Genomic DNA, 72,089 nt, shown 5'->3' on the forward strand with positions numbered 1-72,089 from the left:
CTTCCTCGAATCATTTTAGGCGTTGAGCCAAAATTTGAGACCAATCTGATCATCGGGTGGACCATTGTATAGCAAATTGTGTTTCTACCATTGAAATACCGCTGGATAATTGGGTATGCCAAAACCTACCCAATATTGGGCTTGATAGGTGTGTATGGGGACATGGAAATCAATGGCGGGGCCCGATTTCCCAGATGCGGGCCCCACCTATGCAAAACCCCAAGAAAACGCCAAATCAAAAAAAAGAGAGAGGAGCCAGCGCTGACGTTGCTGCTGCAGAACGCGCAGGCAGCGCCTGCGGCTAGCGGGTGGACGGTCTGGCAGGGCCTCACGGCCCCAGTTGTGGGCCCCACCCTGATGCGTTTCGACCATCAACACCTTGCATTTGATGGGTCCCCTTTGTCCATGGGGCGTCCCCAAAAATCAGCTGTATCCGGAACTCAGGTGGGCCACACCATTTAAAATCATATGAAGACATGCCTAAACAAATAAAAACACTTGGTGGGGCCTACCTGAAATTTGGATGCGGCTGAAACTTGGTTTGAACGCTTAGCCAAGTGGGACACACATAATGGGTGGGCTGGATTTGCGAACCACACTGCGGTGGGCCCCTGACCGTGATCCTATGAACGGTTTAGGTGGCAAATAAACATTCCAGTGGACCCCTTGGTCCACGTGACCCTATCAATGGTCTGGATGCAAATAAACATTATGGTGGGCCCTGGTCCACTTGACTTCATGAACAGATTGGAGGCAAATAAATATTACAGTGGGCCCTACCCCTTGGTCCACGTGACCTTATGAACGTTGGATGACAAATAAATAGTATAGTGGCCCCAAGGTCTATGTGACCTTATCCACATATTGGATGGAAAATAAACGTTTAACCACACGAGACCTACTAATGTATGTTTTGTATCCACACTGTTCATTTATTTTGTGGGGTCTACCCTATTTATGTGCCCCAAATATGGGCCACCCTAGGTAAGTCCACCGTGATGAGTGTGTCGGACCCTCTATCCTTCTAATTTTGTCAATCATGGGCTGTCATATGAGGCCCATGTGACTAGGCCTATTTTGATGTATTTATGGGCCGTCCATTGAGGCCCACTTTGATTTGTATAAGGCCATTAGTTGAGGCCCATCTTAATGTATTCATGGTCGCCCACTAAGGCCCACTTTGATATATATGAGACCATGGTTTGAGGCCCATTTGATGTATTGAAGGCCCATGGGTCGAGGCCCAATGGGTTGTACATGAGGTCCATTACAACGTGATTCTACCATGGTTCATGTGTTGACTATTGTAGTGGGCTTCGCCTTGGGAGCAATGATGGTTTGACGTTCGCATTGAATGGATAATGTTGGTTAAATGTCTACACTATAACTCTCCCTAAGGCTCACTGATAGGCCCATACTTGTACTAAGTAGGCCGTCTAGGCCCATCTCCGTTATACATAGAGCTCATCTCTTTATACATGTTTAGTATAAATCCATGATTCATGATCATACGCATCATATGTATGCCTGATATGAGAAGTGACTGATCATAGCATATGCCTTTGGGTGGATTGTTTATGGGCTCCCTGATAGGCGGAGTTGCCCTACATAAGCGCGCGGCGCGCGCAAGATTGTTGCATGTTTGGTAAGGTGATTCATGCACTTGCATTTGTGTATTGTGATTACTGTATGTCCTACTGACATCAAGGCCATAGCCTCCACAGACACATCGTGGGTGGTCGGATTGGACACCGAAATATTATTACTAAGCATCGAGGGGCCATAGATGTCCCTGGGTGAAAATCCCTAAACCCGATGGTGTCAGAGGATGACTCCAATGTTGATACCAAGTGGATACATGAGCGCACAAGGGCCGAATACTAGGAGGTCGCGTCTCCCACTGTGTCCTGGTCGGTTGGAAAGGGGTGTAGCCTTACTCGCCCGAGGGTAGGGACATTGCTAGGCTGAGTTTGACCAGCTCGTGAATGGGTCCGCTATTGACGTACTGGATAGATATTGGCAGACTATTGGCCAAGCGATAGTGAGGTTTCTTACACTCACTTGGGTTGTCTGCTAGGAGAGCGACAATGCCATTTGGAGTGTATTAAACCCCGGTGATTATCCATAATGAGAATTGTATTGATATATGATGAGGATTGGCGTGCTTGAGTTGCATCTCGCATCACATGATCGTGTTATGGCCGATAGCATTCATATCTTGCACCGCATGGCCTTGTACGCTGATTGCATTCATGTACTCATCACCATGATTCCGCATTACTCTAACCTTACATTCTCGAGCACACTTATATTGTGCACACACTTACACCACCCTCTAAGCTTTCTATATGCTTATGCACGATTGATACGTGAAGGTGACGCCAAGACGATGCAACCATAGTCTCGCCGTAGTTGGAGCGTGCGGCCGAGTTCTGGAGTTTTATTACTTTCGTTACATTGTATTTTCCTTTCGACGCATTGTACTCAAAAGTTTTTGACATAGTGGATTTTGTGGTGGTGTTCTTGTGGTTATTGTTCGTGGGTTATGCTTTTTCTTATGCTCATTATGAATCGATCGATGATTATAAATCTTCCTTGTAGAATCCAAGGGTCGGAACCTGACATATGGTGCCGAAGCCGAGAATGGGGTACTACAGAGCTATCGGCGCCGGATTCGGAGATCGAGAATTTTGTAAGCCCGATTTCTGAGTTTGGGGTGTGACAAAAGTTGGATCGAGCATAACTTGGGAATAACCAAGAACAGCATCACATGTTTGTTATGAGTTTAAGGCGGTTAGGTTCCGAGTGCGAAACCTTCCGATTGAGTTCCCTAACGTACGATTCTCAAGGATGATTGACGTTATTGTTCTTTCCTATAGGACATGCCACCTAGGAGAGGGACCCAAGCGCACCCCGCTCCACCACCTGAGGCTCCAGCTTTACCGCTAGCACCTCCTGTTCTACCGTCAGAGATCCCTTCTCCCCTGCCTGAGGATGTCGTTCCTCCACCTGAGGCCGGTGCGGATCTGACTGTGCCTGTGAGTGCCTCGCAGCTACAACAGATGTTGCAGGCTGTGACGGCTGTACTTTAGGGGCAAGGCAGGCGCCCAGGCCGAGCAGGAGAGCCCGAGTGCCCTTCTTCGAGAGTTCCGATAGCTCGATCCTCCGCGTTTCCAAGGCGAACTGCAGCAGAGAGGTGGCGCTCCGATGTGGAGAAGATCTTCGATACCATGTCATGTACTACCGAGTAGCGAGTCCGATTGGCGGTGTTTCTTTTCCAGGAGAGGCCGAGCACCGGTGGACCTTCGTTACTCGCATTGCAGGACCTAACTATGTCTGAACATGGGAGGACTTTATTGATCAATTCGAGGAGCAGTACTTTCCTGACCATATCCGACGTCAGAGAGCACTAAAGTTTGAGACTCTAGTGCAGAGGGACATGACCGTAGCGTAGTACGCAGCCCGTTTTGTGGCGCTATCAAGGTTCGAGCCATATATGGTTGATAATGAGGGACAGAAGGCCCGCCGTTTTGAGAACGGCTTACGTTACGGTCTTCGAGGCCGTGTGATTGGACATGAGCTCTCGGCCTTTCAGGCAGTAGTGCGGAGGACCCAGATTTATGAGACTGAGTGGGCCGGCTCACAGAGCGACCGAGATCGAGAAGAGGGTCGACTGAAAGAGGCAAGCCCCTCCGGTAGCTCCCAAGGACATCGACGACCACGAGGTCAGGAGTCACCCACTGCTAGAGCATCGGCAGTACCTCCAGCGCCACCTCGGCAGTCGTTTACAAGGGCTTGTTTTGGATGTAGTGGGATAGTGTAGCAGTCGAGAGGGCCACAACAACCTCCAGCACAGCAGTGACCTCATCAGCAGCCTCCAGCATAGCACCGACCCCATCAGCAGCGACTGCAGCCACCTCTGTCGCCGAGGCCCCAGCAGCAGAAGAGACAGCAGTACAGGCTACCGCAGAGGCAGCAGCAGCATCAGGGACCTCAGAGGGGACAGACACCTCCCCAGCCAGCTCAGGCTAGGTTCTACACGGCTTAGCAGGATCCGTAGTCATCTGAAGGAGTTATTGAGGGTATTCTTTCCGTCTCCGCATGTATCGCACGTGTACTGTTTGATTCTGATGCATCGCATTCATTCATGTCCGAGGATTTTTGTCATTCGACTGGATTACCGACAGAGTCTGCTAGCGGGGGTTAACCATGTCGACGCCCATGGGAAAGACCACATTATTGGGCCATTTCTGTTCATCTTACCCGGTTTTGGTTAGTGATATCTTTTTGTTCGTCGATTTATTTGTGATGCCGATGTTAGATTTCAACGTCATCCTAAGTATGAATTGGCTTACCGAGTACCACGCTATGTTGGATTGTTCCGCGAGGACTGTCACATTCTCTATACCAGGCTTGCCGCAGTTACAGTTCATTACAGAGCCCCGAGGAAAGCCGTTATCTTGCTTGATGTCGTGCGCTGTCGAGGAGCCTATTACCATTTGTATTGATCAGTGGCCGGTTGTTTGTGATTTCCCCAATGTGTTTTAGGAGATTTTGAGATTGTCACCACGCCGTCATATTGAGTTCCAGATAGACCTTGTGCTCAGTACCGCGCCTATCTCGAAGGCCCCGTACCGTATGACACCGATTAAGTTATGTGAGTTGCAGCGGCAGTTGGACGAGTTGCGTGAATTGAGATTCATTCATCCGAGCAGTTCACCGTAGGGAGCGCCGGTACTCTTCATCAGGAAGAAGGATGGCTCGTTGAGGCTCTGCGTGGATTACCACGAGCTCAACCGGTCACAATCAAGAACAAGTACCCGCTCCCGAGGATAGATGATTTGTTTGATCAGCTGCAGGGTACAGGTTCTTTTCGAAGATTGACCTGCGTTCCGGTTATCATCAGATTCATGTCCGAGAGGAGGACATCCCGAAGATATCCTTCAGGACGTGTTATGGTCATTTTGAGTTTCAGGTCATGTCCTTCGGACTGACCAATGCACCCGCGGTCTTTATGTAGTTAATGAATGAGGTCTTCCGTCCATATCTCGATCAGTTTGTTGTAGTCTTCATCGACGATATTCTAATATATTCGAGGACCCGTGAGGATCATATGCAACATCTGAGATCGCTTTGCGGACCCTCCGTGCCCACCAGCTTTATGCGAAGGTGGAGAAGTGCGAGTTCTGGTAGGAGGTGAGATTCCTCGGTCACGTGGTAACGAAGGAGGGTGTCGCAGTGGACCTCTCGAAGGTTAAGGCAGTGTCGGTGAGGTCAGCCCACGATCGCGTCCGAGATCCGCAGTTTCCTTGGTTTAGCGGGATACTATCGACGTTTTATTGAGAGATTCTCCCGTATTGCATCCCCGTTGACTAGGTTGACTCGGAAGGGTGCAGAGTTTATTTGGAGTGACGCCTTGTGAGTGAGCATTTATGGAGTTGAAGGACCGTCCGACGTCCGCTCCTGTCCTCACTCTTCCTCTGGAAGTGATGGATTTGTTGTATTTACCAATGCTTCGCGTATTGGTTTAGGTGTTGTCCTTATACAAAGACCGCATGCCTCGTAGCCTTCGTGATCTCGTCACCTCAAGGTCCATGAGCTGAACTAGCCCACGCATGATTTGGAGCTGGCAGCAGTCGTCTTCGCACTGAAAGTGTGGAGACGCTATCTCTATGGGGTCAGGTTCGAGCTCTTCTCTGAGCACAAGAGCTTGAAGTATCTATTCTCTCAGTTCAAGTTGAACATGAGGCAGAGGCATTGGATGGAGCTCCTGAAGGACTATGATTTTGATCTCCAGTACCACTCAGGCAAGGTGAATGTGGTTGCGGATACCCTCAGCCGTCAGTCACGAGGCTGGTGGCACATATGATGATTCAAGAGTGGAGGATGCTCAAGGATATAGCAGAGTACGACTTTGATTTTGGTCTACAGTCTTCTATCGTTCAGCTATCGAGCCTGTCGATTCAACCCTCTCTTGTCACAAGAGTGATCGAGGCTCAGCAGACAGATGAGTCGTTACAGGATTATCGAGCAGAGGCAGCATCTGAGAGTCAGACAGATTGGCAGATTGGTGCTAATGGTGGACTTCGCTTCAAAGGCCGATTATGTGTCCCAGATATTCCCGAGTTGCGCAGAGATCTTATGACCGAGACACATCGATCACAGTTTTCTATCTACCCTAGTTCGACGAAGATGTATCGTGATATGAGGAGACAGTATTTTTGGGCAGGGATAAAGTGTCAGATTGCTAGTTTTGTGGCCGAGTGTGACACATGCCAGTGTATCAAGGCCGATCATCAGAGACTCCTTGGTCTATTGCAGCCGTTGAGCGTCCCGACGTGGAAGTGGGAGCACGTATCTACAGATTTTATTATGGGTTTGCCGAGGACTTAGCGCGGTCATGACTCCATCTGGGTCATCGTCGATTGTCTGACGAAGTCGGCACATTTCCTTGCTATTCGTGCGACTTGGCCTTTGGATCGGCTTGCGAGGCTATTCGTTGAGGAGATTGTGAGACTCCACAGCGTTCCGATCTCGATCGTTTCGACCAAGATCCGAGGTTCAAGTCTCGCCTGGAGGAGTTTTCGAGAGTTATGGGCACCGATTTGCAGCTCAGCACCGCGTACTCCGCAGACGGATGGCCGGACCGAAAGGGTCAACCAAATCCTTGAGGATATGCTTTGGGCTGCGTGATTGACTTGGGGTAGCTAGGATGAGCATCCGTGATTGGCTAAATTCGTATACAATAACTATCAAGCGACCATTGGCATGGTTCCTTTTGAGGCATTGTATGGCGGACCGTGCAGATCTCCGAGTTGTTAGACCGAGGTTGAGAGCGGCGTCTCCTAGGTCCCAAGTTTGTGTAGTGGACATCAGAGGTTATCGATATCATCGGGCATAGGATGCGCACAGTTCAAAGCCGGCAGAAGAGTTTTGCTGATTACCAGCATTGTCCCTTGGAGTTTGCAGTTGGGGACAGAGTGTATCTCAACGTCTCAACCATGAAGGGCATAATTCGATTTGGAGCAAAGGGCAAGCTTGCCCCGAGATTCATAGGACATTTCGAGATCACTAGGCGTGTTGGCGTTGTGGCCTATCGGCTTGTCTTGCCATCTCAGTTGTCTGGCGTCCACGATGTTTTCCATGTATCTATGCTGAGGAAGTGCGGGTCAGACATCGTTCCAGTCATTGATTGGCAGTCACTGGAGGTTCGTGAGGATGCTTCTTACATTGAGTAGCCAGTTCGTATCCTTATCGGAAGGAGCAGATCCTCTAGACCAAGGTCATTCCCTTGGTGAAGATTCAGTGGGGTCACCATTCTGTTGATGAGGCGTCTTGGGAGCGCCAGGCTAAGATTTGAGAGCGCTAACCCCATCTCTTTGAATCTCGAGAAAATCTCTACAACAAGTCTCATCAATCAACCATAAATGCATCCCTTATCCAAGTACAACTACCCCACTGCTCCTTTTCCCACAAGTCAAACCTTTCTCTCCCTCACCATTCCTTCCTTAAAATTTTCAAACTAAACCATCCCTCTTTTATCCATTTTTCAAACCACCCCATCCCATCCATTCTTTTTCTTATTTTATTCCTTTATTCCATTTTCTTAAGCTCTCTCCCAAGCAACCCAAGACACTCCATACGTCCAAGCTTCCCTCTCCCTCCCAAGTGTGGTCCACCTTCTCATCTTCCATCTACACCTTCTCATCTTCCATCTCAACCATCCAAACCCCATCATCCACCGTCCAAGGCAAAGGCAAGGAACATTTGAGGCCAAGGGAGCAAGGAGGAGGCTTAGAGGTGGGCGATCCACCGTTAAATCTTTTTTTTTTTGGTCCACATGTTGGTGGGACCCGTTGTGATGTATGTGATGTATCAAGAGGGGCCCATAGTGGCGGGGTCCCTCTATCTCATCGTCTCTCTCTCTCTCTCTTGTTATGGGTGTGGTCCACTTGATCAACAACGATCGTGGACCCACCATGATGGAAGTATTCTATCAATGCCGTTCATCTGCTTCATCCATCCCATCCAGTGGGTCTGACCTGGATGATGGAAAAGCACAAATATTATGTTGATTTGAATAGGTGGGCCACGTGTATGTGGGACCCACTATGATGCAGTATTTATCCATGACCGTCTAGCGTCCCTGGACGCTGGACGAGTGTAGCTAGCATGGAGGCGTGTACTGACGTGGGCGTGTACTGACAGCAATCACAAAAAAAAATCTAGCTTTTTAAAGATTGAGGTGGGCTACTCATCCAAGCCCCACGTTGATGAATGTTTATAATCCAAGCCGTCCATCCTCTTCCTCGAATCATTTTAGGCGTTGAGCCAAAATTTGAGACCAATCTGATCATTGGGTGGACCATTGTATAGCAAATTGTGTTTCTACCATTGAAATACCGCCGGATAATTGGGTATGCAAAAACTTGCCCAATATTGGGCTTGATGGTGTGTATGGGGACATGGAAATCAATGGCGGGGCCCGATTTCCCAGATGCGGGCCCCACCTATGCAAAACCCCAAGAAATCGCCAAATAAAAAAAAAGAGAGAGGAGCTAGACGTTGAGCTGTGTGGGGCCCAGCATGATGTATGAGTGCCAATCTGTCCGTTAGATTCCCTTCATCGCCCATGTTATATGTGGATTTCAAAGTCCAATCTGATCCGGAACTCAGGTGGGTCACACCAGTTAAAATCATATGAAGACATGCCTAAACAAATAAAAACACTTGGTGGGGCCTACCTGAAATTTGGATGCGGCTGAAACTTGGTTTGAACGCTTAGCCAAGTGGGACACACATAATGGGTGGGCTGGATTTGCGAACCACACTGCGGTGGGCCCCTGACCGTGACCCTATGAACGGTTTAGGTGGCAAATAAACATTCCAGTGGACCCCTTGGTCCACGTGACCCTATTAACGGTCTGGATGCAAATAAACATTATGATGGGCCCTAGTCCACTTGACTTCATGAATAGATTGGAGGCAAATAAATATTACAGTGGGCCCTACCCCCTTGGTCCATGTGACCTTATGAACCGTTGGATGGCAAATAAATAGTACAGTGGCCCCAGGGTCTATGTGACCTTATCCACATATTGGATGGAAAAAAACATTTATGGTGGGCCCACACGGGACCCACTAATGTATGTTTTGTATCCACACTGTTCATTTATTTTGTGGGGTCCACCCTATTTATGTGCCCCAAATATGGGCCACCCTAGGCAAGTCCAACGTGATGAGTGTGTCGGATCCTCTGTCCTTCTAATTTTGCCAATCATGGGCTGCCATATGAGGCCCATGTGACTAGGCCTATTTTGATGTATTTATGGGCCGTCCATTGAGGCCCACTTTGATTTGTATAAGGCCATTAATTAAGGCCCATCTTGATGTATTCATAATTGCCCACTAAGGCCCACTTTGATATATATGAGACCATGGTTTGAGGCCCATTTGATGTATTGAAGGCCCATGGGTCGAGGCCCAATGGGTTGTACATGAGGTCCATTACAACGTGATTCTACCATGGTTCATGTGTTGACTATTGTAGTGGGCTACGCCTTGGGAGCAATGATGGTTTGACGTCCACATTGAATGGATAATGTTGGTTAAATGTCCGCATTATAACTCTCCCTAAGGCCCACTGATAGGCCCATACTTGTAGTAAGTAGGCCGTCTAGGCCCATCTCCGTTATACACAGAGCCCATCTCTTTATACATGTTTAGTATAGATCCATGATTCATGATCATATGCATCATATATATGCCTGATATAAGAAGTGACTGATCATAGCATATGCCTTTGGGCGGATTGTTTATGGGCTCCCTGATAGGTGGAGTTGCCTTACATAAGCGCGCGGCGCGCATAGGATTGTTGCATATTTGGTAGGGTGATTCATGCACTTGCATTTGTGTGATCATTGTATGCCCTAGCGACATCAGGGCCAAAGCCTCCACAGACACATCGTGGGTGGCTGGATTGGATACCGAAAATGTTTGGTTATAGCATACGGGCGCCATCGATGCCCCTAGGTGAAAATCCTTAAACCCGGTGATACTAGAGGATTACTCCAACGTCGAGACCAAGTGGATATATGAGGGCACGAGGGCCGAATACCAGGAGGCCGCGTCTCCCACTGTGTCGTGGTCGGTTGGAAAGGGGTGTGGCCTTACTCGCCCGATGGTAGGGGACAATACTAGGCTGAATTTGACTAGCTCGTGAATAGGTCTGCTATCGACATGCCGGATAGGTATTGACAGACTATTGACTAGGCGGATAGTGAGGTTTCTTACGCTCACTTGGACTATGCGGATGGGAGAGCGATAGTGTCATTTGGAGTGTACTAAACCCTAGTGAGTATCCAAAATGAGAACTGTACTAATATATGATGAGGATTGGCATGCTTGAGTTGCATCTCGCATCGCATGGCCGTGATATGGCCGATAACATTCATATCTTGCACCGCATAGCCTTGGTACGGCTGATTGCATTCATGTACTCATCAGCATGATTCCGCATTACTCTGACCTTGCATTCTGAGCACGCTTATATTGCGCACACACTTACACCACCCTCTAAGCTTTCTATAAGCTTATGCACGATTGATGCGTGCAAGTGACGCCAGGACGCAGTCGCAGCCATAGTCTCGCCATAGTTTGAGCGTGTAGCCGAGCTTCTGGAGTTTTGTTACTTTCGTTATATTGTATTTTCCCCTTTTCAGACGCATTGTACTCAAAAGTTTTTTATCATAGTGAATTTTGTGGTGGTGTTCTTGTGGTTATTGTTCGTGGGTTATGCTGTTGGTTATGCTCATTATGAATCAGACTGATGATTATAAATCCTCCTTGTAGTATCTCAGGATCGGAACCTGGTGAATGGGTGCCGGGAGCCGAGAATGGGGTTCTACGGAGGCGCGACGCCGGATTCGGCGATCCACTACGTTGATGCCGAATGGAGGCTCTACAAGATAATCATAAACTTTCTTTATCTTATGCCTCCTCACACTGGATTAATGATTTTAGACTGCATGTATAAATGTCTTGTGGAGTGGGGAATTGAAAAGAAAATCTCCTCGATAACTTTAGACAATGTCTCTACAAATGATAACGTGATAAGGATTTTGCGGAACCAGTTTAGGCCCACCAGTGACTCATATTTCAGTGGAAAAATATTTCATGTTGGGTGTTGTGCCCACATCCTAAACTTGATTATACAAGGTGGGCTTAAAATAATCGAGCTAATGATCGAGAATATAAGAGAGTGTGAAGTACATACGGGTGTCGAGTTGACTCAATCTGAGCTAAGATGAAGAAGTTTGCTTGGAAAGCCAAGGAGATTTACAGCTTGTGATCACATTGTGGCCACTTTTGGTGGGCCATCTGGGCTCCAATGGCCATGGATATTCACAACTCGTGATCACTTTATGACAACTTTTAATAGTTCATCTGGGCTCTAATGGACCTTATTTTATTATTATTTTTTTGAAACTTAGCTGATTTCATATCACAAAGAAGCTTTACATGGGCTCTTTACATTCGGGTTTGGCAGGAAGAAAAGAACCTGGCCATAACCTATCATAATGCTAGAAAAGAGAAGAAAAAAAAAAACCTCCATAGATGTGGATGGCAGATACGGGAGGACCCGGGGCTAGCACCTGAGCGCCCCCAGGCCCACCCTGTCAAGGAAGATTAGGCCCCTAACCTCCCTTAGGAGGTCAGTGATTGCATGGAAGATGGCTGAAGTCTAAGACCCGCTGCCCATTCTGGCCAGCTTGTCTGTTGGCCCATTGCCCTCCCGAAGGATATGCTGAAACTTCACTTCCCTTTGATCTGCAACCCCTTAATCTTGGATAGCCAGTATTTCCACTTCCAGCCTGGGTGAAAACTCCCAGAAATGAGATTAATCACCAGCAATGAATCAGATTCAATGATGATTTTGGCAAATCCCTTTCTGAGACAATGAAATAGCCCGTCGTGGATGACCCTAATTTTTGCTCTGACGTTAGAAGCCATCCCATAGCCCGTAGTGAAGCCGAACAGGACCTCGCCTCTCTCCCCTCTGCAGATCCCACCTCCCCTTGCCAAACCCGTCGACATTCATCTTAACCCATCCCAAAGGGGGTTTAACCCACTTAATCACCTGCGCCTCTCTTGCAGGGGGCAAGACGAGCCTGGCTACAGCCCCGACGCTGAAAGGGTCCGGCTATCAGACCCCATAGGAGGAAGCTAAGGACACCACCGGTTCAAGATAGCATGGATCCACCCTCTAACCTAGGAGGCCTGGGCCTGGATTAAGGGGTGGTTGCCTTTGAATTTCACAAGGTTTCTGCCTCTCCACAGTTCTCAAATGATTAAACAGGGAATCATTTTATACATGAACCCTGCCCAGCCCCTCGGATAAGGGCCACGCCACAAGCGGTCCAGCCTATCCTCAACTGAGGCTCCACCCAGAGCAGGCCTCCTGAAAATAGTGATGAAATGGGACTATAACAATGAAGCCCTAGCGCTAAGCAAGAACAGATGGCAGATGGACTCGACAGTAGGCCCCTGGGACGCCACTCCGTCGTAGCAGACACAGCGCAATCCAAGATGTACTCCTCTGGACTAGACTGCTAACTCCACCCATGAGAATCCTCTAAACCAGCATGGAGATCTTAGGCGAGAGATGAGGGGACCACACTCTGGAGCTCCAGCTCACGATCGGACTAGGAGATCTGCATGAAACCCAGGCAGAGTTGATCGAGAAATCACCTGACGGATCAAGTGGCCAGTAGGGGACGTTTGGGCCGTGGACGGACTAGTCTTACTGATAGGAGGTATGTGGAGAGCGTAGTGGACCAAATTTTTACAATTAATGACCATGGGTATGCGTTAAAGTTTGATAAGTATTAGTCTAAGTGTAGTTTGGTAATGGGTGTTGCAGTCGTTCTTGATCCTCAATATAACATATTCATGGTTATATTCATCTTTAATAAGTTGTATGGTGAGAATAGTGTCACTGAGGTCGATAAGATTTGTGATGCAGTTGATGATTTATAAAATTTCTATGTACAAACTTTAGGCACCATAAAAGACCAGCTGTAAGCCCGTGTACTCCTCAAGTGGGTTCTAGTTCAACTATTGATGAACAATGAAACACGATTGATGATTTCATATCTTTCTTGGCACAGGTTGAGACTCAAACGCAGACAACTCAAACAGAACTTGATGGTTTTTAAGGATCCACTTGTAAAGTACAAAGGCGAAGAATTTGATGTTTTGGACTGATAGAAGTCGAAATCTCATGATTCATAATACCTTGTGCTCTCGTTAATGGCACGAGACATATTATCAATTCTAATTTCAACTGTGGCTTCAGAAGCTGTTTTTAGTATGAGGAGTAGGGTCGTAAACAAGTATCGAAGCTCACTTACACCAGAATCGGTTGAAGCACTCATTTGTACACGGGATTGGTTGCGTCCAATATGGGGAAAAGGGAACTTTGTTAATGAGGAGTTTGAGGAAAATGAGAGTGACAAGCAAGATGAGACAATACCTGCAACAATTGCATGAAAGATGTTCCTGGTACAGGTTGAGACTCAAATGTAGACAACCCAATCAGAACTTGAAAACTATCTCAATGAGCGACTTATAAAGGACAAAGGCAAAGAGTTTGATGTTTTAGACTGATGGAAGATGAAATCTCATGATTCAAAATACCTTATGCTCTCGTTAATGGCACGAGATATATTATCAATTCCAATTTCAACCATGGCTTTATAACCTGCTTTTAGTATGGGGAGTAAGGTCGTGAACAAGTATCAAAGCTCACTTACACCAGAATTAGTTGAAGCACTCATTTGTACATAAGATTGGTTGCATTCGATCTAGGGGAAAGGGAACTCTATTGATGAAGAGTTCAAGGAAGAGGAGAGTGACAAGCAAGAAGGGTTATTTCAAGCCATTCTTGACTCAAATACAAAGACTTTCTCCACCCTCCCCCTACAATTACAACCAATACAACCAACCACAGAAGATATAAAAGTAGACCTATTATAAATGAAGAAGGGTTAAGTAGAGGAACTGCCTCCAAGCCCTCCACAATTAATATAGAAGAAGAACAAAAGAGAATTTTAAGGGAACAAGAGGAACAATATTATAAAGAGGCCATAAAAGAAAGCTTGAAAATGACATCCAAGACAAGACAATAACATCCTCCCCTTCCGAGACAACATGATGTTGAAGTAGGCACGAGTAAATCATCAAAGTTTCTTAAAAGTCTCATATCATTTTATAGGTAGTTGGGAATCCTGTACAATTCGGATCATAAAAAGTGGCTGAAAAAACTTGTTGAATCTATGAATGAGGACGATGGAAATGTATCCCCACCATCTGATTCAACGGAAGTAAATGACCATCTTTTGGACACCTCCATCTCGGAGTCTGCCCAAAGTTCTCCTGTGGTTGAAGCCATAAAAAAAGAACCAAATGATGATTCTGGCGATGAAGGTGGAGGTGGTGGAGTGGGTAACTATTATGGACAAGGTTACTTTAGTTACACGCCACAAAGGCATTCATCATATAGAGTTATTGAATAAAGAAAAGTTTTATTTGTCTATATGTGGACGTGGTTTATTTACTTTTGATTTTTGACAGAGTTTATTTACTTTGTTTGTTTTACGGATGTAGTTTATTTACCTTAGAAGTTGGATTTGTGATATTTTAATAGTTGAAATGTTTGGTCTAATCGACAATAGACCCTTAGTCCGGTGTGGCATGAAATGTTTCTATCCGTCAACATTTGCTTTGTGAGTTGGGATTAGACGGACCTTGGCTCGGCCCAAACCTGACCCGTTGACAGCTACAGTTCTCTTTACGTGTACAATTTACGTGGAACTAGGGTCTTTTGTGGGAAATAAGCTGTGTGAAATCAACTCTGTCTATCGTGAGAGCCCCTATGTTATCTGTAAATACAACTGATCATCTTAATAAAAATATCACACGAGCCATACCAATGAAAAAAAAAAAAAATTTGAAAAATTCATCCTAAAAACTCCACTTTTGAGCAGCGTGGCCCATCTGAGTGTTTGATGAGGCTGATTTTTGGAATTTTGCCTTTATTCTTCTAAGCGACACCTTATGAACGGGTTTGATGAAAGGTGGCCCCCACACATATACCTATGGTTGGTGTCCATTTTCATTTTTTCCTATGGTGTGGCCCACTTGAGTCGTAGACTTGACTGATTTTTATACCCCAGACCTAGCGAGGAGCACACTTGATGGATAGAATGGATTTCACATCAATAACATGGTGTGCATAGAGATAGAGCAGTACACGAACTGAGTTAGCTCGGTTAACTCACTCATCTCGACTCGAAAAAGCTTAATTCGACTCGGTTCGAAACTGAGTTCGAGTCCAATCGAGCTGAAGTTTTTAGCTTGATGTTATGTTTCAATGACAACGAAGTGTGTTCGATGTCATCGAACGATTCTGCACAGATTTACGCAGATTTATGGGATTTGTTTCCGATTTTGATTGGGACTCTCCTAAAGGATATTTAGGTGTAATCGGGATTGGGAGGTATCTAAGGTTTTCTAATTCATCACTAGGGTTTTAAAGGGCTTGTAAAGGGAGATTCGAGGCTTGTTCGAATCGAGTATTCTCTCTATCTCTTGTAATTTTTGCTTTCGTAGTGCTTTCTGTCGCTTTGTGCTGTAGTTTTTTCCGTAAGGGTTTTTCATGTTAAATTTGGAGTGTTTGCGTTGTGTTTGCTTGGTATAATTAGTTTACTTCACTTGATTCATCTCTGTGTGCTTCTGCGGTCCCCCCAACACCGATATGAACGTGGTTAGTATCAATGGCATCTAATCCCAAGTTCAATGTTAAGAACTACTCCAGGAAAAATAATTTTAAACTTTGAAAGGTCATGATGACCAGTTTCCTAGCTCAGCAAGGATTGAATGATGCACTCCTTGAGAAACGCCCAGAATCTATGATAGATGATGAATGGAACAAGATAGATAAGAAAGCGAGAACCTTTATCCAATTGTGCCTAACAGATGAGGTCCTTTACAATGTCATGAGAGAGAAAATTGTAGCAAGTTTATGGGCGAAGTTAGAGGATATCTATGCAAAGAAATCTGTTAAAAATCTCCTATACTTAAAGCTTTAGTTATTCAATCTGAAGATGGTAGAGGGATTGATGTTGAGGCCCACATTAGCAACTTTAATAAGATGATTTGCAAATTGCTAGATATGGAGGAAGCTATTAAAGATGATGATCAAGTATACATCCTATTGAATTCTCTCTCGACTTCGTATAAGTCATTCAAGGATTTGTTGTGCACCGATAGATCGATCCTTACTGTCGATACCATTATCTTAGCCCTTCAAGGAAAGGCAATGAGAAAGAAAATGGTGACATGAGAGCCTCTATTGATGCAATGGTTAGGAGGGGGCGAAATTCTGAGTGAGACAGTAGATCTTCTCGATCGAGATCCAAATCCAAGGGCTTAGGCAAGGGAAAGTTGAAGTGCTGGAACTATGAGATGTTTAGGCACATGAAGAAGGATTATACAAATTCTAAGGAAAGAAAAGAGAACTCAGAGGCTTCTTCAAGGGAAGTCAACACTACCGAATCTGATGAAGGTACAAGTGGAAGTGACGAGTTGTCAGTATCTATGGCTGGACACTAATACGATGATTGTAGGGATGAGTGGATTTTGGAAAATGGGCACCATATCACATGAATCCTCATCAGAGTTGGTTCACCAGTTACAGAGAGTGCAATGGTAGCCAAGTATTTATGGCAATGACAATGTCTCGTGGACCACACCACGGAAAAAGTGGTCAATGACCATTAAAAACTTTTTGTAGACCACAAAAGTTTTGAATTAAACTGATATTTGTATTTTTCCCTTTATACAAGTTTGTTTGATCTTTTCAACGGGTTGGATGGAAATTAAACTTTACAGTGAAAGGGAAGTGGGCCCTGGGTAGTTTTTAATGGTGGGGCATCATTTTCTACTTTGTTTCTTGTAGTGTGGTCCATTTGAGATTTGCATCTGCTTCATTTTATCATGTCCTAAAATGGGCTTGAAAACGGATGGGCGGCGTGGATATACAACAAGTCATTAAGGTGAGCCCCACGGTGAGGTTAACACCCACTATGGTGTTACCCGGGTAACACCTATTCGCTCCCGCCCTAAATGGTGCCTTGATTGAGGACGATCAGACATTTCTATATAAAACAATTTTAAAAATTAAAAAATTAAAAAATTAAAAACTAACCCTAACTTGCGAAAATTGAATAGTCCGTGGGCCAGAACACCCAACGTATCATCTCCTTCTTTTTAGCTTTTAAGGCTCCTTCTGGATGGCTTCCTGAATGAAGGCAGATTGAAGGTTTGAGTGGGCCACAACACAAGGAACAAGTTGGGAGGAAACGCTTACGCTTTGATTCCTTCCTGGGACCCACCATTATGTCTATATGTCATCCAACCCCTTCATAAGGTGAGTCCCACCAAGATGAAGGGAAAATCAAACGCCCCGAAATTCGGGGTCGAGCATAACTCGGCTCCCGAGTTCCAAAACATCACTTATGCAACATATTTAATGATGAATGTATGTTGACTGTGTTAGTGCATAAAACATGGAATAGATTAAGCCAAAACACAGATATGATTCAGGGATAAGTGAATAAAGCAAGCGGAAGACTTATAGTAAAATGTGTGCAAGTGTAAATCCTGAATTACATATACAATCCAGATCATGTGAAAGTGTTATTTATCAAAATTTAAGTATCAAGTTACATCATTTCAAATCCCAAAATATATTTTTAAAAAATCCCGCGCATCAGAGCGAGGCTCGCTAGAACCCGTCTCAAAACGCATATAGGAGAAGGCGGCCTCGTCATCATCCGGCTCCCGCTCTGCTCAGACGTCGCATCCACATCCGCAACATCAGGGCCTAACAGAGTCTGGTGGGTGTGCAACACCGCCAAACATGGGAGTGAGTGATCAACTCGGTGGAACAATAAGGCACTAGTTAACATGTTATCGTTCAATCAAACAGTAATGATAAAGCAAGATAAGTAATTAAATCCTAAGTATTCTTGTTAATGCAAGGATGAATGCAATATGATGCGTGCCCTCACGCGTACACCCTCGGCGTCTTCATCTTACGTTACGCATGACATCGCCTCAAAGTGCGCCACATCTACAAAGCACATGCAAATGCGGTGCATGGATATGATTACCAAGTTGTTATTAGTCCATTTCACACAACAGATTGGGAAGCTAAGATACATACCTCATATCACCATCCAAACAGTGATCCATACTAGGGTCGTCAATCCTAGATATCTCATACGATCATATAGTTGAGGTCGTAGCAAAGGGCTCGTCACCAATCAATGCACGCCTTTCATGCCCTTACTACCACAGATCGGCTCGTCACCTCCTTGCGGTATCCAGGTCTGCTCGAGGTCACTACAAAGGGCTCGACACCAATTAATGTAGGCCGACAGCACAAATATAGTGTCCCATACCACCATAATCGGCTCACGAGTTTAGTTGCTCACCGGTCACTACGGGAGGCTCGTCACCCCAGCGTAGGCCGACGGCTCGACCACGGTGTCCCATACCACCATGTCCGGCTCATGAGTCTTAGCGGATCAGTACCATAGTTAATAGGATTTCACTGGTAAGTTCGGTACCCTAGATTCAAGCAGTAGCGTCCATACATGGTTAACATACATCGGACAATCGGGTTACTTGACGAACTCGACTAGCACGAGCGCACGTTGAATTGAGCGACATAGAGTGCGCAAACACTCCGCGTGGCCAAACCACTGCCGACAACTCTAATACGACTCGGGTTCGTCTAATACGTCTTACGTGGCGAAAGCAATCTCAACCACGTATATAGGGTCAATTACCGATTTCCTGGACTAAGGCATAGTCCCAAACACCTTACACAACTACAGATATTCATATGGAATGTAAAGCAGTAATGGATCAACAACTCAAATCATGGTACATACACATCTGAAGAATATCAACTTAACATAAATGTAAGCATAGGAGATGCTTGAATTTAAATAACTTGGAATGTAACTGCATAAAGGAAAACATGCGCATCCATAGGAGTATTGAGAATCACTTCTCAACGCCCGCAACAAGTGTAATCAGTTACACTTTAGATCATTCATGCATTTCTACAAACACTTAGCATACATGGAACAACATACATGACGCATGTTGAAATACATGCACTTAGACAATTCCTTTTACCAAGGAGTCGTCATACATGCATCTAGCATACATACATGACAAATAATCATGGCAAACACAAGTGCGTATTTTATACGTATACGGTACTTTATAAATACACATAGAATACACAAATCTCAATATAGCACATGCATATCAGGAAAGCAATGTAAACATAACATTTGGCATGTGAAATCTCATCCATAACGAGAATAAATCACTAACTGGGATTGAAAGCCTTGAAAACCATAACCTATACACTTAAAGTCCGCACCTTAAGCGAAGAAAGAACCGCCGAGCTGATTTAGACGAGTTGTCTTCGTCAACGGCGCTAGAATACCCTAAAATAAGGATAGAAATGAGATACAACAACACCAAGTCTAGTCTAAGCTCTAACACAGTTAGGGTTAGGTTAACTTACCCCAAAGGAACTCGGAATCGTCAGAAGAACGATTCAAAGTGAAGGTTCGAAGATGAAGAAGAACAAGGAAGAAACCAAGACGATTCACCAACTTATCTCTCTCACTTTCTCTCTCTCTTCCACTCTCTTTCCAAGCTAGGGTTAGAGAAAATCGTATGGAAATGAGAGCTAGGGTTTAAGGACTATATATAGGCCTTAAAATGATGGAAATAACCCCAGGGTCAAGGTATACTTAGGTTATAACCAAAGTAAGCCTTTCTCGATCCAACGAAGCACTTCGGTGGGCCTATAACCACGAAAGGTCGGACTTAAGCTCACCGACCATGGATCTAGGTCAGCCGAGATTTCATACCGACCGGCTCTTGGTCAGCCGTGGCGGACCACACTCAATTCAACGGTCACGGAAACTCGATCAGTCCACAAGCACTAGGATATGCCCGGGCCAACATCCTGATCGGAGGGTGAAATTGGGTCGAGAATCCAACGGTCAGAATGCTTAAAATCGTCGCACAAGCGACCGACTCCGATTTCAATAAAAGCTTAATAAATTCCAACCGTTCTCACACTCTTCACTCCGAACTCAAGCAAATCGACCCAGAACATCGGATCGACTTGATTTTCGAGGTGAAGATCAAGCCCAACTCGGTGACCGCAACAGCCTAAGATCATCGCCATCGGACTTTCGACGCGCGGTCCAGGTCCGATCCAGATCTTCCAAAAATTCCCCAGAACAACTGGATTTAGCGATGGATCCCAGATTTCAGAGTAACGTAGCGCTCACTAATCTACACGTTTTGAGCCATGCAGATACAATTTAAAGTGATTGATGCGGATTTCACAAGCAATCGAGTAAAGCGCTAATTACCCCAAAACAACTACTTAAGGAAAGATTAGCACAGAAATTTCCAAGGTCGTTACAATCTACCCCCCTTAAACTAAACAACTTAGAGAAAAAAATAAAATAAATAATAATAATAATAATAATAATAATAATAATAATAATAATAATAATAAAAAATCAACTACTTTCGTCTTCCTCTAATAATGCAAATGTTGAAGAAGTAGGTCTGATTCTAGCACCTAATCTTTTGGCCTTGGTCGTAACATAGCATGGCACGTGTAATGGCCAGAGTGGATTTCACATACACATATCATTGTACTAAGAGGTCATAGGTAGTTCATTTGTAGGTATCTCTAGGTTATGGGATGTGCCAATAATAAGCCATATCCATACTATAGTATGTCTTGAGGATGGCTCACACACATCAACCAATGGCCCAAGATTGAGTGATGTATGACCTATTTATAGGGACATCTCCCACCTACTCTCCACATATACATTTTGAGAGAGAGATAGATGGGTTTGTAATCTGTTGGTTCAGCTCTTCTGGTTAGCAACAACAGTAGAAGCTCCAACAGTAGAAGCTCCAGTAACAAGCAAGACCGGTTGCCCCCACAAATGTGGGAACGTTAGCATTCCCTACCCGTTTGGCATCGGCAGTGGCTGCCAAATTGGAGGAAGCTTCAATATCTCCTGCAACAACACTTTCACCTCCCAAACCATTCACGGGCGAGCTTGAGGTTCTCGACATATTGCTAGCATTGGGCTTAATGAGAATTTCAAACAATATAAGCTTCCAATGCTACAACAAGACAGGAGAATTAGGATCCTACTCCCAAAATTGGGTGAAATTGGGAAGCAACTCCTTCACCTTCTCAGAAACCCATAACAAATTCATGGCCATCGGTTGTGATACTCTCGGCTTCATCTACGGCCCCAATTTCACAAGTGGTTGTATGTCATTTTGTAGTGACCCCAAGAGCGTGATCCATGGCTCTTGCTCCGGTATAGGATGTTGCCAAACCTCTATCCCAAAGGGTTTGAAGAGTTTTGAGCTGGATCTTTCTAGCCGGTCTCAACATACCAAAGTCTGGAATTTCAATCCCTGCGACTTCGCTTTTCTGGTGGAGCAAAATGCGTTCAGCTTCCAAGCATCGTATCTGAACGATGTAAATTTTTTGAATGGAAGCACAACCGTTCCGGTGGTGCTTGACTGGGCTATCGGAGATAAATCATGTGAGATTGCACAAAATGACTCGGTCACCTACGCTTGCATGAGTGAGAATAGCCACTGCTACAACTCGACTAACGGCCTCGGTTACCGGTGCAACTGCACTGAAGGTTACCAAGGAAATCCTTATCTCCCTGGAGGGTGCCTAGGTATTTTTCTTTTTCTTTTTCTTATACACACGCACTCACACCACATACAGTGAAATTTCACCACAATGAGTACTCAAACACTCTTGACCTCGTGTTAAAACTCTTGTGAGTCTACTGCCGAGGCATGAGTAAGGACCTAAGGGATGGTTTGAGCATGGATGTGACTTGCTCTCAAGGATACTAGGGGATCCTTAATCTCCTTGGAGGGTGCCAAGGTATTTTATTTTTATTTTTTAACAAACGCACTCACACCACCACACCACAGTGGGATTTCACCACAATGGGTACTCAAAACCCATGACCTCATGTTGAAACTCTTATGAGTCTACTGGTGGCAGGGCATGAGTAAGGACCTATGGGTGCCAAGATATGATAATCCCTTCCTAAGTCTATTAGTATCCCATGCAAAGTCCCATCATTGATCTTAACTGTAACTTGGGTCCATTAATCCAATCTTCCGAGGTAAGGAACGTCCATAAGATGGTGCCCATCTTGTCAATGGAAGGGCATTCAATTTATATGCATTAGATCTCAACGGTATCAATTTCTGGAATAGAAGCAAATGCATTCTAGTGATACTCTACTGGGACATAGGAGATCAGATGTACCATGATGTAGATGACGCGGAAACAAACCTGAATTCAATCAAATAAAGAAAATCAAACGCAAGAAAAACACACAAAGAACAAACAAATTTACGTGGAAAAAGCCTTCCGAAAAAACCATGGCACAAAGCGATAAACAATCCACCATGAAATGATATTATAAGAGATTGATAGACTTACCAATCCAAACAACCCCAAAATCATTTCTCAAAACCCTAACTTTGCTCTGGAACACCTTAGGAACGTCTTAAAATTCACTTAGAATATCATAATCCCAATTATATCTGATATATATACTATCACAACTGGAATTAGAAACAAATCATGCACTTACGCAGTTCTGTACGTACCGTCAATGAGACCTTCAATGGCATCAACAGCCATCGAAGACCAGTCAATGAAATAAGGAGCACGGTCTAAAATTATCCAGTGAGCAAACTATAATTTTCGAATTTTCTCAATAGCATCGAGTGGTCTGTCAATGGTATCGATAGACCCTTGATCTCAATCAGATTGAAGACATCTAACAACCTACCAAACGACTCAAATTGACCTCATTAAGAATAGTTATTCTCATAATTAGCTTGACGGACTGGTTTACAAGAGGGGCTCCTCATCTGCTGGAGGGTGCCAAGGCACGATGATTCTTTCCTGGGGCAAGGGTCCCAAACTACGAATATGAAGTGGTTTGGACAAGTGAACAACCCAAGCAGTGATCTGGACCAGACATTCAGTCCTATCCGCTCTTTGAGGAACACCCAGAAAAAATCACACCGATTGAGATATATATTCTAACTATCTGATCAATGGCTTTAAAGACTTATGTTTTAAACTAGGCTGTAAAAAGTGATCCACGCCTAGCTGTGATGGAATTGCTGACTTGTTCTTGTAATGGCTGGTTTGTAGATATCAACGAGTGTGAGGAGGATCACCAGAAGACACTTTGTCAACATGATTGCATAAATCTGCCAGGAAATTATGCTTGTTCCTGTCGAAAGGGTTACCATGGACTCCACGATGGTAGGAGAGAATGCATTAAAGACACAAATGAATTTACAGTGATGGCTGTTGTTCTGGGTAAGCCCTTAATACCAATTACCATAATAGTTCAACAACTCATTCATCCACGGGGCAAAATGGGAGTAAATTCAGCTGCAGAATAATAATTATGGAAACATTTTTTTTTTTTTTTACACACACTCACGCCATAGTGGGATTTCACCACCTATGGATACTTGAACCCTTGACTGGGGGTTTACTTTTCTATTTGATGTTTATGTCATTTTTTATTTTGTATGGGGAATGTATCCAATTATGTCATGTCTTATCTTATGTAGGGACATTTCCATTCGACTCAGTCACTCTCTGTCTCTTTCGTTCGGATTCTCTCATTGTTTTGCTATTAAAAAAAAAAAAAACCTGTCATGATCTGATTCTCATGCTGCTGGGAGGGTTTCTATATATTCCCCAGGTTGGGGATTGTTCGAGTTAATTTAAGTTTTACAACTATTTGACAATGAGTTCCAAAATTTTGTTGGTTTGACAAGAGATTAGGTCATGTGCTATTGTCAGAGATGGATCATACAAAGCATGTTTGAAAGTGGTTCAGCCGTCAGTGTGAATTAATATCGGTGGACTGAACAAGATGGTCCACTGTCCACTGAGTTTTCAACGGCACAGATCATTTTTCACAATCATTGGACGGTCTAGTTGGATGATTCATATCACTGTTTACAGTCCATATGGCTTCTCAGCATTACTGTGTGAAATTTTATATTTACTTCTGTTTACAGATGTTAGAATTTTACTTTCATCTTCGCTAGGTTTGATGGAGACATATAGACTTAATACAACATACATATATAGCCTTAACTCACCTGCCTAGAAAGTGAGAAATTTTTAATGTCTTTTTGTTTTTTTGTTTTTTTTTTAAAGATTTTTGTTGAACTTTTTGTCTTATTTATATTTTGCCTTGTTCCTATCAGATTTCTATTTGATTTCTGAGGATAAAACATCGTATATTTGCTAACTGGGAGATACGGCAATAGGGACCCGAGCTCGAAAATTACCAAATCAACCATTCACTCAAACAAAAACTCCTAAAATCATATTAATCAAGTTAAAGAGAGGATTTTCAACATTTAGATCCACACAATGATTATTTACTTGCAAATTGACAAAGTTGAAAATGGGCAATAGATAACATGTAAAAATCAAATGGCCTGACTGTCCTAATGTATCATTTGGATGGTAGTGACAGACTTACACAAGTGAGACATGTACAGCAGACATGTTCTCAAACAAGAAATTTATAGTGTCTGAAAAGATCATTTTATTAGAACATGCCTGACATATAGATCTCATCATGTAGGAATATTATGAACATCTAACTCACCTTTGAGTGTCCATGCAGGCATTGGCTTAAGTCTCTTATTTCTACTCATTGGTGGTCCTTCCTCGTATTGGGCATGGAGGAAAAGAAAGCTCATCAGACTCAAAGAGGAATTTTGCCGGACAAAAGAATCGTCGCCGTTAAAAAGTCAAAAATAGTGGATGAGACCCAAATCGAGCAATTTATAAATGAGATCCACATCTTATCTCAGATCAACCAAAGGAACATTGTGAAGCTCTTGGGTTGTTGTTTAGAGCAGAAGTTCCCATCCTGGTATATGAATTTATTTCCAATGGAACCCTCTCCCAGCATATCTATGGTGAGGGCCGTGTGTCGTCAATTTCCTTAGAAAACTGTCTAAGAATTGCTGCAGAAACTGCTGGGGCACTTTACTATTTACACTCGGCAGCTTCCACACCCATTTTTCATAGAGACGTCAAGTCTGCTAACATACTTTTGGATGATAATATCACAGCAAAAGTGTCTGATTTTGGAGCTTCAAGATTGGTTCCGTTGGATCACACTCGGGTAACGACATTGGTGATGGCGACATGGGGTTACTTAGACCCAGAGTACCATCAAACTAGCCAATTAATAGAAAAGAGCGATGTATATAGCTTTGGCATAGTTCTTGTGGAGCTATTGACAGGCGAGGGTCCCATTTCTTCCACTAGATCTCAAGATAATAGAAGCCTTTCCAAATACTTCCTCTCGTCGATGAAAGAGAATCGTCTCTTTGAAATTTTAGAGGAACGAGTTCGAGATGAAGGGGAAGAAGAACAATTCATGTCAATTGCGCAGCTCGCTAAGAGATGCTTGAAAATTAGGGGCGAAGAACGACCTACAATGAAGGAAGTGGTGGTGGAACTGGAGGGCCCAAGAAGGTTTCATGAACATCCTTGGGAACGAAAGAAACATGAAGAGATTGAGAACTTGTTAGGTAAACCTGGACCTTCACGGGGCTACTCTAGCAATGTAGAGATTGAGAACTTGTTAGGTGAACCTGGACCTTCACAAGGCGACACTAGCAATGCATTGGGCAGATATAGTATTGATGGCAACACCCTATTAGCACTTGAGATAGGGCGTTGATTAGCTTTTATTCAGTTTCCATTAAGGGTATGTTTGTTTCGCCAACTACCATAATAATGTAAAGAAAATGGGTAACGATTACAAATTACTTTACCTCTCCTGACAACAGTTGGATTTGGCCACTGATTCTTGTGTTTAGTTTATCCATGGTGAAATCATAATGATAGCATTTTACATTACTTCAATCTCAAATCATCACTAAAATTATCTAATGTTGTTGTTTGGATTAAATATTTTCATAGTAATACCAAGAAAAAGTGCAATGATTATAAATTCCTTTACTTGTCTCCTTTATTCTTTTTTCTTTTTCTTCTTGTAATTTTTTTAGAAAAGTGGGAGCACACCAGCTATAACTTTGTTGATTAAAGAAAATATTACGTCTTTCAAACAAGCACCGCTCATCATACACTCACTGCAAAGAACCTATACAAAGATGAATCAACAACAAACCGCCTCAAGATATACAAAAGCTATAAAGAGACAGATACAAACTAAGATCCCCAGCAACCACAGCAGAAATATCTCTTTAGATGCATTTGATAGGCCCCAAGCAATGCACTACACAAGGCACTTGCTAACACCACAAACAACCTACAAATGCTGCTTATAATCTGCACCCAATGTTGATCGACCTGCATCCGGATGAGCAACCCTTGCATCAAGCATAAAAACCCAACTAACGATTCCACAGCGGATCAGATCCATAGATCCACAGATCAACAGTTTTTTTCTTTTGGCAAGCACAAGCATCCTGATGAATAGATTCTTTTAGGACTTTTCATAAGAATAGATGGTCACCTATACAAGCCAATGATCACTAAAAAAACCCAGCTCTTAGACGGACAACCTGCCCAGCATTCACAATTTGCAGCAAATCTCCATATGAACTAACAACCACTCTGCTCTACTAATCTAGCTGCAAATTAACATTCAAATGCACTACAGCTCCGATCACCATGTAAGCCTGATGGCAAAACCACTTCTACCAGCACCATATTGCAGCCAAGGTGCAACAAATACTACAGTAACGCAGCAAACTTACAAGCTGCATCCACCAACTGGCAAGCACCAGCCTCAGTGACACCAAACATTCAGGTCCCCTAACAGAAGAAAATTACCAGCAAGCTCCAGGGAACACAATTATCACATAGAAGGCCACAACTGGACAATGGACTACAGGCAAGCCCCCTGCAACAACGAGCCTACAAGGACCTTCAACAAGGCGTGATCTGACTAGAACAGGGAAGCTGCTGAAGTGGGGCAGAGAGCACGCCAACCAGGAACAAAAAATTAACAAAACAGATCCATCGCCTAAATATATCTGAATTTGACCAACGATTCTGGTGTTTGGTTTGGTAGTGGTAAAATCATAATGATGACACATTTCATTTACATTACTTGGGTAATTAGTGAAACAAAACATGCATAAGAAGATTTGGCAACTCTTATTTGTTTCGAAGGTGATCCACTAGTGTCTGGTCTTGGTTCTGTAATTCAGATGAATAACATAAAGGGAATTGATATCTTCACTTACCTGGATTGATTTGATAGTATAAGTGTGTAACCATTTTTTGTCGTGGGCATTGAAATAGTAACCTTGTGTTGGGTGTCGATACGGTGGAGACGGAAGAAGCAGAATATGGTGAAGCAATCTCTCTTCATTACACATGCCAAGCTGATGTGCGAATTGAGTCCACCTATATACAAGGGCCAGTAAGGATGGTAATCTCAAAAATCACTCATATCTCACATTCGCCATTATAGTGATGGTTGAAAAGGAAAATAGTTACATTATCAAATATAACTGGGATGAACTGTGAAGAAAAAAACAAAAAAGAGTAATGGATAGAATTGTCTCGTGGTTTTATTTTTTTAATGTAGGCTATCCATTCTGGTGCCAATGAATGGGTGGACCTGATCAGTGCATTAGCCTGCTATATGTCCGGTGGAGAGATGGCTTTACCTTATTATGGTTCTTTAGGATTGGTATGTTGTATCATCCAACCCACTTGTGGTACTCAATTCTAGTATTGAAATCACCAAAGTTCGTGTAAATGGAGGCTACCATTTTTAATATGGTATTTGACTTTTACTTTACGTTTCAGGTAGAATAGTGTTTTATTGTATAAAGGGAGATACTGTTCACATACTAGTCCTGTAGGATGTATTCATGCAGTGAGCTTCTTTTACAACTCATGTTCACCTGCAGGTAAAGTTATTAACATGTAATGAAATTTATTCACCTATGTGTAAATGTCATTCAGTTGTCTAGGTGAGGTCTTCTGTATTGTGTATTAAAGTGTGTACGTACAAGTTGCATATGTACAGCTATATGGATAGAATCCCAGATATTTATTAAAATCTCCTATGTATTTCTGCATATCCTTTCCATATATCCCTGTCATTCTTTATAAAATAAACATGATACATTTTTCAAAATGTTAATTCCAAAAACTCAAAAACATTGTATGACAGCCCTGGTCAGGCTTTTAATGTTAACGGTTCCTTGCCAGCAGCCTGCCTCTCTGGTTCAACAGCATCCCTAACCGCTTAGCCGGCCTCATCGTCCATCCACGACATGTCGAGCTTAGGGAACCGCTTCTGGACTTCCTCCCGACAGTTGTAGTAGCCGATGCTGAAGAATTCATCCAACTTGGCTCTGTGGTCCTTGGAGGCCCTGTAGGGTTACACTGCAGCCACCTCTTTCGCCGGGATACCAGCTTCCAGCTCGGTCACCCTGGCATTCAGCTCAGCGCTTTTGTGCCTCCGGCTAAGAAGTTGAGGCTACCAACCAGGAAAGGTCAGCCTTGTGCTCCTCCATGGCCGTCCTTGGGGAATCGCAGAGAGACTCCTCTGCCTCAACCTCGGCCCGAAATGCTTCATGAGCCTCTATGGCCACTAACAGCTCCTAGGCCTTGCTTCGAGGTCGGCCTTAGCAGCTCCCAGCTGGCAGTCAGCCTCCTTGATCTGGCCCTTTAAGTCGAGCACGAGTAGCTAGACCGCGATATTGCCAAGGGCCTCCTATGATAGAAAAGAATTCAGGGAGTTAGCAGAAAAATAGTCAAAGAAGCAACTATACGACATTCCAACGACCGACATACCTTGATAGTTGTGGTCGCCATCATCCCGAGGAGGCGGTCTAGATGCATTGACAGTAGGGAGTTCACCTCCTCTTCTGGCACTGAGCTTCAACCCTAATTAAGGAGCACAACCAGGTGCCTCGGGTTGGACGAGGATGAGGGTCCCCCTGCAGCAGCACCCCCAAGAGCCGAGCTCTGGTGCTCAGAAGCACCCTTTGCACCCGGATCCTCCTCGGCTCGAGCCTACTCGACCCTCTAGGAGGGCATATCCAAATCAGCCACCTCCTACGGCTAAGCAGGAGGGGCAACTGCGGCCTCGGCCACTGTGGCATCGGCTACAGACGCGGCAGCAACGCCCAAAGGAGCATGACGAGCAGGAGAAGAAGTTGCCTTCTTCGCGGCAACTCTCAGCCTATTTAGCTTGGCCCTGACCGGAGCCCTCTTCTTCGACCTGGGACAATCAGACATTTCTGCAAAAAAAAAAAAAAAACAGTCAGAAGAACTACCAACCAGTAACAGAGCTATCGAGCCGAGAAACTTACCAGCTGGAGTAAGGTCGAACTGATGCAAAAGCTTGGCAATGACCAACCTCCTGTAGTCTCGCTGGTCAGCAGATCACGATTGGGCAACCCCAATCTGATGTAGAAGAGTCAGGAATGTTGGGTTGTGACCTAGGAAAAGCTACAAACAGAAACAACATGACATCAACACCAAAAGGAAGTGAATGAGATGCAAGTACAACAACTTGGTATGTGTTCCGACCTGGCAGGGCGTAGGAGGTCAGGACCCAAGACGATAAGCCATCCATCTCCCATTCTCCAAATGCAAAAAACCACATGTCCTTTCAGCCCATGTTGGAGGACGGATTATTGGTAATAATGGTCTGGCCTTTGTTCGGCCAAGAAGAAAAATAATACCAGCTATGAGAGTCAGGACTTCTCTTGATCTGGTATAAATAAAGGAGCCCATCCACTATGAGCTTGGTGTTCCCAACCAGTTGTCAAAGGACGTAGCAGCCAAAAATAGCCCGTCATATGTTGGGGTTTAGTTGTCCTAGGGCAACTCTAAGATGACATAATCTCTCTCACTAAAGGGGAGAGAGTCAGACGAAAACTGCAAGAAAAGAAAGCAGGATACAATGCGACCTCCCCAGCTTAGGGGACACGAAGATCCACCGAGATGGGAATACTGTAGATTGACCTGTGAGATTCCAAATCGGCCACCGTCAACCGTGACACGAATGTGTCAGCAGTAAGGACAAGCTTACCAGAGGATGAGAAAGCTGGCTCAACTTGTGGTTCTACCTCGAATGCGAGGACAAGCCCCTAAGGACCATACTCAACAAATAACAGAGATCTAGAATCAGAGGTACCACCTATTGACTCATCCAAAGGATGGTTAAAAATGGTGGTCGCACCAGAATCTCCCTCGGAAGACATCGGGGAGGAGTAAAAAAGAAAATGAAAGAGGAGAAGGGAGCAACGGAAAGAGTGTACCGGGAGAATGCTCGACACGAGGACTCCAAGTGTGAGGAGACGCCAGAAACCGAGAAGACAACAGAAGCAGTAGCAATAGCAGATCAATAGAGCTCGACCGCCTCACGATACAAATGAGTGAAAACGGAGGCAGACTCGGGGTATTTATAGACTCTCCTCATGCTACAGCTACTCCCTACAACGCCACGTGTCAGCGCAGGGTTGTGAGGCGATGCCTCGACTGATGCTTCTCTCCACCTTGTGTCAAGGGGTTCGCCCAAGAAGAGGCACGACGACTCGGTTGACCTGTCACCTCCAAATTCTCCCAGAAGCCGAGGCAACGTTTGCATTAATGGCATGCCTCTTCGGTTTTCGTACAATTAATGACGCCTTTTTGACTTCCACGCCTGTCACCGACCTTTCAACCCCCTCCTCTTCCAGATAGTGAAAACTCGAGCTGAGTTCAAATTTTGAAATTCCCGCATATCCAGATCAGTTTTAAATCTCATTTCCAGGCTCAAGCAGGCCGAGATCGGAAATGGGGGGGCAACTGTTGTGGGGAAAACCGAATTGGTCCCTCACACGGGAAGAGCGACAATTATCTACAAGTGATAGGCCTCTGAGCTAAGGAAGACCCCCCGAGTTAGTATGACCGAGGTCTGAGCAGAAGGGTCCTCAACACGGGACGAGCAGGTCCTCCAGTTTAGCGACAAGCCGCCTAGCTGAGTTGTCGAAGGACGAAGCTTGGTAGGAGAGGACTCGCCCCACCAGGAATGTCTACAACATGGGTAAGGAACCCATGGGGAAGGAGCTTGAGCCCCAAGCTCCCCAACATCCCGAGCTGACCAGGTTGACCACTGCCAGAGAGGCAGTACGAGAAATTCGGAGGGAATCTCGCCCCGGATCTGGAAGAGAAGGATCCGGCCTTATCTCGGCCAAAGATCACTCCAACAGATGCAGGCTCGAACGAAAATCACTATGACATATTCGAGCTCGACCAAATATCACTCCGACGTCTTCGGAGGCATGTCCGGGATAAGATTACCGTCAAAATAGGGACTCTCCAGCGTAGCACATTAACATAAGGAGGTTCAGAACCTCCGCCCAGACCCTATATACGACCGCTCTAAACCAAAAGAATCAAGGAAAAATGTAACATTTATGCCCCAATCCACATCTTTGAGATCATCTACTAGCCTGACTTAGGCATCGAAGGGTCCACAGTCGACCACCAACAACCCCCCACTGCTCATATCTTCTCTAGCTTTTGCAAGTCCATCGGAGGGTGCAATTTTACATCGATCTCGTCTGTTAGCTAGAATCTGGCAACAACAATGGCCATTCAAGAGATACCAATCGAAAACTAGAATGACAAACGGTAGTCTAAGATAAAATATATAATGCCAAAATTAAGCTACTTTAAAACTTAAATTATAAAAAACAAATGGAGCTAAAAATCCTTGAATATACCTTTTAAGCATAAGATGATGTTAAGTCCTTTGATTTTCCTATGGTGCTCACATTAATGAGGCTAGAATCCTCATATTTAACTATTGGGCTAAAAAAACGAGGCTTAATCCTCTGATATAACAATTCAGCTCAAATGGACCTTCTAAGGTCATCTATCTAAGGTATTATGGTCTCTCAAGGTTCTAAGGAGGGACATTGTGGTGAAGGCCGTCAAAATACGTAAATGGCTAAGGTCTTCAACACTAAATGAGTCTCCTGAATTAGATTTGGACTCATCTATATCATCCCATGTTGTCGTCATATCCTTACCTTTGGATCTTACTTTGCTAGCGCAATTGGTGACATCATGTACATAACCCTCACAGTTGGAACACTGGGTTACTCTTGGTCTTTTCAAAAATTTGCCTTTTACACACAGATTCAACCGACTTACCCTTTGTATTACAACTCTTCCCTCTACTAAACTTGAGGAATTTCTTAGAGTTTCTAGACAATTTCTCATCCGCATCCTCATCATTACAATCATAATATGATTCAACAATCTTATGCCTATGAGATGTTTTAAAGATGACTAATTTCTTCGTTCTAGACAGTGTCGTAAAGTGTAGTTCATATGTTTGTAGGAAATTTAAGAGTTCTTCTACATTCAAGATCTCACTTATATTTCTACACTCTTATATCGAGGTTATTTTGAGAGTGAACCTAACTGGAAGAGATCTAAGTATTTTTCTACATATACGATTATCCAGGATCCTCTTTTAAACCTCACATGGAGTTACAAATATCATTAAGTTTAGAATAAAACTCTATGAAAGTTTCATACTATTCCATTCTAATGTTTTCGAATTGAGTCATTCAGAGTTGAAGCTTCGATCTCTTTACTGTGTTAGTTCCCTCGTGTGTGACTTCCAATATGTCCCACTTCCTTACCCGTTTCACATGTGTAAATATATTTAAATTCATTGAGAGAAACCGCACAGTAGATAGCATCGAGAGCTTTAGCAATATAGGTATACTATGCTCTCTCATCAGCGCTCCATTTAAATTTATCTTTGGGAGCGCTAATGATTCTACCATCAACCACGACTTATTTTATGGGCATAGTCCATCCTTGTTCGACAATTGCCCAAACCATAGGGTCAAGGGATTTTAGAAATACCCTCATCATAGCCTTCCAATAAGCGTAGTTAGACCCGTTAAAATATAGTGGTCATGTGACGGCGTACACCTCTTGGATAGACATTATTCTTAACCTCCTAGGATCAACTCAAGGCGGTTCATCCCTTCAAGAGCTAACCGCTCTAATACCAATTGAAATTGCGTGAAATAGGATACCACGACTATGCATGGAAGCTTGGCGAAGCTATATAATGGTGGCTATGTCGTTTGGGGGGGGGGGGGGTTGATTAGGACCAAATAAAATTATGTCTTTTAACACACAATTACTTAATTAAACTAATATGTCAATTCAAACTAAGTAAAGCAATTAATACTAAGGCTTTCAAGCCAATAGTGGGTCCAATCACATTGACTACAAAAGATATGTCAATCAAACAACTAGTCTATAAATGATAGTATGCATGTGTGAGTAGAATAGGAGGTTTTAAATCAGGTTCACCTCTAACTTTTATAAGCGTATACTCCCGTCGGAGGCCTACACAAGGATTTGCCTACGTACTCACCCTTGTCGGTGGCCTACACAAGGACTTACCACGTATACACCCGTGTCAATGGCCTACGCAAGGACCTACACATGTACTCACCCGTGTCAGTGACAATACAGTCCTACACAAGACCCTGCGCGAGTTTGGGTTACAAACTCTACACTTAATCCTACACAAGGAATGAGTATGAACTCTTACAATTGACAACTTGTTTGTCGGATTGAGCTCCTTTTGTAGCAGCTTCTCGGGTCACATGGGAGCTGATTGAAGATGATTGTTGCTCTCCCATGCTTCAATCAGCTCCCCTTGTGCTCCATTGATCATTAATGGCGATGCTTGCCAATGCTTCAGCTCCAAGATCAAAAACCTCGCATGCAATGCTCCATTGAGGTGATTGAGGTGATTAAGGTGGTGGGAAATGGTGAAATCTCCTATAACTAATGGAAAGTTGTAATCTTAGGAGATTCGCCTAGATAGGTTTTTTAAAAGATTTAGACAAGGATATACAAATAAGGTTGGGTCTAATCTCTATAAAATGGTAGAATTCAAGTTCATCTTCAACGTGGATGTTGGAATCCTCATTAGAGTGTTAATCTCAAAAAAATGACTTAGAACTCATTATTTTAGAGGCTTAGAATGGGGGATATGAACATGGAATCACCTAGGCTTCTATTGCACCAAAAACTCGTCGATTTGCCCAAGAACCAAATGCCCTTTTATAAGAAACTTATTTGCAACGGCTATAAAACGGTTAGTTAGCGACTCTATCGATAGGATCAAAAGGGCATTCAATGGGATCGAAGGTCCTTCAATGGAATCAAATTGTTTGTTGATCCCATCGAGTAGGCAATTTGGTTACGGGATTGTTTCTTCAACTAGATCGAGCAAGTCTTCGATTCCATCAAGACCTATCAATAGTATGTCGATGGGATTGATGACTACTCAAAAATTGTTATTTTGAGCTATATATTTTACAGCAGTTTCGCACATCTAGCCTCATTTATTATATTTCAATTAGGCTTCTAAGGCTAAAGGATGATCAACAAGGTTTACCTATTAAGCTTAGGATCATTTAGAGGTAATTGGGTTGTTTTGGGTCAAAATTAGGGTCAACAAGGCACCCCATATACATGTTCTTTGCTCATTGGTGCTCCATGTCCTCTTGTGTCTTCAGTCTTCAACTTCCAAGGGCTCAACCAACTACGTGACATGTGGACTCACTTGATTGACAAATAAGGTGCACTAACAGATGCATGTGTTTTATCCACTCCACCATCCTAATTTATGACGCGGCTTGGGTGGATCCTGATTGTGAGGACCACCATGATGTATTGTCTTATATCCATGCCATCCACACATTTCGCCAGATCATTTTAGGGCATGAGCCCTACCTAAAAGTCCTCTTGAGAGCAATGATACACTCGATAGTTCTAAAACCTGGCAACTTGACAAGAAATCAAGCAAAGTCACCATGAACCTCAATGGCAATCTCGACTCAGATCAGACTCAAGTTGACTCGTCAAGTCAGCTTGCCTACTTGGTCAGCTCAACACAATTCCTGTTGAGTAAGTTTGTTTTTAAATTCAAAATAAAAAATAAAAAAATACAGTTATAAATATTAATCCTAGTTTACTATTTAAATATCAAGTCAAGTTGAGCTGAATCGAGTCTTTGAGTTAACCTAACCAGGCTGAATATCAAGCCAAGTAGAGTTTTTAAACTATGGATACACTTGGGCTGCTAATGGATATCCAGATAATCTAAGTAGACAAACCCTATTAACAGCAGATCTGATCTAGATGTCGGGTCTGATTAATAACCAGATCGGGTTCGGATCTGCAGTTGGGTGCCTGGGTCAAGCATCACTCTCATACCTGAATATATGATTTATTTATTTTTTAAATCCCATATTCTGTTATCTATATTGCTAACTAAAAACCATACAAAGGCATGTTTATTGAATGTATCTCAAACTGGATCTGAACCCTATATCTGAATGCTATTTGGCGCTTAAAATTAGACGGCCAACAAGACCTGACATCGGATTCAGATCTGGTACATCTTTGATGGTACACATATCCAAACCTGATGTGTCACTGATTCCATTAGCCAGTCTCCAGTGTCCAACCCAAACCAGGCCATTGACAGCTCTGGGAATAGCAAACCAATTGCTGGACCCAGTAGATGAATGGTCCAGATTACAAATGGGTCAGTTGAGATGCACCAATAGTAACCAGTCAACTTTTTTTTCTTCCAATTAGATCAATCTCATAATATGGCAATCCCCAACATTGGAAAAAACAAAATCTCATAACATCCCTGATATAAAAATAAATGAAATTAAAATAAAACAAGTAGTAACTCTTCTATTTGATTTGAGGAGCTTTCCTACGGTGAAACACATATATAAGACGCTCATGTACATGCCATCACATGTGCCAGCGTGGCCTATAGGTGCAATATCAAGCTGTTCATCATGTCGATCTGTCCATGCTGGCATTCTTGCACAAAAAATAATTCTGTTCCATCCATTAGGTGGGCCACAATTTTAGGAGCAGTTCATCATCATCATCATCATCGAAGCCTTTCCTAACTAATTGGAGTAGGTGATTTTAGTAGCAGTTGGATAGAATCAGAGATCTTGATCTCCAATACATGATTAGTTCTTGTTAACAGTGATTATGTATTATAGATCAAGATCTCTGATAGATAATTACTATTAACTAAAATGAGATGAACTCATTTTTAGGCCTCTGGTAGATGGGAAGGCTCTGTTTGGACGCAAAAGTGAATAAAGTTGCCAACAGTCAGTTCAATCAAGAGGAAATGACAAAAGTTAATTATTCTTCCTACCATTGATAACTGGGGCCCACATGCTCAGTGGTTTGACAATTGGAACCATTTTCATTTTTGGACTCTATGCTATAATGGGCCCCGCAAAGAAACTTAGGCTGAATAGATGACCATGAGCATCACTATCTGTAGATGAATTTAGAACAACAATGAAAAGAAAATTTTCAAAGGCTCACATTCAACTCTAGAAACCAAATTTTAGGGTCATCAATGAAGAATGATTATGGGATAATAGCTTACAGATGGTCATGATGGTAATATGGATGGTTCACATCATTGGACTATCTCATGATGGGAGCTCCAGTGGCTGGTGACACAAGCTGGATCCTATGTTTCAACAGGGAAAAACAAACTCAATAAGCATCCCTCAGACTGCAGTGCAATTACATTTCTTTCTAGCCTAACCATAAAACTAACAAAACTGTAATTTGGAGCCCAGAACCTCAATATGAATGCTAGAGAAACAATTTCATGTCTTTTATTTCATTAAGTTAGTAATCACAATTCTATTAGATGCTGCATCCAAACATACCCTAACAATGCAAAAGCCACAAGAATAAGCTCTGTTGCAGAGACATTTTTCTGCACAACTGTCATTCATATGCATGTGAAAACCAGTCAATGGACCAGACCCAGGCAAGGCAAAATCAAGTGTTTTTAATAGGCCAGGTGCAAATAGTTCAGGATCCGAGGCCGATGTCAACCCTGGGCCCGGCTTGTTGACAGACCTAATTACAGCTAATCGCACACCAGTTAGAGAATAGGAACACCTTGGAAATTAATGCCATTGAGAGAACATACCAGGTTAGTTTGATTCAACGCCACACTGAAATGAAAACAATACTGAAAATGCCCCCTCAATGCTGCAAGAATTCAAGGATATCTGAATGTAGATTGAACAATTTCTTCAGCTCTTCTTTTATGATGCAAACCATTCATAAGGGGAGTCCCATCATGGATGGTGATGGAAGAAACACCCAATAAGATCTTCCTCTTCGAACTGACACAACAGTCTGGTTGAGCCCTAACCAAATGCAGTAGTTGTTCATTGGCAACCCTCTGCTCAGATTGCCATGATCCTGATATGATATTGGGATTGGCACATCAGGTGAAGAGTTTAGCTTCCCTGAGGTGAGGTCCCACCTGTGCAATGTTTCTGGATCAAAACCAAAATAATATCTCTCAATTGAGCATCAGATCATAACTCAATTTAATCAGTCAGCGGCCACGTTAGAAGTTCCAAATCAGTCAAAGTATCTGAGCAACCAGAATCAAACTCCACACAAGAGAGCAGTGACTCCCATGCCCTTGCCTCTGGAGCTACAGACCTACCAAGCATTTCCTCAAGAACTCGTACTGCTTCGCTGAAGAGCCGGCATTCACACAACCCACATATCATCAAATCCAAAGTTGCAGCCCGAGGAACAAACCCTCTCTCCAACATTTCCACCAACATCTCGAAAGCTGCAGCCATCGCACCTTTACAAACCAAACCATCAATCAAAACCCTATACGTGTGCAAATTCCCCTCAACACCCTTCAACCCCATCTTCCCCATGAGCACCCTCGCTCTCCCCACATCCCCAACCTTGCATAACGCCATCATGATCGTATTGTAGGCGACCACATCAGGCTTGCAACCCACTTGTTCCATACGAATAGTCATATCAAGAGCACCGTCAAAATCTCCCTTCTTGCAGAGACCGTTGATATAAACACTATAAGTAAAAGCATCCGGAACAAGACCCATGACAAGCATTTCGTCGAAAACTTCCTCTCCTTTCTGAAAATCACCTGCTGAGAAAAACCCATCCAGAACACTAGTGTAACTCACGATATCGGGCTTTATACCGTCCACTTTCATCCGATTCAGGACATCAAAAGCGTCCTTTGCCCTCCCCTCCTTAACAAGAACATTAATCACATTTGTGTACTCCCTCCCATTTGGTGAAAAGCCAGCCTTCCGCATTTCTTCAAGGAAATTGACAACTTCAAGTGAACCAGCATGTTTACAAAGTGATGAGAGTATCATCGAATACAATCTTGAGTCGGGCGTGCACCCATGAACTTCCAATGCCATCGTATTTAAGAGCTCGGTGGCCGAATTCACCTTCCCAAATCTACAAAGAGCCTTAACAAGAATCCAAAACGTAGAATACTCGAGTCGAACATTCATCTCTAGAGTCCTCATTAGAACATCATGAACCAACACAAAGTTATCTTCTTTTCTACATAAAACAGCAAGCAATGTGTTGAGGGAGTGTACTGTTGGGGCACACCTGAGTCTCGGGATCCGGTAGAACAGTTCGATGGCATCATGGAGCATGCCTGCATTGCCATAGCTTCTGATGAGATCGACAAACATCCTTTCTGGGGGATTGAATTTCTCGATTCTTTCGAGGCGGTCAAGGACCGGGGAGAGTTGGGAGAGGAGAGATCTTTGGGATAGGTGGTTGATGATAAAGGAGTAGGCAGAGGGGTTTGGATCACAGCCGTAGCTACTGAAGGAAGCAATGAGAAGAGAGAGGAGATTGGTTTTTGGGTTTTGCTCTTCCTTTACAGCTGCTTTCTTTAGTTCTTCCATGGCTTGCTGCTCATTGAAGGTTTGCTGCCATTTGCCTTTGTATGGGGAGAAAGGCCATTTCCTTCTTCTTCTTAGACTGCTGCTGGTTTTGGAAGAGCCAAAGAACACCATCCTTTTTAACTAATCTGTTGATAGAATTTGGAATTGAATGAGTTCTAACTGTTGATAATACATGCCTGCCACAACCATAAACAAAATCACATCTACATGATCCTAGAGTAAATTGAATGAGTTCTACCAACTGAAAATCACACTGATTGAACAATCTTAACCATCTATTTGGGGCGTATGCTGTTCCAAAACAGGTGACACTATTGTAGTGTTGGATGCAGTTCATGACTTCATGTAAGTCACATTTATGTTGGATGAAAATGGTTACAAACTATCACGCCCTACTTACATTCATCTCAGAAACAAACTATATTCTTCTCTTAGACATTTCATCAAACAGGTGAATGGAAATAACTCAAAACCACATAACCAAGCATAGAAAAGGCAAGAGAAACATCAACAACCATACGCATCTCTCCTAATAATCAACAGCAAGCAACGCAACAGCGTAAAATTTAAAAAATAATAATAATAATAATAATAAAGAAAAAGAAGAAGAAGAACTATAGATAAATCAACCCAACAAAAACAAAGATAATAGGAAACAGAAAAAAAAAATGAAATTCAGTAGGAACCAAGTGGGCCACCCATGAACAACAAAGATTGTTGGGACACGAGAAACACACCACGGATTGCATATGGCCCCAAAAAAACCATGATCCGATGATCATATCCATAAAAACAAGCGCATGCAAAATGGATGGTGAGAGTTTAAATGGCCGTACAATCGACTGTGTAGGCCCTTGCCTGAATGGCTTTGATCATCCGATCGTAGATTGGGGCCATGTGCAACCACAGTGGACCCCACCTATCCAATTATCAACGATCTACATAGGTAGGCCATTGTGGACCCCACATGTAATCAACACCATAATAAAATCAGGTAAAGAAGAATTCGTAATACCCGAAAGAAGGAAAAATCTCTGCTGATTTGGAATTTGGAAAAAGAAAAAAAAAAAAAAACCCGTTTGGCCTCCTTCAACTGAATTTGGTCACACACAGCTGAATTTTGTGCGAGAAAGACTTTGATACTCTGGCAGAAGGTGATCGTTGATACGAAGGCACTAAGAAACTGCATAGGTTTGGCTAGCGACGCCGCCATCAGCCAGGTGGCTGGCTAGTGGTCGGTGCTATGTGGACTCTACCATGATGTATGTGTTTTATCCACGCCGTCCATCCATTTTGAAAGATAATTTTAGTTCTTGATCCCAAAAATGAGATAGATCTAAATCTCAGGTGGACCACACCATGGGAAAAAAGTAGTGATCCACCAGTAGCTCCTGGGCTGGTGCTCGTAGCTGGCGCTTTTCCATTGGTGCGTCAGAGTAGGCCCCATCACAGCTATCGAGGTAAGTGAAATGACTATTGCAAACGGCGTTACGGCCCGTTTCACCCGAGTACCTGCTCGAGATGAGAAAGCATCCGAATTCTCTCCCGCCTCTCCCTCTTTCGAGTCCAACAAAAACTCATTTCTCTCCCGCTCTCTCTCTCTCTCTCCCTTTCTCAAATCCAACAGAAACCGCCATGTCTTTGTTGCATCTCACGGCGTGCTAACCCTGACGCATGAATCAGACCTCGAATCCAAAGCCTCTCCCCCTAGGAGCCCTCCATTGTCCGAGAGAAACCCAAACACTCCACATCAGGTCTCTCTCTCTCTCTCTCTCTCTCTCTCTCTGTCTCTCTCTCTCTCTCTCAATCTTATTTGCAACAGCATGGGGATTTGGAGATTTATCATTTTCGAATGTGGATTTGGTCATTTTTCAGCTTCGTATGTCGATTTTTAGGATTTGGGGATTTTTCAACCTTGGAAGTAGATTTTAGAATTTAGGAATTTTCCAACTTGAATGTGGAAATTGATTTGGGGAATTTAACATCTTCTTCTTCTTCTTCATCTTCTTTTTTCTTTTTTGTCTTTTCTTTTCCATTTTTGTTTTCAAATTGATTGTTGGAGGGTTGTTCAAAGTGGCACCTACCTGAAACCCTCTTTTGTACCGCCTTGTGCTCTTCCCTAGATGAAATGAAGTATTTGTTTGTCTGAAAAAAAAAAAAAAAAGGTAGCACCTACCTGATGAGTAGCCCAGATTTTGGGGCTTGAGAGCATAATGTTATCATGAAATTCGAGTAAAGAAGGAGTTCAAAACATGTGACATGTTGGTGGGAAAGAGAAGGCTGCATTTTTCTTTTTCTTTTTCCTCCCCTCCCTCCGTCTTCTCCCTCTATAGATAGATGAATAGGTATAAAAATGCTAAGGCTTGCCTGTTACCACAATTCAATCATTTAGAATTCTCCACTGTATGTGGGTCACATGGCAAAACTTTTATCTCAGTCCATGAGACTCAATACAGAGGTCGGTTAGAAATGTCGGAATTTCATATGAGCAGTTCTTTTGGATGGTTAGCATCTTTGGTCGTTGAGATTCCTTCCCAAGTGGTCCATGTATGGGGTGAGCTTTTGGAATCGTCTAGATCATCATATGGTGGGCCAGTAAGGAGAGCCTCAACATTTTTGAAATAGGTAAGTTGTTACGTTTTTTGTTGGAAGATGAAAACACCAATTGGGCTTTGGATTAGGGATGACACGAAATCTGAAGTTGATATGTTATAGCTTTAAAAACTTACAGAGCTATTGTTTTCAAGGGTTGGATTAAAATCAAATATAAATTATGCTTTTCTATAATGTGCAGGAAGGGGAAAGTGAAGAGTATGATTAAGGAAGAACATGAACCGGGGCATGATCCACAAATTCAAGCTTGGTGAATGCTTTTTTACTTTGAAGGTTGATTGGTAAAATGGATGGTAATTCATTGAAGAGTCAAGCATTTGATGAGCCACGTCGAAAGTTAGATTTTGACACCGAAATATATGTTCAAAAAACAAGCCAACAAATAGATGTCCAAGAAGCAAGTCAACATGTATTGGTCAATGTAGATGAGAATTTAGATGAAGAGCCAGAACTAGGTATGGAGTTTTCTTCTGACGAGAGTGCATTTCAGTTTTACAATCGGTATGCTAAGAATACAGGGTTCAGTGCTCGAAGGGGATGGGTGAAGAAAGCAGATGATGATACCATCATACTTAAGAGAAGATTTTGTTGCTCTAAAGAAGGTAAAAAACGTGACAAAAAACAAGGTGAGCCTCCAAAATTTAGGCGTCCGATTACAAGAACTAATTGCCTAGCATCCATGATGATTAAGCTTCAGATGAATGGAAAATATAGTGTGACTAAGTTTGTTGCAGAGCATAACCATGAAGTTATCACACCAACAAAGGTACACATGTTAAGGTCACACAGAGGCATGACCGATGCTCAAAAAGATGAAGCGGATAATGCTGATGGCTCGGGAATAAAACCCAGGGAGGCTGTAGAATATTTTAGTAGACGATCTGGAGGTCGAGAGAATCTGGGTTTCCAATCCATTGGCTACAAAAATTACTTGCGGAAAAAGAGAATGAAAGTGATGGAAAGGGGTGATGCAGGGGCCGTTTTACAATACTTTCAAAAAATGCAAGCGGATAATCCATCTTTTTTTTATGCAATACAAGTGGATGAAGATGATCAGATCACGAATATATTCTGGGCAGATGCGATTTCAATAATGGACTATAGTGTTTTTGGAGATGTGGTTTGCTTTGATACCACGTACAGAATAAATAGTTATGGACGACCATTTGCCCCATTTATTGGGGTGAATCATCATAAGCAAACTATAATATTTGGTGGGGCTTTGCTATACGATGAAACGATTGAATCTTTCAAGTGGTTGTTCGAAACATTTTTTAGTGTCATGTTTAGAAAACTACCAATGACAATCCTTACTGACCAAGATGCTGCAATGGCTAATGCAATAGCTTCAGTGATGCCAGGAACATATCATCGCCTATGTATTTGGCATATCTATCAGAATGCTGCCAAGCACCTTAGTCATGTATTTAAAGGTTCAACAAGTTTCGAACATGATTTGAATAGATGCATATATGATTATGAGTACGAGGAAGAGTTTCTAACTGCATGGAATAACATGATTTTGAAGTACAATTTAATGGATAACAAGTGGTTACAAAATCTATTTAAGGAAAAAGAAAAATGAGCTTTAGTTTATGGAAGAAATACATTTTGTGCAGACATGAAAAGCACACAATGAAGTGAAAGTATGAATAACTTATTGAAAAATTATCTGAACTCTAAATACGATCTTCTGCGTTTCTTCACCCATTATGAACGGGCAGTGGCTAGTCGACGATACAAGGAATCCATGGCTGATTTCAAAATGAGGCAAAGTACCCCAGTAATGTTTCTTGATGTGAAGATTTTAAATGAAACGGCAAAGGTGTACACTCCAGAGGTATTTGAAATGTTTCAAGAAGAGTATAAGAAACATCTTCGTTATTCAATTTCTAAATGTGGTGGATTTGGCACAATTGCAGAGTATTGTGTATATAATGATAAAGATGAAAGACGTACTGTTAGATTCAACTCTTTAGATGGTACAATGACGTGTAGTTGCAAGAAATTTGAGTTTGTGGGGATCCTATGTGGTCATGCATTGAAAGTTTTAGATTTTTATAATATAAAAGAAGTTGATCCTCGGTATATTATGAAAAGATGGAGAAGAGATGCAAAAGAAGGTTTTGGTAGAGATCATACCAGGGTACCAACAAAAGGCGAGCATAATATTGTTTTAGGTAAGCGGTACAAATATTTGTGTAGCAAGCTCCATAGAATTGCAGCAATGGCTGAGGAACATGATGAGTTGTTCAAATTTGCTGATAAATACACAGATAAATTCCACGATGAAATGATGGAACGTATGAAAGGGATGAAGGAACCTCCACTAAGGTCGTCTAAATCCGTTGATGAAAGCATAGAGATTGAACACGCACATCATAAGCCGACTGAAAGTGAAGAGACTAGACGTGCACACTCTAGACGAAATGAAAACGTTGATACTAAAAGTGCATGCCATAAGCCAACTGAAAGCATAGATATAGAAACAACACACCCTGAGCCTATTGAAAAAGAAGTTACTTTTGTTAATAGCCAAAGTTCACAAACTGTAAGTGGGATTAAAGTTAAGCCTCGAGTTAGGGGCAACCGTCGTGTGTATCAAAATCCGCTGGATAAAGTACGGAAGAAAAAATCTCGTACTGAATCCGTTCAACCACAAGCAAATCAAGAGAGACGAGAAACTGCTCAAGCACCAAACATAATGCACCCTACTTCATTTCAACCTTCAAATTATTCAATTCCTTCTCCTGAACTGAGTCATCTTAATCAGGTATCAGTGAGAACTTATTTACCAAATCTTGTCATGTCACATGTTTATGTTCTTTAAATACTTGATTTTTTTTCCCTCCATCAGGGTACACATATTGCTGTCATGAGTCCCTCAGAAGTACCGATAGGATCCCATGTAGGACCCGGTCATCATATGGTGATTGGCTACACTCCTGCCTCTAGTGGGTCCATAAATGCACCACTGGTTCAATTTCGATACCAAGCACCTCATTCTGGCATGTTTCAACAGAATCTCTTCAACATTAGACCACAGGTAAAAGTGCGATTTAATTTTGTATATTTTTAATATTAGATTAACATTTATAGGAGTCGACATTCATGTAAGTTGTGCTCATTAAAGTTTTCATTATTGTGTTTTTGCTATGCTAGACTTCAATTGGTACCAGTCTGAGTCGTTTTGGAATACCTAAGATCGGCCCTAGTGGATCAATTAGTGGTCCTTTGGTTGCTTACCAACCAAGTACAAACTTGTACAAGCACATTCCCTCAAGCAACCTGCAATTGGCACATTTACGTGAAGATACATCTATAGGAAGTATTGCATTTCAACAGGTAAAACTGTTAATCTCTATCATTCATAGTATTGAATGAACTTTTTAATTTTCAATACAGTGAGACGTCTTATTCATTGAAATTTGAAATCCCTGTATGCAGTTATCATCAGCACCATGTGATAAGAGTCAACCGTCACAGTGTGAAGAACACAACCTACATTTGAATAAATAGATTTTCTTTCCTCAAAGGTGAGTGTATGTTCTAACTCTTCTTACAAAAGCCAAAAGATTGCAACTTGATTGATGAAATCTGTTTACTTTCTTTTCTCTTTACAGAACGAAAGAAAAAGAAGAAGAAATTTTGTGTTTTGTGTGCAAAAGTTTGTGATATTAAGGTAGGAAGGGACCAATGCGCCATCCATATCCTTCATGGGACTTTTTGAGGTGGAAAGGATCTGATTTTCACAAGCATGTTTTCTCCACTTATGTGGAATTTTGAGATGGGAAATCAAAAGAGATGTTGATTTGGCTTCTTTGGTGGGAACTCCCATAATGGTATTCAAATGTTCAAGGCATCCATCAGGTGGACTATTGCAAAAAAAATAATCAAGGCGCTCCATTTAGAAGGTGAGCTATGATATAAATAGGTTGTCAAGTTACAAAATTTCAGCTGATTTTAGTGAGCACCCATTTTTCCACCTACTATGCTAGCCTTACTAATAGCAAAAAGCCACTTGAAGTTATTGAGTCGGAATTTTGTCAATAAATTTGGAGTCAAATTTGTTGTCAAAATTAGTAATATATGTGCTTGTAATAAGACCTTTGTTGTCAAATTTGTCATAGTTGTCAACCATGTGGGGTCGAAACTTCCATAAGACTTTTGTCGTCAAATTTGTCAACATTGGAAAGTCAAAATTTGTTCCTAAATTTCGTCAAAAATATGAAGTTAAATTTGTACATTACAAAATGCCGATGCTTGTTTTTCAATAAGACCTTCCAATATTTTCCATTTTAGCCATCCAATAATCATTCAAAAATCTTATTTATGGATAACGAACAAAGTGTAATATTTTGTTCATGATATATCTAATTGAGACATCATAGTTTGAATTACCTGTATTCATGTATGTAATGTTTTAGTAAATTCTAATTGCTTATGTATCATCCATTATACTTTGCCAATTTGTAACTGCTTTTCTACTTTATTTGCATAGAATGCTTTTTACCTTATGATTTTTTCTTGTTGATAATGTTGCAGGTAAATTCTACATGTCTGAAATGATGGTACAAGATGTGTATGAGAGGATTACATTGCTCTTCAGCACTTTTGGGTTTTTAAGCTGCATGTAGCTTCATAGCTGGAAGCAGTCGCAGCCCTCATGGCTCTCCATGTAGGACATGATATGGTTTTCAACAACAGCCCCTGTATGTAGCAGCAGAAGCAACATGTTCTTTTCAAATCAATGTGGCCTTCTTTTGCTCCCTGCGGTTGTCCTGCGGCTGATGTTGTGCAAGTTTTGGATAGGAGCTACCCTGGTCATTTTGTCTTGGGCTGTTGTGGGTTTGGTGTGGTCTTATTGTGGTGTGCAGCTGGTTTATAGGGATGGTAGTTAGTGGGTGTCATTGAAGATTTAGATCAGTTTTGGGGTGCCAGATTGGTGGCTTGTTCTGTGGGTCTGTTATAATTTTTTAATTTTTTTAGCCCTGTATAGTTTTTTGTTTTGTTTTGTTTTGTTTTTTTTTTTTTTTTGTACAAGTGCTCTAAATGATAGGCGTGACTGTTGCCCTTTTTGTTGGCGTCCGCCTGAATAGTTGTATAGAGCATTTCCACTCAATAATCTTGGGTGGTGTGCTTCACCTTTAGAAAAAGAAGAAGAAAGAATGGGTATATATCAATATGGGCAAGATTTGGATTTTGAATATGTGATTTAGATGTGGATTGAATATGCAATTGAATGATTAACAGGTTGAATGTGGATTGCATGTGTAACTGAATGTAAATGCGTTGTTGGCAAATAATCAAGTCCTTTTTGTTGCTTTAGCCTTGTCAATATGATGAACGCATTGAAATATGTAAGTTTCCCAGATATTTATTTGAAGGTAAGCAGGATTGTTATGTAGGCTATGGGTATGTTCTCCGAATAAAAGGAGCCAAACTGCTCACCATAATTTGCAAGAACATTGGAATGCATTCCTTATTCAAGTATGCCCTACATCAACCTTGATAGTCACTATAAAATATAAAACACCTTTGATATGCTACACTCTCTTCCTTAAGCTTATTTTATGGGACCATGTTTGGAATTTTCATTGATCTGGAGAATTTTTGTGTGTGTGAAAACCACAATAGGCCTAACATATTTGACAGTCTGTATCTTTTGTCGGCCCTATTTGTTAATGTACATATTCAAACAAGTGATTCTTGAGATCCTTGGCTTGTATAGATTTATGCCATATTAACAAAGTTCAACTAGTGTGCTCATCTACCTTTCCATGAAAGAAATAAAAGACTAGCAACCAAAGTCTAAAATTGCAAAATCCTTATCCTGAGTTTTTAAACTGCTCTATAGCTCTATAGCTACGGTTTTAGTCCGTAGTATGACCGTAGGTCGAAGTCTGAAAATTATAGCTACGGATTTAATCCGTAGCTAATTTCTCCATTTAAAAAAAAAATATTATAATCATTCATTCATTCAATTACCACCTGCATAATCATTCATTCATTCAATTACAATCCTTTGTTTAATTACAATCCTTCATTCAATTCCAATCCTTCATTCAATCAATTACAATTACAATTACAAAATTAGTTTCCTAGTAATTCATGAAAGCAGGTGGACTCTGCAATATTCCGCAAAAGAAAGAAAAAACAGGCAGTCATTTGTTGAACTCTACCCTCACAGCAACAGAAAGGACCATTTGCTGTATTCTTGAAAATTACCAAAAGGAAGATGGCATTGAGATTCCGGCACCTTTACAACCCTTCATGAGTACTGCCTTCCTTCCCTTCCAGAATAGCCCAGCGCCAGAGATGAAAGGAAAGAAGTCTAAAGCCAAGGCAGCTGCTTAAACATGAGAACCGAAACAACCGGAAGCATGATCGGCTATGTTACCAAAATATTACATTGAGCAATGTGTTGTCACATTTATCTGATATGATCAACTTTTAGAAGAAGGGGTTGAATTGGCCCAACACCACCACCACCACCACCACCAACACTACCACTACCACCACCTCCTTATGGCTGGTTGCAAAAATTTTTATTCAGTTATTGTGCAACTGTCTTCCTCAAAAATATTTAGTAGTCATTGGCGTGCTTACAGCCACACTTCTTTTTGTGGAAGTTGAAAAAAAGAGTGGATGGTTGGTTTTTTAAAGGAGTCGAAAGCAGCTCAGTGTATTTGAATTGTTGTTCGACGTTCCTGATGACAAAACTGCATTCCAAGTACTTGAAGATCCCTTGTAGAAGCTCTGGCTGGACCTCATTCGTCCATGTCTATGGGAGATTGGAAAAAGTGTATGGTGACAATGACAACCAGGGGTAACAAAAAGTTTTTGCTAAGGCACCTTGCAATTCTCACAAGTAGCTTTGACAATCTCCTTATTCAGCATTCTTGAATTAACTTTCTCCAAGAACTTCAAGTACAACTCATGAAAATTTGGCTCAATGCTTGCTCTATCAAATATAATGTCCATAAAGTAAAAATCAGCTGATGAAACTAAAAGGTTATTAATAAGATATCACCATATACTCAGCAAACCATGGATAGTACTGCTCTTTCAGGACATCAGTAAATTCTTTTGCTTTCACATCCATATTTGAAGCTGAAATATTATTAATCATAAATAAAATCTTGTCATGTATCTCTGATGCAGGTTCCTGTATGAAATAAACAACAAACTCAAAACTTTCAAAATACAATCGAGAGTTCCCACAAACAAATTTTCAAAAAAGAAATGTTGGGCCACACAAGGACAAAATAAATGAGCAGTTATGAAAAATATATTGACGGTCCGAATTCAATATCAAATGGGGCATTCAACTAATTTCATCATCTATGGTCTCATACACGTAGTCACGGATTAGATATTTTCTGAGGTAATACCTAAATTGGGTGGTGAGATGATGTCGAAAGATTTGATCGGTGGACCTTACACTGTTGGGTATCTATAAGCATGCGACCCTATCAATCAAATCTTGCCATGTCATCTCACCACTGAAGTGAGATTCTCTTTTCGAATCTTTCTGGTGGAAAATGATTTGTAAAGCTCCCTTGTTTCGATTTTTCTGGCCGAGTAGGATTTATAATGTTGAGCCAAATAGTTATTATTCCCAAAACATAGAACTAAGTTCCAATAATTTTGTTCCCAAAAAGTTTGTTCCATAGCCGAGTTATAAAGCATGTTATTGTTAGTGCAAAGATCATGTTTTTGTTACAAAAATTCAATACATGCATGTCCAAAAGACCAAAACAAGCATCAAATAAGAACAGATGCACCATGGTTTTTCACAACTCACTGCAATTCCTTAAATTGTAAAAAAAAAAAAAAAAAAAAAAAAAAAAAAAAAAGGTAAATTTCTGAAAATATCGATGAGAAATGCTAGGTTGACTGGCATGAGGAGAGATTAAAGAGGCAATTTGCAGTACACAAACCAATATCAACTTGTGCAACATCTAGACCACTCATTACAGAGGTATTTTACATCTAGATTACAAACATCGAGCCCACAAATTGTGGTCCATCACCTGTGATTTGAAATAATGGCAGGGAAGTTTTAGATACTAAAAAACAGGATTTGGCTTCTAGGAGTTTACATGTGAAACCTTCTGGTCGAGATTCTCCTGAATAAAAACTTTAAGATTATCCAGCTGAGTAGATTTTTGGAGCATGTCAGAGTCCATCCATAGTGGAACATAGCAAACCAATGTTCTAGCCTATAAAATCATCAGAAAGGCCATACCATTACTGCTCTCGTGTAGAAAGATTGGCCTATAGAACTGCATTTTGACCAAATTTCCAACTAACTTTTAGTCCAACCCCAGCGGCTTTCATCTCACTGGCTTTGGGCTCCTCTTGCTTATTTTTCACTTTTGATTATGTGTTCTCCATTAGAGTAGGTGGAGGCTTCTTTACAACCTTCAGCTATTATAGCTACAACTCTGATTGTTGGTTGATTCAGAATAGCCAAGGAGGAAGCAGCGCGAACATGCTGAGAAGAATCTAATTACAATTCCTGCAAAAAACCAATTGAATGTGCACCCCTAATTTCATCATCTATCAAACAAGAAGAAAAAAAAAATCACACTGCATGAAAAGATACTTCCAAAAAGTGCTGGAATTTAAAAAATGAAATCCATCATGAAAATGATTGGATAAGGAAGTATACAAAACAAATCAAATTTCTTTTTGCCAACAGGAGCCTTGGACAGGGAGCGAAGATGAAAATTCTCCCATTGGAGTAGACAATTTCCTGCATCCCGGAGTTCACAGTTCAAGAAAATCATACTAGTGGTAGCATTATGCAAGCAGGCATGTACATTCTACATACTATGATGATGGATCTTTTATGCAAAAGGGGTAGGGAAGCTGCCTATGCCATGCTAGCTTTTAGAAACCTCAGGACATACAATCAACTGATGTGGACTACCAACTTTTCATTCCCACAGTGCAAAATCACACTTTTTTTTTTTGGTAGGACTGATTGGATGATCCTACCAATATATTTCCATCATGTATATCAAAAAAGAAAAAAAAAAAAGAATCCAGCACTAAAGCAGCTTCCACACATACATATGAGAATTGAAGTAAGGAACTAACAAACATAGTTAAGCATATAGCTGCATGGTGGAGAATTTTCATCCAGTCCACTCATCCATTAGATGTGTCACCATATTTTCACCTGGATCTTAAAAATCAGTCTAACCCAAAATTCGCTACAAGAAAGAAGAGCATGATTGATTGATTAAATAAATAAAAACTAATATATATGCTGCAGTAATAACAAGCCAAGTACTAGGCTCTCTATTTCCTGCTGAACGGCCTGAAATAAGACTCCACTCATTTCTACTCGGTTTCTACTATAAGTTAAAACAAGTGGGCTATCTGTTTTATGCGGTTTTTCTGACAAAAATCGATCCGTTAGACCACTCTTCCATCACAAATGCCAAGGACAACTTTTTTCCATGTCCACATGATCATCCTGAAATAAAATAAAAATAAATGTTGACAGAGTGTGCACCTTTAAAACAAGCTCTTCAAAACACTGCTGTACATTAATTCAAGTTTTTGCACTACATTCAAGGAATTGGCCTCCATACTCCCGAGCAAAATCAATTCCCTCTTTCTTCATGACAACCCCTCCACTTTCCTGCAAAATTAAACATCAAGATGCATATCTTGTATTTAAACTGTGGAAATCTTATGATATATAATTCAAAAGAATAAGGCCGTGATTGGAAGTGCACTTAAACCACATTTACAGCATAGAAGTTCCGAGGCCACCCTGTGTTGAAAAGTCCTCTGAGAATGGAGGTATAGTTGTTGTAAACCTTCGTTGGAATTACCTTATCAACTTTGTTTCCAACAAGCATCTTGATGCAATCTTGATTAGTTGAGTAGAGATCGATTTCCTTAGCCCTTATATCCGCAAGATTTGTAAATGTGTCTCGTCTTGCTACATCATAAACTGGAAACATTGCAAAAACTTTAAGATTATCCGGCTGAGTAGATTTTCAGCTTTCAAGACATTCTCAGTAACTGCACCAATAAGAAAACTTTGAAAAGTTGGCTTTTCATCACCAAAAGGGTGGGCTACTTTTCAAACATATTCAAGTCTAACAATGAATTTGGACTCTAAACAGATTGTAATCTATGTTCGGCAGAGCCCTCCATTATTCGTCGAATATGAATGTGAAGTCGAACCATGCATCCCCAGTGCTTGCAGACTCCTTGCTCCTTACCAAGTCTAGATTAGGCATCCCAAAGAAGATGCTAAATTCCCCAAATTAATTTCCACATTCAGGTTAGAAAATCCCCAAATTCTAAAATCTACCTCCGAAGTTGAAAAATCCCCAAATCCTAAAAATCGACATACGAAGCTAAAAAATGACCAAATCCACATTCGAAAATGATAAATCTCCAAATCCCCATGCTGTTGCAAATAAGATTGAGAGAGAGAGAGAGAGAGAGAGAGAGAGAGAATTAGACAGACCTGATGTGGAGTGTTTGGGTTTCTCTCGGACAATGGAGGGCTCCTATGGTGAGAGGCTTTGGATTCGAGGTCTGATTCATGCGTCAGGGTTAGCACGCCGTGAGATGCAACAAAGACATGGCGGTTTCTGTTGGATTTGAGAAAGGGAGAGAGAGAGAGAGCGGGAGAGAAATGAGTTTTTGTTGGACTCGAAAGAGGGAGAGGCGGGAGAGAATTCGGATGCTTTCTCATCTCGAGCAGGTACTCGGGTGAAACGGGCCGTAACGCCGTTTGCAATAGTCGTCTCACTTACCTCGATAGCTGTGATGGGGCCTACTCTGACGCACCAATGGAAAGGCGCTAGCTATGGGCACCAGCCCAGGGTAGTGATTGAACATCCACCATTAAAAAACTCCTAGGGCCCACTGTAATGGTTTTTTGACATCTAACCTGTTGATTAGGTCATACAGACTTGGATGGATGGAAAATATATATATCAGCTTGATTCAAAAACTTAGTGGCCCCCGAGAAGTTTTTAATGGTGAGCGTTCATTCAACACTGTGCGGTCCATTTGAGATTTGGATCAACTTCATTTTTGGGCTCATGTGATAAAATGATCTGGAAGAATGGGTGGATGGCATGGATGAAACACATACATCATGGTGGGGCCCACAGAGCACCGACCATCTGCCATTGGCCAGTGGCAGGGTCAGTAGCCAATCCGTTTCCACTTAAACCACTGGATTAGTGGAAATTACTAGACGGTTGAGATTATCAATATCCAACGATCGGAAATTACTGGACGGATGAAGCACATACGATTGAACACGTAAGACGTGATAGGCGACTGTGGGGGCACACGTGTGTGAGGTCCATGCTTTTGATGGGGTGGGCCACAGCCCTTCTGGTTTGAAAATCAAGCCGTTTTATTCACAAAATATGGGATGGGCGGGAAAAATTGTTCTAGCCAGTCTGTTTTTTTTGGACACTTTGGCCCACTTAAAGGAGTGAAAGAATCATTTTGTCAGAAGATCTAATCAGTGTGGTCCACCGTATGGAAAGGCTCGGATCCCACACACGTGTGTCGTATTCTAGCTTTGTGGGCTTATGAAAGCTTTGGAGTGTAATCTCTTTGCCTTTGCCAGTTTTAAGTACACGTGAGGGTCCAAGATCGTCCGATTTGAGAGATTTTGCAGTGGGGCCCGTTGGTTGACTATCATCAGGCTGGATCCCATGTAGGGAAGTGACAAGAATACAGTTTCAGGTACTCCGTAAGGTACTGTCCTTTTTCTCGAGGTGGATTGCATACTTTGGATGTATGTGTCTTATCCATGCCGTCCATATGTTATTCCGAGTCATTTTAGGGTTGGAGCCCAAAATTAAAGCATATCCAAAGCTAAAGCTTAAGTAGAACCCACCACAATACACCACGGGGATAATGACATCCACCATTGAAATGTTGCCATTCAAGCCTTTCTAGGGACCATAGTGATATTTATTTAATCTCCCTTTAAGTTTATTAGGACAAAATCATCTTTTCTTTGTTGGGACTCGCATAAGCACACGGAGAGAAAGCAAACAAAGTAATTACAATTATACAAACAAATTCAATAAAGAACACTTTAAATTTACATAAAAAAATCATTGCAGAAAAAAGTGACAGTACAAGATGATAATGTACTATGAATAACAAAATTACAAGAAATGAAATCTATCTGATTCAAAGCTTTAAGAGAAAAAGCCATGGCTTTTACTCTCTCCAAAACCCTCTCGAACCCTTAAACACGTCTAGCCTTCACTCTAATCCTAATCACACCCATATATTTAAGGTGAAATGAAAAATAGAAATAAATTGTGCAAAATTGTGCAATCTGTCAACTTGTCGAATCAACTGGTCGAGATGCGTCAATCGGTCTAGTCGATCAGTCTGGTCGACCTGTCGACTAGAGTTTTTGACATGTCAAAAACTCCAAAAGCAATCCAAAGAGTTTTGCCCAAAAAATGAATATTTCAATATCCTTCGACCTGTTGACTAAATTGTCGACTGATTGATGGCCTCTGTTTCAACATAAATTTGAGGCATCTAATTTTCAACAATCTCTACTATGACTTTAATCTTCATGCTGTAACATAGGATGTCTGATCATCTATCTTTACTTTGTCTCCATCATAGCTCCACAATTATCACTTCTCATACACAATCGGTCTTCACTCTACCTTTGCCAAACCTAGAGAAGTCAAGACATAGTCCTGCGTACCTTGAATATATCGGAGTAGTCATTTCATTGCCTCCCAGTGTTGTTTGTCGGGGTTAGATATGTATCTGCTAACTACACCCACCACATGTAAAATATCTGGTCTCATACATACAATGATATACATCAAGTTATCAACCGCACTCGAATAAAGCACACGAGGCATTACCTACTTTTCTTCATCCGTTTCAAGACACTGCTTAGAAGAAAGCCGAAAATAAGTTGTATGGGGAACGTTAACCGGCTTTGCTTTGTTCATCTCATACTTTACTAATGCATTCTTAAGGTATTCAGCCTGAGATAATGAAAGATGAGCTATCGATTTTTTATTTGGGGGGGGGGGGGGGAACAATACCAAATTCTTTGAAATAAAGCGGAATAAATAATCTCAATCGCAAAAAGTATTGAAACCTTGATTCCAAATAATTCGTAGGACAACTTTCACTTAGTATTTTAGGCAGGACAATCTTATACCACGATGTCTTTAAAATCAAACTTTCAAACTAGTAAGAGACAATAAAATAAATACAGCATTCACCACAAATAATGAAATAAATATAACATTCACCACATAGGCACAAGAGATCATAGTGGTTCGGTGCTTAAACTCACACCTTCATTCTCAAAATTATTATCCTCATAATTTTGACTTTCATTATTTCAAGATTTTCACTAGTTCACCTTAACAGCCTCTTACAGTTCTTATGATTTTCACGGGCTATCACAACAAAACCTCCTTTGTGATTTTCACGGGCTATCACAAATCAACTCACAGAGATTTATGGGTTATCTTAGAAAAACCCAAATAAAAGAACAATAATTAACAATTCGTACTTATCTTCAAATGACGATTCGAAAATGTAATTGAAGCTTGATGTAGCGATTTTTTTCCTTGAGTGTCGAAGAGGCAGTATATACTCAACCAAAAAAAATATAGAGATATAATGTATTTCAATGAATATAAACGTTAATGCTGGATATTCAATTTCTATTTCTCCAGTATTGGATAGATTACTCTTTAATTGCATTTAACATCAACTTGAGAAAAGGGAATTGAATAAGCTAAATAAAGATAATAATTACCATACAGATGGCTTAAGGAGGACCTGAGTTTCTCTCTAACTTGCATAAGGTTTATCAGTGAATTTCGTTTTTTAATAGAATGAGAGAAAGTCCCTATTTATAACCAAATTATTCAGAAATTTGGTCGACCTATGAATAAGTTCAGCTGGCCGGATTCTAACGATTCCATTCCAATGGCTATCGGATTGCACAAGATAAGTTTTATTCAAAATTCAGCTGGCCCAAGCCAAAATTCAGCTAACTGAATTTCCAATTTGACTGGCCAAAATCTCTCGAAAATCCAAGAAATGTTTGTTAGAAAATGACCCGAACTTTCTTCGAGCTGGTCGAACGTTAAGTTAAGCTAACCGAACCCTAAGTTGGGCTAGCCAAATTTGTAACAGATTTTTTAAATGTTTAAATCTGAAAACTTGGCTAGAACTGAAGTTAGGTTAGCCGAAGTAAGTTCAGCTGCCCAAACCTAATGTTGGGTTAGCCGAACTTCAGTGAACTTACACTATAGTTTACCCATTTTAAACATTTTTCAAAGGCACCTAACTTAAGGTCTTTCTAGGGTCATTCCACCGAGTGGTTGGCATATACAGAGATTTTTAATATTGACACCGAGCGACATCTTTTAAGTCTTGAGATGTTGAGCCGATCTTCATGAGATGTCATAGAAGAGTGAAGTGTACTTACAATCTAAACGGTATCTTTATCTATGAAATTTGACAACTTATGTGTGCTACAAATATAAGCACTTACTGTAATAACCCAAATTTGTGTAGTAATCTATACACACTTGTACTCGCACAAAACCACGACACGTAGAATGTAGTGGACATCTAGGCACATCGTTGATTACAGAAGAGTATAGTCACCTATCCTTTTAGGGGTGCGGTTGAATTTCGAGGACAAAATTCTTATAAGGGGGGTAGAATATAATAACCAGAGATTTTGGTACATGTGCATGTACATACACATGCATTCATCTTAGCATATATGCATCCACCCATGCATACTTGCATCCTTCAATTTATACAAGATGTGATCATTGATATGGATTGATTTGTTATTGTAAACCATTGAATTAAATTGTTTTATTTTGGTGTGTATATATGTATATGTTTATGTGCACTCCCTTCACTTGTACGCTTAAAACCATCCGTTCATGCATTAACTAGCTTAAATCTAGCTGTGGATCACACACTAGACTCACCCATTCATTCATCGTACAAGGCATGTGATCATCTATTCATCCATCCATTTTTAAACTTTAGTTCAATTTATTAAATCATTAATCTAGACCATTAACCCAACGATTTATTTATCCAATTCTCAAAAAAAAAAAAAAAACACACACACACACACTTTCACTAAGCTAAATATGAAAATAACTATACATTAACCTATACATCAAATTGGACTCCTAACCATCTAATTATTTACTTATATCTCAACCATTCAACTATACATCGTACTTATATCCGTCAACCGAGCCACCTAAACACAAATTAAACCATCCACTTGTAACTTGTGGAGTATATATTTTAAATCTAATGGTTAGTTTCCATATGGGTCACACGCACTCATCACGTGAGATCACGAAAGAGTAAGAGTTATTGAAATATATTTTTACCACCTTAGGATGATCATATGACAATATTAAGCTTATTGGATAGAGTATGTCGAGTGTAAGTTAGGGCATTAAGTTTCATTCCGATTTGACGGTCCAATATTGAGATATTCGATATTTAAATTCGTGTACAAGAGGAGCTAAGAGAAACCCAACGTGGTAAGACAATGTCCACTCAAACAACCAACCTTTAAAAAAAATTTTAATTAAATTTAAATAAAATTTGAAAACAACCAACTCATCGAGATTCTCTGCCTAATTAACCTCTCTTTCCACGTTCTCCACCTTTCTTTCCTTTTCCGTGAAGTGGGTCCCAGACCCATCGCATCTGGACCACCCATCATCACACTGTGCCCTAGAGTCATTGAATCTTAGCCATCCTCATCTCATTGTTATGGGACCCACCAAATCTAGGGTCGTCCACTTGGATGGATCCTAGGGAAGTTTTAATTAATGTAGTTTTTTCCTAACTGTTCTTTGGGATATGTGACCCACTGAAGTTTTGGATCTGCCTCTTTTTAAAGCTTATGTCTCATGCATCAGTATTCAGTAAAACTTATGATTGGGGTGGATTTCTCTTAAACATCTTGATGGACCCCACTGCCATTTTTGCAAGAGAACAAGCAAAAGGATTAAGCAGGTAATCCACGACTCTCACTTTTCCTCCTTCAAAATTCAGTAGGATAGCCACATCATTGTGATGACATGCCACGGCGGGTGAATCACTATCCAACAGGTCATGATCAATATTCAACTACTCCATAAATTACACATGCATTATGCGTAAAAAATTTTAAAAAAATTAATAGATAAATAAATACGAGAAAAGAAGCAGAAGACTGGGAGAGTTTGTGTGTATAGTGGTGAGGTTGAGCATGGGTCTAGCGTGCAACGACGAAGCTCATCTAACAACCTAAGATCAGATGGGTAATCCTACTCATTTATGAATTTTCTATTTTTATATATTTCTAAGATTTAATAATGAAATAATTTTCTTAGAAATAAAATTATCAAAATCATTTATAAATGATGTTTATATTTTTAAATTTTAATATTAATTAAATTTTATTGATTCATAAAGTTCAATTTTATTCTAACATCAATTCTGAAATTTAATTTTAGTATATTAAATTAAATTCTTTAAATTTAGACTTTAATTTTGAGTTAGACTATTTGATTTAAATTTTATTTGATTAGAGTAAATATTAATTGCTTTATTTCTGTGTTTTTGAAAAGAGAGAAAAAAAAAAATATACAGAATAAAATAAACAATTTATCTAAGTTTATATTTTAATTTAAAAATTCTTAAATTTTTTGTTAAGATTAAAAATTAAATATGAGTTATTCCTAGATTTTTAATATTAATTAATATGAAAGTAAATTATTAAAAATAGATTAAGTTCAAATTAATTTATGAATTTATTTAAATTAGTAAATTTGAATTAATTTTAAAATATTTATAACTAATGATTATGTTAGTTATTAAATTTAATCATGTAATTGATCCGAATTATATAAATAAAAAAAATCAAGTTAAAAGGTAAACCAAAATTTAAATTCCAATAATTTATAATACTTAGAATTAATTATAATAATAATAAATTTAAAATTTCAATGTCTAAATATAATTGTATTAAATGTCCAAATTAATAACTTCCTTTAACTTATTAAATTTAGATATAAAAAATTTTAAAAAAATAAAAATAAAATTTGAATTTAGAATATTTGATCTAAAATAATTAGATTAAAATTTTTAAGATAGATTAACTTAAATTATTAAATATTAATTTAATTACATTGTTAATGTTATAAATTTATGGAATAAGGGTAATATTTTGTTTCTGTAAAGATTTAAAATCCAAATCTTAATTCTAAATTTTAAAGAGTTAATTAATTTAAATTTTAAATGAACTTAAGTTTAAGAAAATTTTCAAAATTTTGGAATTGAAGCTAAATTGATTATATTTCTATATTTTAGAATTTAGTGATTAATATATATTTAAATTTTATTATATTGAAATTTTAATAAATTATAATATTAAATTTAAAACTTATAAATCTTCTCCATGTAGTTCAAAATTTTTGTTTAAATTAAAATTTAAATAAATTTATCGATTAAACCTAAATATACATTCTCGATAAATTATCAAAGAGAAATTAAAAATTAGTTATAAAATAATCAAGTCATTTCAATATATATAATTAAATTAAATCAAAATCAGAATTTTGAGACTCAATTATATAACTCAAAATCAGAACTATATATATATATATATATATATATGTTAAGTTTATGTGATAATTAAAATAAAATTTAAATTTTAGAATTTAGTGAATAAAAATAATAAATATTTTTATGTTAATATTTAATATTATTTAAGTAAAAAAAATTTAATTTAATTAAAGTTAGAATTTAAATAAAATTTCTTATATATTATTTCACAGTAATTCCTACATTAAATAATAGTAAAAATAATATTTTATTTAAATATTTTAATTATTAAAATTTCAACAAAATTATATCTAGAATTATTAATTAGAAATAAAAATTTATATTATTGATATTTTCGATTGCAAAACAAAGATTCATCTTACATGCATGTCTAGCATTCATTGAGCATCGATTTTAATATGTTGGATATAACGTAAGCAAGTTGGGCAATCGTGTCCATTGGGTGAAAGACCTTAAAGCTAGCAAGTAAGACAATCGTGTCCCTTGGGTGAAAGACCCTAAAGCCAGCAAATAAGGCAATCGTGTCCCTTGGGTGAAAGACCCTAAAACCCATTAGATCCTTCAGAGTATCCTTTGTGTACGGTGTATAAGTACAATTGTATTCGCGAACAGACGTCAGATGTACAACTGGAGCAGTAGTCTGACCGGCTAACATATAAATGGGTCCCTCACCACGAGGTACCGATGCGTAGGCATTAATGCAACGTGGCCATTCACTTGGATATGGTGTTGTAAGATATAATGGTTATTTAATTTTTATTATGAAATTCATGATAGTGTTGCATTCAGAATATCTTTACGATCTAAGTATTACATTCATGCCATCTTTAAGATTCAATATCTTGATTCACATTTGGAATAAAAAAAATTATATATATAATTTCATTATTTATTCATTTGTTATAAATTTAGAGATTTCATATTTGAGTTGGTATAATCTCACAAGCTGTTATGCTCATACCCAAAATAACAGTGTTTCAGGTCTTGGAGTTTAGTAGGGGCGAAGCAAAGTGAAGATCTAACCATCGGCTTAGTTGTAATCATATCTGTATTTGTATTTGAAAAAAAAAATGTATTACAGGATCTTAGAAGTGAGTTTAGAATGTAATACTTAGAAATTGTATTTGATGAACGTTGTTTATTGTAATGGGTTTTAATTAAGTGTGGTTGTGAATGTTTAAAATTGAATCATGTCCTGGGATTCGGAGTCAGGTCTGGCCAACTTAGGAACCGAATTTCGGGGTGTGACACTTATATATAACCATAGTCTGCTCCTCTTCATGTCTCTATGTATGTCAATGTCTAGAACCCTTAAGGTATTACATGTCATCAATATATAATACCAATATAATAAACTTCCCATAACTCACTATCTTGAAATAAACACAATGATCATACTCACTCTTAGTAAACCTCTAACTCATCATGAAATAATCAAATTTCTTATACCACCCTCTAATCGACTATTTAAGGCCATACAAAAACATCTTCAACCTGCAAACTTTGTTCTCTGTCTCTTTATTTCGATTCCTTCTGGTTGCTTCATATAAATCTGCCCTTCCAATTCCCCATGCAGGACAGTAGTCTTCACATCCATCTGTTCCAGCTTGATATTATATTGAGCAAGCATTACCAATACGAATTTGATAGATAATTGCTTCACCACAGGTGTGAACATCTCACTTAAGTCAACACCTTCTATATACGCATATCTCTTCACTACTAACATTGTCTTATACTTATTATGTTTCTTCTTAACAATCCACTTACACCCGATCACTTTACGGTTGACGGGAAGCTCCACTAGCTCCCACGTCTCATTCTTATACAAGAAGTTTATCTCATCATGCATCGCCACTTAGGCATCTACGTCGTCAAGAACCTCCTGAAAAGTAGACGGATCCCCCTTATCTGTAATGAAGGCAAATGTAACATTTGAGTTATCCCCATATCTCACTAGTAATCTATGATCTTTTGGTGGATTACTTGTCATATGTGGTTGCTCCATCTGCTCCTGTACCTCTATCTGCGTCCTAATATCAACCCATGTCTCATCTCTGTCTATCTGAATGTCCACAATAGACGTTTCCACTTCATTGTGCTCATCCTTATGGAACAAGGATCCCTCTTTGAATTTAACATCACGACTAAGGATAATTGTCCGTGTGACTCAGTCATATAGCCTATACCTCTTCACATCAACACCATAGCCGACAAATATATACTTTTTTGCCATTTGGTCTAGCTTATCTCTTTCAATTGACGGTACGTGAGAGTAAGCATCGCAACCAAATACTCACATCCTTAAGTAGTCTATCTGCTGACCATTCCACACTTTTCGATTTTACGATTAATAGTCGTAGAAGGGACCGATTCACTAAATAACAAGTGGTGTTAACGGCATCAATCCACATTTTCTTGCCTAACCCAGCATTACTTATCATGCATCGGGCCCTCTCTAGGAGAGTCTAATCTATTCACTCAGCCACGTCATTATGCTCTGATGTGTGATGCATTATATTATGCCTCATAATCTCTTCATCTTTATACAAACGATTGAATTTCACAAAACTGAATTCTTACTGTTATCTATCCTCAATACTTTCACCTTACTATTTTTACAACATCACCTTCAACTATTTGAAGTTGGTAAAAAATTCGAATGTAATTTTCATAAAATAAACTCACACCTTTCTAGAATAGTCATCAATAAATATAATAAATCATTATGACCCTCCACCAAAAACTACGAGTGACGGATCCCATACATCAAAATGCACATAATCCAGAACCCCCTTACAAACATATTTCCAAACTTAAAAGGTAACCTTAACTGTTTATCATATATACAATGGTCGCATATACTAAAATCAATACTTTTAAAAGATGGGATTAAACAACGATTAGAAAGTAATTTTATACCCTGCTCGCTTATGTGGCATAGGTGTGTATGCCATATAGATGTAGACGTGGAATTCGCTATAGACATGGAGTTCCACCCGATGAAGTACTCCCGATCAACTTGTAAATGTTACCATTTCTCTGTGCTTTCATGACTACGAGTGTCTCCTTTAAAACCTTAAGGACACAATCGAACCCGGTGAATTTACACCTAAGTGCCTCTAGTGCGCCCAAAGATATCAAACTATTCTCTACTCAGCAATATATCTCACATAAGTCAAGATATGCTCCACGCCATTAAATATCTTAATGCACACCAATCCAACATCAACCACGTTACAAACATTGTCATTACCCATAAATATCTAGCCAACATCGCACCCATTGTAACTGGTGAAAAAACTCCTATGAGGAGTTATGTGATACGAAACCCCTGTATCCAAAATACATTCATCATTAAAATACCTGAATTTTAATGCGGTCAGCACGTCACTACTACTCGCCTCTTCACTGGATTCTGTAGTATTGCCCTCTCTAGAAGAACCCTCTGATTTTTCCTTTCTAGAGTTAGGATTCTGACAATCCTTCTTCACGTGGCCTGTCATGCTACAACTCTAGCACTTCAACTTGCCATTGGATTTGGATCTTAATTGCGAAGATCCTCTACCCTGCTCAGAATTTCTCCTCTCGTAACCAGTGCATCTGTAGAAGCACCCACATCATCGATTTTCTTTCTAATTGCCTTCAACTAAAGAGCTAAGATAATAATCTCAACGCTAATGGTTGTCTTACTGGTGCACAAAGAGTATTTGAACGACTCATATGATTCTAAAAGAGAATTTAAAAGAATACATGCTTGATCTTCATCCTTCATCGCCTCATTAACATCTACCAATTTGCAAACAAGCATATTTAAGTTACTAATGTGGGTCTCAACATCAGCCCCTCAGCCATCTTTAGATTGAACAACTGTACCTTCAGATACAAACGTTATTTAAGAGATTTATTTGCATAGATGTTATTTAACTTCTCTCATGTATCAGCCATAGTTTTATCTCTTATAATATTGTAGAAGACCTCATCCGTTAGATACAATTGGATTAAGATATTAGACTTTTGATATAACTTATTTCACTCTTCTTCTTTCATAGTTTCTGGTTGCTTTCCAATGAGTGCACCTTCCAATCCTTGTTGAACTAAAGGGCCCTTCATCTTCATCTTCCATAGTTTAAAGTTATTTTTCTCGAAATACTTCTCTACATCGAACTTCATGCTAGATACCATAGATATCTTGTTTTCATATTCGATCTACTTCCCAAAGTTATCTCTAATACAACTTGTTGTGACTCGCTAAAGCACATCAAACAAAGTAACCACAATTGCATAAGCAAATCCAAAAGAGAACACTCTAAATTTATATGGAAAAACCTTTGCAGGAAAAAACTACGGCACAAAACAATAATGCACTATGAATAACAAAGTTATAAGAGATGAAACCTTATCAATTTAAAGCCCCAAGAGGAAGAGCCCTAGCTTTTTCTCTCTTCAAAACCCTTAATCACGTCTAACATTCACCCTAATCTCGATTACACCCATATATTTAAGGTAAAACAGAAATAGAAACAAATCATGTAAAACTATGCAATCCGTTGACTTGTACCAGTCGAGATGTGTCGATCGGTCAGTTTGACTTGTTGACTAGAGTTTTCTCTAAAAACAATCCACAAAGTTTTGCTAAAAATCAAATATTTTTAATATCCTCAAACCTAATGACTAAACTGTCGATCGGTCGATGGCCCCTATTTAAGTATAAATTTGAGGCATCCAATTTTCAATAATCTTTACTCTTGCCCAAATGGTAAACTCACGGAAATTTCAACAACGGGTTAATGCTTTGAATATCATAGGCAGTGAAATCTCACTACGTCGTAAGTGTATGGGTGCGTGTGTGCATGTCTAAAAACAGAAGGGAAAAAAAAAAAGGGAGGGGGTCACACAGAAAGTATCAACTTAATTCAAAATTTATGTGGCCCCAAGGAGTTTTCAACAATACACCTGCATCAGGATAAGCCCAAAGAGTTTAATCATTACCTTTTTCTGTTTGAGAATCAATCGTGGTGGCCATCTTGATGAATGTATTATATATCCAAGCCTTCCATCCATTTTCCAGATCATTTTAGGGCATGATTCTGAAAATGATGTAGATCCAAATCTCAGGTGGACCATACCATAGAAAACAGTGATGATGGACGGTTAAAAACTTTTTGTGGGCCACAGAAGTTTTGGAACTATTTGTTTTGTCCCTTCTTCAGGGTTTTTGTGTCCTTATCAACAGGTTGGATGTAAAATAAACATTATAGAAATATTAAGAAGGGCCCTAAGAAGTTTTTATGGTGGATCATTCAATCGCCATGTTTCCTATAGTGTGATCCACCTGAGATTTGGATTTGCTTCATTTTTGGGCTCGTGGCCTAAAATGATCCAAAATAAATGATGGATGGCATGGATAGAAGGGATGGGATTGAACACCCACCATTGAAATATTCATGGGCTATAAGAGTTTTGTATTTAGCTAATATTTTCGTGTTTCGGGTCATTCCAATGGTAATGATCTTAGGAATAATTTGGATGGCATATCAACATCACGAGTGGACCTGAGAAGTTTCAACGATAGGACCATTTCCCTCTCCACCTTTTCACACCATGTGGCCTACTTTAGTTTTTTATTGCCTTATTTATTATTTTATTTTATTTTTGGCTCATGTCAATGGAAGAACATGTATAAACATCAAATAGCTTGTCTAGCTTTTGAGCACAAGAGATTCTCGCCCATATGATAAAGAAAATTGGCCTTGATAAATGGAAAATAATTTTTTTAAAAAAAAGTTTTAAAAAAATAATGGAAGATTATGCAAAAAGAAGATAAAGAATATATATATATATATATATATATATATATATATCTCAAAAACTACCTTCTTTGAAAGGTAATTAATGGGATTGTGATTCGTTAGTGACATTTCCACTACTAGTAATGATGTTGATTCTGGTCTTAGGTGGACACCACTACAAAACCCTGGTGATCGAACATCCATGATTAAAAACTTTTTGGGGCTGAGAAAAGCTTTTAATCAAGAGGGTGTTTGTGTTTTCACTTCATCAAGATTTGTGTGATTTAATCAATAAGTTGGATGGCAAATAAACTTTGGGGTGGACCTTAGAAAATTTTAATGATGAGCGTTCAATTACTATTGTTACCTTTGGTGTGGTCTACTTGAGATTTAGATCTGCCTCAATTTTGGGCTCATGCCTTAAAATGAGTTGGAAAATGGAAGGACGGCCAGACAAAGCAAATATATCATGGTGTGGCCCACAGAGCACTACAGCGACTAGTACTCACATTGGTATTGGAGGGGTCATTATCGTTCCAAATACTAATGAAAGAGAGGAGAGAGAGTAATCACTTATGTATTTATTGTGCGTGTAATAATGAACAGGGCTTTATATATTCAAATATTCTTTTAATGGGAGAAATGCCGACATAGATCCGGTTCTCATGGGAACTCATAGGCACTTTTTGACACCTATTGTGAGCACAAAATTCAAATAGTACACTAAATGAGTAACCTCATGTCCCAAAAGTTAGCCAAATCCAAAAATACAGTGGACTACACCAAAGCGAGAGGTAAATCAAAGGAGAGAATTCCCTCTCACTTTGTGATGACCTACTAGATTTTTTTTATTAGGCTAACTTTTGAGCCCTAGGATTCCCAGGAGGTGATTCATTTAGTAGATTGCTCAGATTTTGTGCCCATATTATGTTCAAAAGATGTTCACAAGTTCCTTGAGTACCAATTCCCATCGGCATTTCACCATTTAATTGTTACTTTAAAATAAAGTTTTCTAATCAATCACTTGTCTAATTGTATTTCACCAAAGTTTAATAAGTATTTTATTGAATTAGGACTTAACAATGATTCACGATATATATGGCTAACATTGTTTTTTTAGCAAATGTCTGTTATGGCAAGCCCAAATTGATAAAGCCTATATTTCAATTTGACGTGAAGAATGCATTTTTACATGATTATTCCTACCAAGAAGTTTATATGCAACCATGACCTAATATGTTGACTTTCTACATTTGGTTTGTAGCCTGTAAAGTGTCTATATGGTATCAAACTACAAACGATGTAGACTTAAGTAAGGCAATGAGCTACAGAAGTGGTTACTATAATAACTCACAAATTTTAAAGTGTAAATTTTATTTTTTATTTTTGAAAAACTTAGTGGGACCTGTTGGGGGCCTTGCACAAAACCTAAGGATCTAGCCTCCCAGAACAAACCAGAATTATGGGATAATAAAGCAATAAAATAAATTAAATCATAAACCACACCACACAAGAGATATTTACGTGGAAAACCTTCAAAGAAGTAAAAACCACGGGACCTCGTCCAGTTTAACAATCCACTATGAAGTAGAATGTTACAACCTTCTTCACTCATGCAGGAGTGGATAAACAATAAGAGAATAAAAGAAAAACAGAGAGATCTCATCGATTACGAGGACGTGAAAGCGCTGAGATATAGTAAATCACCTTTACGAGTATAACCTCTCTTCCACAAGCTTCCTCTCTCTCTCACACACATTTGATAACCCAAACCCTTTGGTAAACCCTTGCAGAGCTTTAGGAAACCCTCTTGCATTACCAAGAAAGCCCTAGGTACCTCCTATTTATAGTTTAGGAAACTCCCTTCCACATCTTGTTGCGAAAGGCCTCAGAAATCTGAATCCCTCACAAAATTGGACTTAAATCTACGTAGCATCGACTAGTCGAGTAGTGTCCTCGACCGGTCAAGTACCTCCCTCGACTGGTCGAGCACCACAAGAAAAAATAACCCAACGTCACTGGACTTTGAGTCGAGCCCCGCTCGACTGGTCGTGCACCAGCCCTCGACCAGTCGAATGAGGCTCACGACCAGTCGAGCCTGGGGCTAAAAACCCCATCAAATCTCTCCCTTTTTGACCCAGGAGGGATTCACATTCTTCAAGTCAGCCTAGTTTCTATAAACCTCAAACTTGCCCTTGAGTAAAGCTTTGATCATCATGTCTGACCTATTATCATCCGTGTAGACCTTCTCAAGCTATAACACCTTCTGTTCCAAAGTATCCCTGATCCAGTGAAACCAAATCTCTATGTGCTTCGACTTGGAGTGCTGACTTGGATTCTTGCTCAAGTGTATAGCACTTTGACTATTGCAATAGACCACGTGCTCCTCCTGCTTCAGGCTAAGTTCCTGTAAGAACCTCTTCATCCAAAGCATCTCTTTACATGCCTCTGTGACTAGAATGTACTCAGCCTCTGTCGTCAACAATGCTACGACCTTTTATAGCTTACTCTGCCAAGAAACCGCTCCCCCTGCAAACATGAACATGAACCCCGATGTAGACTTTCTGGAGTTTATGTCGTCTGCCATATTTGCATTTGTGTATCCCTCTAACACAAGTTTACCATCACCATAGCATACGCTCAACCTGGATGAGCCTCTTAGATACTGCAGTATCCACTTCACCGCTGCCCAATGTTCTTTACCAGGATTGGCAAGATACCGGCTGACAACACCAACCGCATATACTATATCTGGGTGTGTACACACTATAGTATAAATTAAACTTCCTAGGGTATCTTCTGCATCTCTTCCACCTGTGCCTTCATCTTGGGACACTACCTGTCGCTCAATCTGAAGTGACCATCTAGTGGAGTACTGACCAACTTCACTACATTCATATTGAACTACTCTGGGACTTTCTCAATATACCGCTCTTGTGACAGCTAAAGTTTCTTACTGCTTCTATCACGGTTTATCTCCGTTCATAGGATTTGTTTAGTCGAGCCCGAGTCTTTCATCGCAAACGACTTGCCCAACTCCTGTTTCAGCCTGTCGATCTTTTTGATGTCTTTTTCCATGATGAGCATGTCATCAATGTATAACAGCAGAACTAAGAAATCACTATTTTAGAACTTGCGCGTGAACACACAGTGGTCCGACTCCGTTCTGTCATACCCATACTTCAACATAAACGAGTTGAACTTCTTGTACCATATGTCGTAGAGCTTGTTTTAGCCCATACAAGCTCTTCCTCAACCTACACACAATATACTCTTTGCCCTTGACTTTGAACCCCTCTGGTTGGTGCATGTAGATCTCTTCTTCCAGATCACCATGGAGAAAGACAGTTTTAATACCTATATGGATGTCATCTTCACCACTGGTGAGAATATCTCCTCGAAGTCTATGCCTTTCCTCTGACCAAACCCTTTCATCACAAGTCTGGCCTTGAACCTTATCTATGAATTCTTCTGCTCAACCTTCTTTCTGAATATCCACTTGTTGCTCAAAGCTCTCTTGCCCTTAGGCAATTTCACCAAATCATAGGTGTGATTCTTATACAATGATTTCATCTCCTCTTGCATAGCTTTCAACCACTTCCCCTTATGCTCGTCGGTTAGGGTCTCAGAATAATCTTCTGGCTCTCCCCCATCAGTCATCATAATGTACTCATGTAGTGAGTACCTCTTGGAAGGTTGTCTGTCCCTAGATGACCTCCTCACCTGTGGCTCAACAAGTGGATCAAGTGGGGGCTGCTCTCCTGGTCCATCTTCTGAAGGAACTCCCTCGTCCTCTGCACCTTACTGTACTCTCTCGTTATCAGGCACCACGGGAGGAATAATCGGATCCATGTCCTCTAGCTCACTTGAACTAAACTGGTTCTTCTATGGCTTACCAATGTCTTCTATACATTGATCTTCAAAGAAAAATACATCTCTGCTCCTGACGAGCTTCTTCTCGGTCAAATCTCATAATCTGTAACCGAACTGTTCATCACCATACCCCAAGAACACATACTGCCTGATCTTTATATCGAGCTTGAAACTCTCGTCCTTTGGTACGTGAACGGATGCCCTGCATCCAAACACCCTAAGATGACTATACGATGGATCCTGTCCAGTTCACACCTTCTTAGGCACTTCTCCATTCAACGGGGCTGATGGAGACCTGTTTATCAGATACACTGCTGTGTGTATTGCTTCTCCCCAAAACGTCTTATGCAATTTCACATGGGATAACATGCATCTGATTCTCTCTACAATGGTGCGATTCATTCGCTCAGCCACACCATTATGCTAGGGGGTCTTGGGAACCGTCCGTTCATGCCGTATACCCAGGGACTTACAATACTCATGAAAGTCGGCAATGTATTCACTACCATTGTCAGTGTGGATGCACTTCAATGATCTACCTATCTCTCTCTCTCGACCATAGCATGAAATAATTTAAACACACCAAAGACCTTGTCCTTGGATTTTAAAGCATAAACCCAAACCCTCCTAGATGCATCATCTATAAAAGTGACAAAATACAATGCCCCACCCAAGGTTTTTGTCCTCATAAGACCACAAATATCAAAATAAACAAAATCTAATGCATGCACTTTATTAACATGAGAAGCAGATTTAATAAATGAAACTCTATGTTGTTTCCCTGATAAATAATCAATATAGGTTTTGAGAGGTATACCTGTCACGTCTGGAAGGATCCACTTCCTCGCTAATAACTGAAGCCCTTTTTCACTCATGTGGCCTAGATGCTTGTGCCACATGTCAATAGCTGAATCTTCCGCTAAGTTCAACCCACCCTTGCACACACTGACACTTGCCTTGTAAAGGGTGCAACACTTCTTTCCTCTGACTGTGAGCAACGAACTCTTGATGAGCTTCCAGCGCCCACCAGCAAACCAGCTTTCATAGCCATCATCATTCAACCTTCCCATCAACATTAAGTTGAGTATTGAGGGTCAAATATTGCATATCAGACCCAGTTATTGCATGGATTTACAAGCATGATACCGTTTAATAGCCTGATTTAATCGTGTTTGTGATGCAGAGTGTATTTACAAGCATGAACTGAAAAAGGGTGCTTAAACCATGGATTTAACGCTCTGATGACACCCAAGGCAAGGGACGGACTCCAGGGGACCAAGATCGATGGAATTACACACCAGGGATCCGAGGAAATCAAGCCATTCACGTTAAAGAGGCCCGAAATTGGTGAAAAATGCAAGATCACATAGTTCTCGCCATCTGATTGGCTCAAAACTTTATATATGGCCTGAGGGCCATAAATTAACCGTACATATCAAATTTCAGCCCTCGGATCACTATGGAAGTGCCCCAACTGACAGATCAGCCCATAAACCGTTGATTCTGGGCCCACCTGATATCTGAAGCTACCTCAAATCTGGTCTCAACGCCTTAAATAGGGAGATTAATCGAATGAATGGTTTGGATTTTGATAGAACATTACAGTGGGCCCCGTTTACACAGCGTGTGTACATAAGGTATACACGTGCGCTGCGCACCAAACCACGTAAGCTGACCCGCATCTTCTTCCCAATACGGCAATTGCCGTTTTATGCTGTATAACGGACAGACGTTGTCCGTTTTTACGGACGCTAGTGGGCCCCACACATTGTCCCAATGGGAAATCCAAACCGTCCATCGTGTAGAGGGCCTCAACTACTACAAAACCTTGCTGAGATTTTACACCCATGAATACACATGTGCGCGATACAAAGGCCACAAACAGGCAGTCCTGCAACGTTCAAAACGATTTTTGGGGTGATTTCTTCTTTGGGCCGCCTCAATGGACGTTCAAAACCACCCATTCTTGACCGAAATTTCGTCCTGAATCCAATGGACGGGGTGGATTTCCCAGAAAATACCTCTGTGGGGCCCACCGATCACGTCAGCGCCGGACGTGCGAAAAGCTACGCACGTCTGCGAAATCTTACTTTCCAAGCAATTGTGGCTCACCATCTTTGATCATATGGCAGATCTGAACCGTCCATCGTGTAGGCCAGCCAAAATACTTCCAAGAGACGCTGATTTTACAGAAATAATGCAAGGAACGCGAGAGTTATGAAGCCCCGAACTTGGCTGCGAAAAGGCTTTCGCTGCGCGTGCGATAGCTTCCCAAATCCGATTTCCACCACTCCAAAAGCTATAAAAAGAGTTCCAAATGTGGAGAAGAGGGTGTGCTTGAATAGGGGACGTCAGATAGAGAGAGAGAGAGGCGGAGAGAGAAGTGTTTGGAATTTTTATGTATTTTTTCTTTATTTTTCTTCTTTTTCCTATGATTATGTTAGGCTAAATCTCTTAGCTAGGGCTAAGAGGTGAAGCTTGTGGCGTGATGGGAGCTTCTACAGGTTTGATTTGAACTGAACTGATTGACTTTGTTTTGATTTAAGAAATTCTTTTAGTCATTAATAGTTTGTTGTGATTTAAATTACAGTAGATCTGTAATGGCTTGAATAATTCCTTTCCTTTTATTTTGATGTTCGGAAACCCTGTTGTTTGCCATCGTCTCATAGACATGGTTGGATGATGGAATCCTTCCTAACACTCATACATCTTTTAGTTGGTTATAGATTGGTCTACGTTCTGTTATTTACCTTGTCTCTTAGGCATGGATTTGTGATGGAATCATACCTAATTCTTATACCTTTCATCTCTTGAAAACTATATCAAGTAAGTTCAGTATAATATCCATGAAGCAGGCATAAGATCTCCCTGATCTCTACAAGTGGATCCTCTGAATCCCTAGTTCCCTTTCTCTGAATTCTTTAAGTTTAGATTAATATTTCATCATTATTCCTCAAATCACAATTGGTTTAGATTTCATCCTAGCCTAGTTCTAGATCTGGTTATTTTCAGATAACATACAGGTTTCAGTCCCTG

General features: G+C 40.6%; 4 protein-coding genes, 1 long non-coding RNA gene and 1 pseudogene across 5 annotated transcripts; 5 read left to right on the forward strand and 1 right to left on the reverse strand.

Annotated features, from left to right (window-relative positions):
- Positions 1 to 2,882: 2,882 nt before the first annotated feature.
- LOC131254343 (wall-associated receptor kinase 2-like) lies at positions 2,883 to 24,527 on the forward strand. Its single transcript, XM_058255332.1, has 5 exons — positions 2,883 to 3,038; positions 14,280 to 14,523; positions 21,174 to 21,893; positions 23,405 to 23,575; positions 24,484 to 24,527. Exons 1-5 carry the CDS (start codon positions 2,883 to 2,885, stop codon positions 24,525 to 24,527), a joined length of 1,335 nt encoding a protein of 444 aa, XP_058111315.1.
- A 439-nt stretch (positions 24,528 to 24,966) lies between these two features.
- Positions 24,967 to 26,044, forward strand: LOC131254344 (wall-associated receptor kinase 5-like; annotated as a pseudogene).
- Positions 26,045 to 28,315: 2,271 nt separating this feature from the next.
- Positions 28,316 to 40,181, reverse strand: LOC131253526 (pentatricopeptide repeat-containing protein At2g38420, mitochondrial-like). Its single transcript, XM_058254551.1, has 5 exons — positions 40,124 to 40,181; positions 37,326 to 39,233; positions 29,605 to 29,743; positions 29,084 to 29,532; positions 28,316 to 29,003 (listed from the first exon to the last, which is right to left on the reverse strand). The coding sequence occupies exon 2, from the start codon at positions 39,217 to 39,219 to the stop codon at positions 37,735 to 37,737; it is 1,485 nt and encodes a 494-aa protein (XP_058110534.1). The 5' UTR covers positions 39,220 to 39,233; positions 40,124 to 40,181; the 3' UTR covers positions 28,316 to 29,003; positions 29,084 to 29,532; positions 29,605 to 29,743; positions 37,326 to 37,734.
- Positions 40,182 to 42,007: 1,826 nt separating this feature from the next.
- Positions 42,008 to 43,306, forward strand: LOC131254345 (protein FAR1-RELATED SEQUENCE 5-like). Its single transcript, XM_058255333.1, has one exon. The coding sequence runs from the start codon at positions 42,008 to 42,010 to the stop codon at positions 43,304 to 43,306; it is 1,299 nt and encodes a 432-aa protein (XP_058111316.1).
- On the forward strand, positions 42,107 to 44,924 carry LOC131254346 (protein FAR-RED ELONGATED HYPOCOTYL 3-like). Its single transcript, XM_058255334.1, has 3 exons — positions 42,107 to 44,494; positions 44,579 to 44,767; positions 44,901 to 44,924. The coding sequence occupies exons 1-3, from the start codon at positions 43,370 to 43,372 to the stop codon at positions 44,922 to 44,924; spliced, it is 1,338 nt and encodes a 445-aa protein (XP_058111317.1). The 5' UTR covers positions 42,107 to 43,369.
- A 13-nt stretch (positions 44,925 to 44,937) lies between these two features.
- Positions 44,938 to 47,097, forward strand: LOC131254092 (uncharacterized). The gene is made up of 3 exons (XR_009175494.1): positions 44,938 to 45,066; positions 45,169 to 45,257; positions 46,267 to 47,097. It is a non-coding gene; the product is annotated as an uncharacterized LOC131254092 (long non-coding RNA).
- The last annotated feature ends 24,992 nt before the right edge of the window (positions 47,098 to 72,089 follow it).

Source organism: Magnolia sinica, chromosome 8 (genome assembly GCF_029962835.1).
Source record: "Magnolia sinica isolate HGM2019 chromosome 8, MsV1, whole genome shotgun sequence".
In the NCBI taxonomy this organism is placed as follows: domain Eukaryota; kingdom Viridiplantae; phylum Streptophyta; class Magnoliopsida; order Magnoliales; family Magnoliaceae; genus Magnolia; species Magnolia sinica.

Bases quoted from the DNA above. Each gene is read 5' to 3' on its own strand.
- LOC131254343 (XM_058255332.1), top strand. From the start codon at position 2,883: ATGCCACCTAGGAGAGGGACCCAAGCGCACCCCGCTCCACCACCTGAG. The intron at 3,039-14,279 runs GTGAGTGCCTCG...TTTTATAGGTAG, and splicing joins GTGCGGATCTGACTGTGCCT to TTGGGAATCCTGTACAATTC. The intron at 21,894-23,404 runs GTATTTTTCTTT...GCTGGTTTGTAG, and splicing joins TCTCCCTGGAGGGTGCCTAG to ATATCAACGAGTGTGAGGAG.
- LOC131253526 (XM_058254551.1), bottom strand. From the start codon at position 39,219: ATGGTGTTCTTTGGCTCTTCCAAAACCAGCAGCAGTCTAAGAAGAAGA.
- LOC131254345 (XM_058255333.1), top strand. From the start codon at position 42,008: ATGGATGGTAATTCATTGAAGAGTCAAGCATTTGATGAGCCACGTCGA.
- LOC131254346 (XM_058255334.1), top strand. From the start codon at position 43,370: ATGAATAACTTATTGAAAAATTATCTGAACTCTAAATACGATCTTCTG. The intron at 44,495-44,578 runs GTATCAGTGAGA...TCCCTCCATCAG, and splicing joins AACTGAGTCATCTTAATCAG to GGTACACATATTGCTGTCAT. The intron at 44,768-44,900 runs GTAAAAGTGCGA...AATTGGTACCAG, and splicing joins TCTTCAACATTAGACCACAG to TCTGAGTCGTTTTGGAATAC.